General features: G+C 45.1%; 2 protein-coding genes across 2 annotated transcripts; both read right to left on the bottom strand.

The window, feature by feature from the left end:
• Nucleotides 1-26,071: 26,071 nt before the first annotated feature.
• AHCY (adenosylhomocysteinase) lies at nucleotides 26,072-56,316 on the bottom strand. The gene is made up of 10 exons (XM_068264159.1): nucleotides 56,210-56,316; nucleotides 50,161-50,351; nucleotides 39,118-39,193; nucleotides 36,795-36,947; nucleotides 36,209-36,321; nucleotides 34,868-35,075; nucleotides 32,968-33,055; nucleotides 29,388-29,505; nucleotides 27,934-28,128; nucleotides 26,072-26,557 (listed from the first exon to the last, which is right to left on the bottom strand). The coding sequence occupies exons 1-10, from the start codon at nucleotides 56,235-56,237 to the stop codon at nucleotides 26,426-26,428; spliced, it is 1,302 nt and encodes a 433-aa protein (XP_068120260.1). The 5' UTR covers nucleotides 56,238-56,316; the 3' UTR covers nucleotides 26,072-26,425.
• Nucleotides 40,074-44,173, bottom strand: LOC137542429 (uncharacterized). Its single transcript, XM_068264326.1, has 2 exons — nucleotides 42,654-44,173; nucleotides 40,074-42,299 (listed from the first exon to the last, which is right to left on the bottom strand). The coding sequence occupies exons 1-2, from the start codon at nucleotides 42,922-42,924 to the stop codon at nucleotides 40,852-40,854; spliced, it is 1,719 nt and encodes a 572-aa protein (XP_068120427.1). The 5' UTR covers nucleotides 42,925-44,173; the 3' UTR covers nucleotides 40,074-40,851.
• Nucleotides 56,317-60,948: the final 4,632 nt, after the last annotated feature.

Below are 60,948 nucleotides of genomic sequence, written 5' to 3' on the forward strand. Positions count from 1 at the left end.
AGCTGTCATCTTACCTGCGTCCATGCACGAGTACCAATGACCGGCTTCACTCTGCTTCCTGTGACGTCGCAGGAAGCTGGATGAAGACACAGTACTCGTGCATGGACGCAGGTAAGATGACAGCTCGCTCCGCTCGCTGCGCACTCTGCTAACGGGGGACACAGGGGGACAGATCTCAAGGGAAGGAGGGAGGGAGGTAGTAATGATATGGCCGCATCCCGCATACCACTTAGGTGCGGCTGGCGCCTTGATCATTTTTTTTTGTGCAGTGGCACCCATCCTCCACACCCACGGGCACCCTTACCCTCCTCCCCACCCACGGGCAGGGTGTATGAGAGTATATTTATTAAAACAAAATAAGGGCATAAATATTATTTTAAAAAAAATCTTCAAAAAACTATGGTAGGCGTGTGTAGGGGGTGTGGTAGGGGTGTGGTTAGGGGTGTGGTTAGGGGTGTGGCCAGTGTCCCGGTTTCTTAGTTTAAAATGTTGGGAGGTATGTACCTATAAAGAGGCATCTAATCCTGACTATCTATACAGAGGCATCTAATCCTGACTATCTATACTGAGGTACCTATTCCTGGCTATCTGTACAGAGGCATCTAATCCTGGCTATCTATACTGAGGTACCTATTCCTGACTATACAGAGGCATCTAAACCTGACTATCTATACTGAGGTACCTATTCCTGGCTATCTGTACAGAGGCATCTAATCCTGGCTATCTATACTGAGGTACCTATTCCTGACTATCTATACAGAGGCAGCTAATCCTGGCTATGTATACTGAGGTACCTATTCCTGACTATCTATACAGAGGCATCTAATCCAGACTATCTATACAGAGGCATCTAATCTTGACTATCTATACTGAGGCATCTAATCCTGGCTACCTATACTGAGGTACCTATTCCTGACTACCTATAAAGAGGCATCTAATCCTGACTATCTATACAGAGGCATCTAATCCTGACTATCTATACTGAGGTACCTATTCCTGGCTATCTGTACAGAGGCATCTAATCCTGGCTATCTGTACTGAGGTACCTATTCCTGACTATCTATACCAGGGTTCTCAAACTCGCGGCCCGCGGGCCATTTACGGCCCTCGATACAATATTTTGTGGCCCTCGCCTGCAAAAGCTTCCTTATAGTTCGCTTCAGTGCTCCCAAGTAATCCGCCGCATCCCCGCCGCTAAACGAGCCCATAAATCGCCCGGGGGGCAATCCGCCGGCATTTCCTGGAAGGGGCAGAGCTTTCAGCTTCAGCTCTGACCCTCCTGACGTCAATCGCCGCGCGGATCGCCGCCTCTCCTCGCCCCTCTCTGTGAAGGAAGAGTGAGAGGGGCGGGCAGAGGCGGCGATGCGCCGCAATTGACGTCAGGAGGGGCAGAGCTGAAGCTGAAAGCTCTGCCCCTTCCAGCTGCTGATTGTAAAACCCCTTATGCGGCCCAGCCTCATCCTGACTTTGCCTCCTGCGGCCCCCAGGTAAATTGAGTTTGAGACCCCTGATCTATACAGAGGCAGCTAATCCTGGCTATGTATACTGAGGTACCTATTCCTGACTATACAGAGGCATCTAATCCAGACTATCTATACAGAGGCATCTAATCTTGACTATCTATACAGAGGCATCTAATCCTGGCTACCTATACTGAGGTACCTATTCCTGACTACCTATAAAGAGGCATCTAATCCTGACTATCTATACAGAGGCATCTAATCCTGGCTATGTATACTGAGGTACCTATTCCTGTCTATCTATACAGAGGCATCTAATCCTGGCTATGTATACTGAGGTACCTATTCCTGACTATACAGAGGCATCTAATTCTGTCTATTTATACTGAGGCCGTCACATACACTAATGGACCGCCACTCATTTACTATAATATTCTTTATTGTATCAAAAGGTAAATAACAACAAAATCAACCCCTTTAAACCTCCCACCTATTAAAATCCCATCCCACGCTGGATTCAACAGGAGCGCTCCTGGTCACACCCTACACATGCAACCCGCATTCATCAACCATGAACTGAACCAATCCCTAATGGCTAATGGAATGGAGGCAACTTAATAACAACACTTCTGCCAAAGCAAGTCCACTTATCTATATTTACTCCGGAGTATACATGCTTGATAATTCCTCATGCAGTATTATGTCACAGTCCAGGTTCAAATCTTCAACAACTGCGACAGACCTCTGCAAATAACATATCTTTAAATGCTTCCTTATGGAGTTATTCAAAGTCCTTCCTTGGAACACCATACCACCATTATACCCACTGGCTCTCCACACAGCTGTATGGCTTCCAGGGTGTCTCCCTTCAGCATAAAGGCATTACCTTCTCGCTGCCACAACTGATGGTCGTCAGAGCTTCCTACTGCGGCGTCCCGCAGTATACAGGTACCTGTATGTGTGATAACCTGCCGGCTTGTAGCGTGTCATGCGTCGCCTTGTATGGACGCCGGAGCAGCTTCCCGCATCCAGCGTATTGGCCACGCCCACATACGCGTTACACCCACCAACGTGAGCTTCATCAGTGTGATGACGCTGTGGCTGGGTGATAGCGGGAACACCCTCTTCTATTTAAAACAGAACTGTCTTCCATCCACGCCTCTTTTTGGATCCACGCCTCTTTTTGGATCACTTCTGATTCTGCGCTCTGTACCTCTAATTAGACATCGTTCCACATGTTACTATCCTGGTATTTTAAAAAGAACACATAGTCCAGAAACATTGCTGCGTGTCATAGAACCATGGAATATCTCACTATATTGCTTCCTCAATTACACAAAGTTCGTGCTGTATGTAGCTTAGTTGTTTGGTGCCTCCTTTTATTATCTCCATAGTGGCTGCATGTATTTTAGTTGTTTAATGCTTCAATTTATTGCCTCCATACTGTTCTATTATTTAATATCTCATTTAAACACCTCATTCTAATGGCTGACCTATAGCGGGGGCAACTATACTGGCTCACCTATGCCTGGCTACCTATACTGGGGTACCTATTCTTGGCTACCTATACTGGGGGGACCTATACTAAGTGCAACTAGACCTGGCCAACCTATACTGCGGGCACCCATACCTTGCTCGGGGGGGGGGGGGGGGTTGCAATTTTTACACCTTTGCCCTGGGTGCATTTTAGCCTAGAAACTGCACTGCTCCTAATGTCATATTTTTTATTCCCTTTCGAATTTTCAAACTCATTTGTCTTATCCACTAACTTGCAATACCTGCAAGATCCACATGGGAACATCCCAGCTGGGATAGGGCCTAAAAACCCTCTCCCCCAATTTGGATCTATGTTTTTAGAGTGCACCTCAGCTTTTACCAAGGTGTCCTTGAGGTTTGGGACCCTTCGTGGGGTCATAAGCGGGTATGGACCCACAATTTTCAAAAGATCAGGGTCAAGACTCAGGACATGCCAGTGTTTTTCCAACACCCTCCTGAGTTGGGGCCAATGAGACCCATACGTAGTTATGAATCTCACCTTCCCCTGCCCATCATTTTTTATTTTCTTTTTCTTTCTCAGAGCACCGTCACGATCAATTGTACTGACCCGCTCTCTGGCATTGTCTAGTACCTGTTCAGGATACCCGCGTTTTTTGAAACGTTCACACATGTTGTTTACTTCAGCCCCAAAATCCTCCTCTTCCGAACAATTCCGACGTATTCTCACGAGCTGTCCGTAAGGAATACCCCATTTTTGACTCTTTGGGTGAAAGCTTGAGGCATGAAGATATGTGCTTCCTGCTGTCTCTTTCTTGAAAACAGTTGTCTCCAGTCTACCTCTTCTTTTCATTATCATCACGTCCAAAAAGGACAGCTTATCACTTTCTATACTATATGTTACCTTCAGATTTCTGGAGTTAAGGTTTAGGTCCTCCAGAAATGTCACTAAATTGTTTCGTGGTCCCCTCCAGACGAGGAAGACGTCGTCTATGTAACGAAGCCAGAGGGCAGCGTGTGCGCCAAACGGGGTGGGTGTACAGATCACCCCTCTCCCATGCTCCCAAATGCAGGCACGGATAGGCTGGCGCACACGCTTCCCCCATCGACGTCCCCCTCGTCTGTCGGTACATTGACCTATCTGCCATAAAACAATTATTCTGCAATACCAACTTCAGCAATTCAATCACTGTACAATTTCTGTTGGACATCCACCCTCTGTATTGTGCTAGGAAATACCTTGCAGCCTCAATGCCTACCTCATGGGGGACTGAAGTATATAGGGATTCTATGTCTACACTTACCAACAGGTCATCATCTTCAATCTGAAAGTCCCTAATTAGATTCAAAAGTTCAGTAGTATCTTTAATGAAGGATGGTAGTTCTTCTACTATAAAACCCTTTAAGTTCTCATCTATAAAAATTCCTACCTTTTCCAATGGTCCGTCTATTGCAGCTACTATGGGTCTTCCTGGGGGGTTATTCCTATCTTTATGAATTTTGGGTATTAAATATAGTACCAGGATTTTATAATGTTGTTGTGAGAAAACGCGGAAAAGCCGTCGCGTGTACTGACAGCAAGGCGGCTGGCTCCGCGTCCAGCGTGGCGGTTTGTACGCAGCAGCATGCGTCTGACACTATGAGAGATCGCGGAAAAGCCGCCGCATGTACTGGCAGCAAACATACATATATCCAGGCACATCGCCTCTAGTTAGGACATTAAATAAATTATTAGGGAAAGGGAGGTGCTGAAGGGGGTGTGGCTAGAAAACAGCAAAAATCTATTAACCCTTCGCACACTCACATGCAAATGTTCAAACAATTGCATTCACAGATTCACTCATCCAGGCACAACTGTTATCCCTACAGCTAAATTAAAAGCCAGGGTTTTAGTTCACAGAAGAATGCATTCTTATGCTTAATCACCTATACTGCGCAGAAGTACCCAGGTAAACATAGGTGTCCTAACTCTGGCCCTGTAACATGCATAGTGCAGACATGCAAACACAATCATTGCATCAAACCTATCAATGGATTAGGAGCACACATCCTAACTTCCTCTCCTGGGAAAGACAGTGCAGGACACCTATGTTTACCTGGGTACTTCTGCGCAGTATAGGTGATTAAGCATAAGAATGCATTCTTCTGTGAACTAAAACCCTGGCTTTTAATTTAGCTGTAGGGATAACAGTTGTGCCTGGATGAGTGAATCTGTGAATGCAATTGTTTGAACATTTGCATGTGAGTGTGCGAAGGGTTAATAGATTTTTGCTGTTTTCTAGCCCTACCCCCTTGAGCACCTCCCTTTCCCTAATAATTTATTTAATGTCCTAACTAGAGGCGATGTGCCTGGATATATGTATGTTTATTCTTATCATTGACCCCTGTGGCTAGGGTCCAATTCGGTGCACTCCCCCCTTCCCCTGTATGTTTGTCAGCATGCAGACAGCTTATGCTGGTGTATGCGCATGGTGCACATGGACACATAACATTAGCTCCCTTGTGCGATTGGTAAGATGCACTGTCTTTCCCAGGAGAGGAAGTTAGGATGTGTGCTCCTAATCCATTGATAGGTTTGATGCAATGAATGTGTTTGCATGTCTGCACTATGCATGTTACAGGGCCAGAGTTAGGACACCTATGTTTACCTGGGTACTTCTGCGCAGTATAGGTGATTAAGCATAAGAATGCATTCTTCTGTGAACTAAAACCCTGGCTTTTAATTTAGCTGTAGGGATAACAGTTGTGCCTGGATGAGTGAATCTGTGAATGCAATTGTTTGAACATTTGCATGTGAGTGTGCGAAGGGTTAATAGATTTGTACTGGCAGCAAGGCGGCTGTTTCCGCGTCGAACGCGGCGGTTTGCACGCAGCAGTCTGTGTCTGGTATGGCTGGCTCTGTTAGTGCACCTGGATGGAGAGCTACGCGCGCGCCCGCCAGAAGTCAGGACCTTTATGCCAGTTGGAGATGGATCAACTGATCAGGACGATCAGCTGATTCCTGCTGGACTCCTAATTGGCTGAGTGGCTCGGGCGGGGCAGCAGAGTCCTGCAACTATATGTACAGCTTGCTTGCCAGTTGCTGGTTGTCTGCCATTGCGAACACCTACGTGGAAGCATACAGACCTTAGTCAGATCCAACAGTGTGTTTGAACCAGGAGGACCTGGGAATTCACACTGAGCCAGATGACTTTTGTATATCATCTGTGTTATTCTGTAGCATAGTTCCAGGGTGTTGAGATCACGGCCCTCACGCCCCAGACTAGGAATACTGTATATCATCTGTGTTATTCTCTAGCATAGTTCCAGGGTGTTGAGATCACGGCCCTCACACCCCAGACTAGGGAACTGTATTATCATTTGTGTTATATTCCAGACTAGTTCCAGGGTGCTGAGAACACGAACCTCGCACCCAAGACTAGGGAACTGTATTATCATTTGTGTTATATTCCAGACTAGTTCCAGGGTGCTGAGAACACGGACCTCGCACCCAAGACTAGGGACTTGTATTATCATTTGTGTTATATTCCAGACTAGTTCCAGGGTGCTGAGAACACGGACCTCGCACCCAAGACTAGGGAACTGTGTTATCATTTGTGTTATACTCCAGACCTGCTTGTGACGCCCATCTTCCAGGGGTCACTAGCTACCGGGTCTTCTTGCTATCCAGCCTGGGACTCCGCCCCTTGGACGTCTCAGGCTGCCGCAAGATCTCTGCACTTCCTAAGGGAGGTATTTCTCATACTTCCAAGGACCACCTGCTCCTCGGGTGGTCCTCACTCAAAGTACTACTGTTACACCAAACACCCACATACCTATAGGTGTCCAGAGGTTAGCGGCATATCTGATTATCAGTGATTCTGCAGATCATCAATAATCGGGTATATATCTGCATTCTTGGTGATACTGCAGATCACCAATAATCAGATTCTCTCTGCGTGCTGACACCGATCGTTACAGTTGTAACTTCATGAAATTATACTCAGCTGCTGAGATGAAACCCTCAGTTAGGGCTCGTTCCAAAATTTCGTCTCTTTTCTTGATTATCCTTGGGAATGGATTGTCACGTAATTTCATATATGTGTCCTTACAATTTAGCTGTCTCTCCATTTCTTTGAAATATGCCTCTTTGCTCCACAAGACAATATTACCCCCCTTTTCACTCCCACGAATGACGATGTCATCTGCCTCCTTCAATTCAAGAACTGCCTGTCTCTCCAAGGGGGATAGGTTATCAAACCTAGGTCCCCAGTGTATGAACTCAAGGTCACGACTGACCAAATCAGAGAACACTTTAATGTTTTTATCCATGGAGAGTGGAGGCATGTATCTCGACCGTTTTTTAAGATCCGGGTAGACCACAGCATCATCCGTAGTTCCCTGTGAGGGAATGGGAAGGGGGCCTCCCTCATCCATCAATCCTTCTAGATCCCTCAAAAGTGACCTCTGCTCTAAGGATCTAATTGTTGATTCATGGTCTGGGGTTTCTTTAGGCAGAAAGGACAAATTTTCTTTTTTAGCGAACATCTTTTTAAACAAAACATTTCTCAGAAAAAACAGAAAATATTTATATGTATCAAAGGGGTCTCCTCCGCAGACATGAGAAAAAGATAATCCCTTGTTGAGCACAGATATATGTTGTTCCTTTAGCTCAAATTTAGGCAAATTCACTATGTTCTTTCGGTCCTGTCTGTCTTCTGATTCCCCATATTTTTCTATTCTCTGTGTGTTTTGCCTTTCCTGTATGGTTGTACCCTCTTCTTTAGAATGGGCTGTATTTCTTTGTCCCAATTCCTTCTCCCTCTGTGTCCTCAAAAATTGGGTTTAGAATAGGATAGATCAAATTCTAGAACTAGTCTGGATTGCAGGGATGCTGTGAAGTGTACAATATTTGTGTTGGTGGTGCCTGAATAAGAGAAATAGAGTTCATGGATTAGGTGCAGATATGTATCCCGATAATAGGCATGATGGGAAGATTATTATGAAATGTGCATATGAGAATGCATGAAACTATTTGCAGGAGTGTATGCGGAGTAATATCTAGTGCTTGCAAAGTAGGTTTCAGTGAGGACAAGGGATAGATATGAGTATATAAATGCACTGTATTTATGCTTCTGTGGGGATATTAGAATGAGGTGTTTAAATGAGATATTAAATAATAGAACAGTATGGAGGCAATAAATTGAAGCATTAAACAACTAAATTACATGCAGCCACTATGGAGATAATAAAAGGAGGCACCAAACAACTAAGCTACATACAGCACGAACTTTGTGTAATTGAGGAAGCAATATAGTGAGATATTCCATGGTTCTATGACACGCAGCAATGTTTTTGGACTATGTGTTCTTTTTAAAATACCAGGATAGTAACATGTGGAACGATGTCTAATTAGAGGTACAGAGCGCAGAATCAGAAGTGATCCAAGAAGAGGGGTGGATGGAAAAAGAGGCGTGGATGGAAGACAGTTCTGTTTTAAATAGAAGAGGGTGTTCCCGCTATCAACCAGCCACAGCGTCATCACACTGACGAAGCTCACGTTGGTGGGCGTAACGCGTATGTGGGCGTGGCCAATACGCTGGATGCGGGAAGCTGCTCCGGCGTCCATACAAGGCGACGCATGACACGCTACAAGCCGGCAGGTTATCACACATACAGGTACCTGTATACTGCGGGACGCCGCAGTAGGAAGCTCTGACGACCATCAGTTGTGGCAGCGAGAAGGTAATGCCTTTATGCTGAAGGGAGACACCCTGGAAGCCATACAGCTGTGTGGAGAGCCAGTGGGTATAATGGTGGTATGGTGTTCCAAGGAAGGACTTTGAATAACTCCATAAGGAAGCATTTAAAGATATGTTATTTGCAGAGGTCTGTCGCAGTTGTTGAAGATTTGAACCTGGACTGTGACATAATACTGCATGAGGAATTATCAAGCATGTATACTCCGGAGTAAATATAGATAAGTGGACTTGCTTTGGCAGAAGTGTTGTTATTAAGTTGCCTCCATTCCATTAGCCATTAGGGATTGGTTCAGTTCATGGTTGATGAATGCGGGTTGCATGTGTAGGGTGTGACCAGGAGCGCTCCTGTTGAATCCAGCGTGGGATGGGATTTTAATAGGTGGGGGGTTTAAAGGGGTTGATTTTGTTGTTATTTACCTTTTGATACAATAAAGAATATTATAGTAAGTGAGTGGCGGTCCATTAGTGTATGTGACGGTTGAATAGTTGTTGGCCCCGCCTTCCCTCACAACGGTGAGGTTTTACTAATTAAGTGAATGATCTGTGCACCAGATTGTTTATTGTGCATATTTATACTGAGGTACCTATCCCTGACTTTCTATACAAAGGCATCTATTCCTGACTGTCTATACGGAGGCATCTAATCCTGGCTAGTGGCTACCTATACAGAGGCATCTAATCCTGACTATACTAAGGTACCTATTCCTGACTATCTAGACAGAGGCATCTAATCCTGGATATCTATACTGAGATACCGATTTCCTGACTATACAGAGGCATCTAATCCTTGCTACCTATACTGAGGAACCTATTCCTGACTATCTATACAGAGGCATCTAATCCTGACTATACTGAGGCATCTAATCCTGATTGTCTATACGGAGGCATCTAATCCTGGCTACCTATAAAGAGGCATCTAATCCTGACTATACTGAGGTACCTATTCCTGACTATCTAGACAGGCATCTAATCCTGGATATCTATACTGAAGTACCGATTTCCTGACTATACAGAGGCATCTAATCCTGGCTACCTATACAGAGGCGTTTCCTGCCGGGTACGTTGCAACACCGTCCATGCCACCTGCATCAGCGTGCATCAGTGTGTAGCTGCATACGGAGGTCCGCCGTGTGTAATCCACCCAGCGCTCAGTGAAGCGCGGCTCTGAGCTGAAGCCCTGTTTTATGGACTTAGTAGCATCTTGAGACCAGATAGAAAGTGGTTGTCCAGCGCATGGGTGAGAGACTTCTGCTTTACAACGGTAGCTTCGTTTGTCTCTGAGCCGCAATGCCTTATGTTTTTACACATGCTGCATCGCTTGCTTTTGTACACGCTTCATGGTGGCATAATCCTGACTGAGGTACTATTCCTGGCTACCTATAAAGAGGCATCTAATCCTGACTATCTATACTGAGGTACCTATTCCTGGATATCTATACAGAGGTCTCTAATCCTGGCTATGTATACTGAGGTACCTATTCCTGGCTATCTATACAGAGGTATCTAATCCTGACTGAGGTACCTATTCCTGGCTACCTATAAAGAGGCATCTAATCCTGACTATCTATACTGAGGTACCTATTCCTGGATATCTATACAGAGGTATCCAATCCTGACTATCTATACTGGGGTACCTATTCCTGGCTATCTATACTGAGGTACCTATTCCTGACTATCTATACAGAGGCATCTAATCCTGGCTATGTATACTGAGGTACCTATTCCTGACTATACAGAGGCATCTAATCCTGACTATCTATACTGAGGCATCTAATCCTGGCTACCTATAAAGAGGCATCTAATCCTGACTATCTATACTGAGGTACCTATTCCTGGATATCTATACAGAGGTATCTAATCCTGACTATCTATACTGAGGTACCTATTCCTGGATATCTATACAGAGGTATCCAATCCTGACTATCTATACTGGGGTACCTATTCCTGGCTATCTATACTGAGGTACCTATTCCTGACTATCTATACAGAGGCATCTAATCCTGGCTATGTATACTGAGGTGCCTGTTCCTGACTATCTATACAGAGGCATCTAATCCTGGCTATGTATACTGAGGTACCCATTCCTGTCTATCTATACAGAGGCACCTATGGTACCTAAACTGAGGTACCTATTCCTGACTATACAGAGGCATCTAATCTTGGCTATGTATACTGAGGTACCTATTCCTGACTATCTAGACAGAGATAACAATGAAGCAACTACCTTATTATCTTCTTGTATGTAGGTAGGCATAGGTAGGAGTCCCAGTATAGGTAGGTAGGCATAGGTAGGTGTCCCTGTAGTTATCTAGGCATAGGTAGGAGTCCCAGTATAGGTAGGTAGGTGCCCCAGTAGTTAGCTAGGCATAGGTAGGAGTCCCAGTATAGGTAGGTAGGCATAGGTAGGTGCCCCAGTAGTTAGCTAGCCATAGGTAGGAGTCCCAGTATAGGTAGGTAGGCATAGGTAGGTGTCCCAGTATAGGTAGATAGGCATAGGTAGGTGCCTCAGTAGTTAGCTAGGCATAGGTAGGAGACCCAGTATAGGTAGGTAGGTGCCCACTCCCATGGACAAGAGTGCTTTGCTTTTGCACAGTTCACGGAGACTTGGTAGCAAGATCTCAAGAGGCGCACGGTGTGCCCGTGTATGCACAGAAAACCACGACTCAGCCGCAGGTCACGATCTTACGGAGGGTACAGCGGCAGCCTGGACTACAGCAGAGCTTCAGCATGGAACCTGATACACTACTATCGGCTGGAAGAAGCCCCAGGTGAGTAAACCTTTTCTTTCTTAGGTCGTCTCATGTATCCTTTAATCCAGTATAGTTCATCCATGCTGGGCATGCATGAGTATCGTCCACACATGCCCAATAGAACTAAGCTGCTCATGTACAGCATTTTCCTCTGTGCATGATCATCTTTGTTCTATTGGGCATACATCTAATCCGTACCTGCACATGCTATACATGCAGGGTGCGTGACCACAAATAAGAGGGTCCTGAGCAGGAGCAGTGGGCTTGAGAAGGATCTGGGAAGCTTCTGGACCATCCAGAGGCTTCTCACTACTTACATTGCTGCCCATAATTATTCATACTCCTGGCAAATTGTAATTTAAAGTTACTTTTACTGAACCAGCAAATAATTTTTTAACGGGAAATGACATAGGTGTCTCTCAAAAGATAATAAGACAATGTGCAAGAGGCATTAATATGTCTCTTGTGTATATTTTATTTACATTTGAGTAAAAAGTGGCCAGTCCAAAACTATTCATACCATCCTCAATAATCAATAGAAAACCCTTTATTAGCTATTACAGCAATCAACCGCTTCCTATAATTGCAGACCAGCTTTTTGCATGTCTCCACGGGTTTTTTGCCCATTTGTTTAGCAATGAGCTCCAAATCTTTCGGGTTGGAGGGTCTTCTTGCCATTACCCTGATCGTTAGCTTCCTTCACAGATTCTCAACTGGATTCAAGTCAGGGCTCTGGCTGGGCCACTCCAAAACGTTAATGTTGCTGTCTGCTAACCATTTCTTCACCACTTTTGCTGTGTTTTGGGTCACTGTCATGAAATATCCACTGGTGCCCAAGGCCAAGTTTCTCTGCAGACTACCTGATGTTGTCATTGAGAATCCTCATGTATTGCTCTTTTTTCATGGTGTTGTTTACTGTGATTAGGTTCCCTGGTCCATTGACTGAAAACACATCCAAAACAATAGGTTCCCACCACGTTTGTCAGTGGGGATGGTGTTCTTTGGGTTGAAGGCTTCTCCTTTTTTACTCCAAACGAAGGAAACATCATTGTGCCCAAACAATTCAAATTTTGTTTCATCTGACCATAATACAGAAAACCAGAAGTTTTCTTCTTTGTCCAGAAGAGCATTTGCAAAGGCCAAGTGAGCTTTTATGTGCCTTATCTGGAGAAATGGCGTCCTCCTTGGTCTGCATCCATGGAACCCAGCAGTGTGCAGTGTCTATTGGATTGTCTGTCTTGAGATACTGCTACCAGTAGACCCCAGATTTACCAGGATGGCCTTGGTGGTAACCCCTGGATTCTTTTTCACCTCTCTCACTATCCTTCTGGCCAGCACAGGTGTCACTCTTGGTTTCCTACCATGTCCTCTGAAATTTTCCAAAGTGCAGTGCACTGTAGCCACTGGAACTTGAAAACATTTAGAAATGGCCTTGTAGCCCTTTCCTGACTTTTAAGCAGCCACAATGCCCAGCCTCTGGTCCTCACTGAGCTCCTATGTCTTAGGCTAGGAACACACTTAGCAGAATCTCTTGCGTTTTTCCCATAGCATATAGTAAAATACACATGCCATTCTGCTGTGTTCCCAGCTTTAGGCCCAGTGCACACCAAAACCGCTAGCAGATCCTCAGAACGCTAGAGGTTTTTGGAGCAGATTTCAGAGTGATTCTAGGCATGTTTAGAGAGGTTATCTAAACATGCCTAGCGTTTTTTGGAGCGTTTTTGTGTAGCAGATTATAAATATTGTTACAGTAAAAGCTGTTACTGAACAGCTTCTGTAACAAAACCGCCGGAAAAACCGCTCTGAACTAGTGGTTTCCAGAGCGGTTTGAGCTTTTCCTATACTTTACATTGAGGCAGAAACGCTTCTGCAAACCGCAAACATGCAGCAGGAGGCACGTTTGCGGTTTGCTACAAACCTCTGTTGTGCACCATCCCATTGAAATAAATTACCCAAGCGTTTTCACAGGCGGATGCTGTTGGCATATCGCTGCTAAAACCGCTCGGTGTGCACTGGGCCTTAGTCGTGACTGTCCACAAACTAACTGCAAAGAGCTGCTGTTTTTCACCTGTTTTGATTAAAATTGCTGTTCCCAATTATTCAGGGTAATTACAACAACAACAACAACAAATAACATTTGTAAAGCGCTTTTCTCCCGTGGGACTCAAAGCGCATAAGCATGGCTCCGACCATCGTGGTACAGGGGAAGAATTTTATAAATCTGGAAATGCCAGGCTAAACAGGTGGCTTTTCAGTCTGGATTTGAATAGCTCCAGGGATGGTGCTGTCTTTACTGGGTGTGGTAGGGAGTTCCAAAGAGTAGGGGCAGCATGACAGAGGGCTCTGTCTCCAGATTTTTTGAGGTGCACTCTGGGAGTGACCAAGTTTATAGAACTTGCTGATCTGAGGTTGTGAGAGGTGTGGTGCAGCTTCAGCAAGTCCTTCATGTATCCAGGGCCCAGATTGTGCAGGGATTTGAATGTCAGCAGTCCAATCTTGAAGAGTATTCTCCATTGTACTGGTAGCCAGTGCAGTGAGCGAAGGATCGGTGTAATGTGACAGTGGCGAGGCTGGTTTGTTAGCAATCTGGCAGCAGCATTCTGCACTAATTGCAGGCGACGCAAGTCTTTTTTGGGGAGGCCAGCATAAAGGGCATTGCAGTAGTCCAGCCGTGATGTGATGAAGGCGTGGACTAGGGTTTGAAGATCCTCTGGGGGAATCAGATGTTTAATCTTTGCAATGTTCTTCAGATGAAAGAAGGAAGATTTAACTACAGATGAAATTTGGTTTCTGAAACTCAATTCCCCATCGATTAGTACGCCAAGGCTGCGCACAAGGTTGGAGCTGTTTATGTCTGAATTCCCAATCCTGATTGGTGTTGCTTTAGGATAGAGCTGTTTTGATGGCGAGCACTGGCTTTGGACAAACAGGACCTCAGTTTTGTCAGCATTCAGTTTCAACCAGTTATCATTCATCTATGCCTGAAGCTCAGCTAAGCAAGAGTTTATTTTTGGGGTAGGGTCTGTTCCACCAGGTTTGAAGGACAGGTATAGCTGTGTGTCATCGGCGTAGCAGTGGTACGTCAGGCCATGTCGTTGGATAAGTGTACCGAGTGGCAACATGTAGATTGCAAACAGCAGAGGGGATAGGATTGATCCTTGTGGCACTCCGAATTGTAGAGGTGCAGGTTTGGACATTATAGGTCCTAGGGATACTCTCTGTGTTCTGTCAGTCAGGAATGATCTGAACCACTGGAGGACTGATCCACTGATGCCACAGTACTCCTGCAGTCTGTTAAGCAGGATTTCATGGTCAACTGTATCAAAAGCAGCTGAGAGATCCAACAGGATTAGGATGGAGCATTCCCCTCTGTCCCTTGCCATGAGCAGATCGTTGCAGACTTGGATGAGGGCTGTTTCACAGCTGTGGTGTTTCTTAAAGCCAGATTGTAGAGGGTCCAGGATGTTGTTTACTGACAGCCTGGTTTCAAGTTGCAGATAGACAGCCTTTTCAATAACTTTACCTAAGAAGGGGAGGTTGGAGACAGGTCTGTAGCTGCTCATAGCATCTGGATCCATGGAAGGTTTTTTGAGAAGGGGCTTGATGATTCCTTCTTTTAGAGAGGTAGGAAACCTCCCTGCTTGCAGAGAGCAATTTACTATTTTGTGAAATGCTGGACCAAGCAGGTCAGGGCATTTCAGCATATGTTTAGTTGGTCCAGGGTCCAGGTCGCAGGTTGTCTGGTGGAGACGACAGAGGGTGTCTGAGATCTCTTCCTCACTAATACTTTTGAAATCAGTCCAGGGTGTTAGGTTGTTTTTGCAGCTATTTCCATTAGTTGCATGAGTCTTGGGTGCTGTGGACTGAATGAGAGACCGAATAGAAGATACTTTGTCAGCAAAGTAGCAGGCAAATTTCTCACATAGCTCCTTTGAGGGAGTTATAGTGGGTTTTAGACAGGATGGATTACATAGTCTATCAACTGTGCGGAATAGTTGGGCTGGTCTGTTGGCGGCCTTTGCGATCTCCTGTGATAGGTAGGAGGATTTTTTCTTGGTGATCGCATTTTGGTAGCTTTCCCGGTGAGAGACAAGGGTGTGTTTATCTTTTGAATTCTGAGATTTTCGCCACTTCCTTTCTAGTCTGCGCACTTCTTTCTTTAGGTCCTTTAGTGAGCTGTCAAACCACCGTGCATGGTGAAGTGGTGTAGATCGTTTGATGCGAACTGGAGCGAGGGCGTCATAGGCAGATGACACTGCATGGTTGTAAATCAGGACCATGGAGTCTGGGTCTGCGCAATGATTGGTTAATGTGTCGAAGTTGAGGATATTCTGAACGTGCTGGGGTGAGACATCTTTCAGTGAACGGTATTTTATGAGTTCTTTCCCTCTGTGTTTTATCGCTGGTGCTGTCAGAGAGAAGTGGATGGTGTGGTGGTCTGACCATACCACTGGGTTTATATCCATGTGTGATATTAAAAGTCCGGAATGAAATATAAGATCCAGGGTGTGCCCTTTCGTATGGGTGGGGAGGTTGATAGCCTGAGAGAAACCCAGTTCATTCATTATGAGAAGTAGTTCACTTCCTAGCTGGGAGTCGTGATCATCCACCCATGCATTGAAGTCTCCCAGGATGATCCATCTAGGGTGTTCCACTGTTACGCAGGATAAGAGTTCAGATATTTCCTTAAGAAAGGCTGGACCATTTTTTGGGGGGCGGTATATGAGCAATATGTTGATGTTTACTTCTGCTGACAGTTGAGCTGCAATACATTCAAAGGTTTCAGTGGGGCCTATGGGCAGGGGCCTTATGTTCAAGGAGGATCTGAAGCATATGGCAACCCCCCCACCCTTGCCGACTTGTCTCTCACAGTGCAAGATTGAATAATTGGCCGGCACGGTTGCTTCAAGAGTTGGGCCTGCATGCTTCCCAAGCCAGGTCTCTGTCAAAAAGGTCAAATCAGAGAGCTCTATTAGGTCATGTATAGTTGCAGTCTTATTATTTATCGATCTGGCATTGCAGAGTGTAGCTGTGATTAAGCTTTTCTGAGGGCAAATATGTTTTTTATACTTGGATCCACTACCTCTCCGCCCCCTTCTGCATTTCCTGAGTATCCCAAAGGATTTTAAGAGTAGAGCCAGAGAGGTGTTAATTTGTAATTGATTCTTGGGAGGGCATGCAGAGAAAAGGTCCTTTGATGAGTATTTGTATGTTGACATTAGAGACAATAGACTTGTTCAATAACTTGTACTTCTGGAGTCCTGCTGGGATCAAAGGGGGTCTATGCAAAATCCTTTCATTCCTACACAGAGTTGGATCATAGATTTATTTTAAGTAAAGTTCCTTGTTTTAGAAGATAAATGATAACATAAATGTGGAAAATAGTCACTTGGTGCATATGCCTTGGATAATGTATAAAGGATTACTCACAGGGTGGAGTGAGGGCAATCACAGGCAATCAAGTTTCCAGAGAAGTTGAAGGTCTTGTTTCAGGTCAGCTGTTAGAAGGCTTGGTGTGTTCAGCAGAGGTGAGCTTCATGGAGGATTTCAATCCAGTTTAAATCTCTGCCATCCAAAGTAATCCGATTGTTCTGGTTGGTTGTAGTTGTAGCCTTGGTCGTGGTGGGTGGAATTCCTCTGTATTTTGAGTCCAGTTTCAGCACAAATAGGTTTAAAGGTGTAGAAATCTGAGACAAGGTCTGGAGCAGCTTCAGAGAGCTGCAGCCCGGCTGCAGCTTGGACTATTTAGAATGGTATCAAACTGTGGATTTTTCCACAGACTGTGACAGTTTGTGAAGGGTATGAATAATTTTGGACTGGACACTTATCGCTCAAATGTAATAATAATAATTTTCCAAAATAATGCCTCTTGTAATTCATTGTATTATCTTTTGGGAGACACCTATGTCAAAAAATTACTTGCTGGTTGAATAAAAGTAACTAAGTCAAAATTTGCCAGGGGTATGAATGATTACAGGTAACACATTAGGTATCAAAATATAGGAAACGCATAGTGACGTAGGACGTAACTCTGGGTGTGCGGGAGGAGGAAGCGACCTGCCGGTTGGAGTATGCAGTTTGTCTGCCAATTGGGGTCAGTTCAGCTGCTTGCCACGGCTATCGTGCTGTGACATTACTCTGTTTTGGCATGCGCAATCCTCATCCTTCCACTAGGAGTTCAGTATATTACTTTGATGTTCACATTAAAATGTAATACGCTACATGGGCTTGTGGTTTCTTGTTTGCACTAATCCCTCACCTGATCATCCGCAGCCGTATGTATAGCGTATATATAGCACAAAGTGAGAGACTACTCTCTCTCTGTGTGGACATTGGGCCATTTTATTCATGTTGGAGAAGTGAATCTAAACCAGCCAAATATTACTGGATTGACTCTGTGGGCTATTATAAAAGCGCTGAGTTTTCTGTTTGTGGTGATCAAAATACCTGCTTACCAATTACTAAGCAGGTGGCACTACACATCACAAATGTAACTCATACAATATTTCTACAACCCCACATTTATAACATCTGTCTGGTTCATAGGGAGCTGGTCACATGGTGGCAGGAGACAAGCCTGAAGAAGCTCTCATCCTATTTCATCATCAATGAGCCATTCTAAATCACCCCCACTCCATGGCACAGCCCAGCACATGGCTGTTACACCAGACTTTTCTGGATTCCGGGGGAAATGTGTTTATATGGGTTATTATCTATTATATTAGTTTGCTTTTCTCAGTCATAGCAAGTCCATAAAAGGAGTTTTTGTTTTTTAGAATGATTAGATCTGCGTCAATAAAATTTTGCTGTTGGACAAACACAAATCTGTGCTGGTATTTTCCCTAGATGTGACAGTCATCGTCTTGCCTTCATACCATGTTTTTCATTGTTTGATATAATCTCACTGGACTTCCTGTTGATTGCTTAAAGAGTAACTGTCAGGCTGCAGAAGCTAATTTAAACCTCTATTCTCCTGTGTTAAACAGTTTAGACGGAAGCCAAAAAGGCAATAGTGAAGATAAAAATCTCTTTCATTTGATGTGTGCTTATCAGCAAAGCTGTTAGATCCAAGCTCTTAAGAGGACGCAAGCCGCAAACCATACTGCAAAGCATTCTGGGGCCCTCCCCTCAGCTGCTAATGAGAAGTTACAGGGTCAAGTAACAATAGCATGTAACTCAGTCCAGCGCACAGCACTGATAAATCTCCCGGCAGAGTACACTGCAGGAGTCCGCTATTGTTCCTAGCCACATGGCTCATTAATATTCACTGCAAACTAGTGTTATTCAGTACGAGCTTTTCTGTGATCAGGAAGCAGGGAGGACATGACGACACATTTGGCTTCATAGGAGACAGACAAACATGGAGCCGGCCATGAGCTGTCAGGAGCATCATTCTCTGCATATACTATATAAAAATTCTGTGAAATCCAAAGGTGGACAGTGAAATGCATATGTAATGTAAGTACAGCCTATATTTAGCTACTGATATATGTGTTTATTTTCTCTGAGACCCTATACCTAACAGCTCCTCTTTAACCACTTGAGGACCACAGTCTTTTCGCCCCTTAAGGACCAGAGCCTTTTTTTTCCCATTCAGACCACTGCAGATGTCACGGTTTATTGCTCGGTCATACAACCTACCACCTAAATGAATTTTACCTCCTTTTCCTGACACTAATACAGCTTTCTTTTGGTGCTATTTGATTGCTGCTGCGAGTTTTACTTTTTATTATATTCATCAAAAAAAAAGACATGAACTTTGTCAAAAAAATACTTTTTTTACTTTCTGTGCTGACATTTTTCAAATAAAGTAAAATTTCCTATACATTTGAGCACAAAAGTTATTCTGCTACATGTCTTTGATAAAAAAAAAAAACATTCAGTGTATATTTATTGGATTGGGTAAAAATTATAGCGTTTACAAACTATGGTGCCAAAAGTGAATTTTCCCATTTTGAAGCATCTCTGACTTTCTGACCACCTGTCATGTTTCATGAGGTGCTAAAATTCCAGGATAGTATAAATACCCCCCAAATGACCCCATTTTGGAAAGAAGACATCCCAAAGTATTCAGTGAGAGGCATGGTGAGTTCATAGAAGATTTTATTTTTTGTCACAAATTAGCAGAATATGACACTTTGTGACAAAAAAAAAAAAAGTTTTCATTTCTTCTAACTTGCGACAAAATTAAATCTGCCACGGACTCACTATGCTCCTCTCTGAATACCTTGAAGTGTCTACTTTCCAAAATGGGGTCATTTGTGGGGTGTGTTCACTGTCCTGGCACTTTGGGGCACTATTGTAAGCACCCCTGTAAAGCCTAAAGATGCTAATTAGACTTTGAGCCCCTTAGCGCATTTAGGCTGCAAAAACGTGCCAAACATGTGGTATTGCCGTACTCAGGAGAAGTAGTATAATGTGTTTTGGGGTGTATTTTTACACATACCCATGCTGGGTGGGAGAAATATCTCCGTAAATTTTTTTTTTTTTTACAGAGATATTTCTCCCACCCAGCATGGGTATGTGTAAAAATACACCCCAAAACACATTATACTACTTCTCCTGAGTACGGCAACACCACATGTGTGGCACTTTTTTGCACCCTAACTGCGCTAAGGGGCCCAAAGTCCAATGAGTACCTTTAGGATTTCACAGGTCATTTTGCGACATTTGGTTTCAAGACTACTCCTCACGGTTTAGGGCCCCTAAAATGCCAGGGCAGTATAGGAACCCCACAAATGACCCCATTTTAGAAAGAAGACACCCCAAGGTATTCTGTTAGGTGTATGACGAGTTCATAGAAGATTTAATTTTTTTGTCACAAGTTTGTGAAAAAACACAATTAAAATCAATTTCCGCTAACTTGTGACAAAAAAAAAAAAAAAATCTTCTATGAACTCACCATACTCCTAACGGAATACCTTGGGGTGTCTTCTTTCTAAAATGGGGTCATTTATGGGGTTCCTATACTGCCCTGGCATTTTAGGGGCCCTAAACCGTGAGTAGTAGTCTTGAAACCAAATGTCGCAAAATGACCTGTGAAATCCTAAAGGTACTCATTGGACTTTGGGCCCCTTAGCGCAGTTAGGGTGCAAAAAAGTGTCACACATGTGGTATCGCCGTACTCAGGAGAAGTAGTACAATGTGTTTTGTGGTGTATATTTACATATAACCATGCTGAGTGGGAGAAATATCTCTGTAAATGACACATTTTTGATTTTTTTTAAACACAATTGTCCATTTACAGAGAGATTTCTCCCACCCAGCATGAGTATGTGTAAAAATACACCACAAAACACATTATACTACTTCTGAATACGGCGATACCACGTGTGACACTTTTTTGCAGCCTAGGTGCGCTAAGGGGCCCAACGTCCTTTTCACAGGTCATTTTGAGGCATTTGTTTTCTAGACTACTCCTCACGGTTTAGGGCCCCTAAAATGCCAGGGCAGTATAGGAACCCCACAAGTGACCCCATTTTGGAAAGAAGACACCCCAAGGTATTCCGTTAGGAGTATGGTGAGTTCATAAAAGATTTTATTTTTTGTCACAAGTTAGTGAAAAATGACACTTAGCGGAAATTGATTTTTATTGTTTTTTTCACAAACTGTTGACAAAAAATAAAATCTTCTATGAACTCGTCATACACCTAACAGAATACCTTGGGGGTGTCTTTTTCTAAAATGGGGTCACTTGTGGGGTTCCTATACTGCCCTGGCATTTTACGGGCCCAAAACCGTGAGTAGTCGGGAAACCAAATTTCTCAAAATGACTGTTTAGGGGTATAAGCATCTGCAAATTTTGATGACAGGTGGTCTATGAGGGTGCAAATTTTGTGGAACTGGTCATAAGCAGGGTGGCCTCTTAGATGACAGGTTGTATTGGGCCTGATCTGATGGATAGGAGTGCTAGGGGGGGTGACAGGAGGTGATTGATGGGTGTCTCAGGGGGTGGTTAGAGGGGAAAATAGTTACAATCAATGCACTGGGGAGGTGATCGGAAGGGGGTCTGAGGGTTTGGCCGAGTGATCAAGAGCCCACACGGGGCAAATTAGGGCCTGATCTGATGGGTGGGTGTGCTAGGGGGTGACAGGAGGTGATTGATGGGTGTCTCAAGGTGTGATTAGAGGGGGGAAATAGATGCAAGCAATGCACTGGCGAGGTGATCAGGGCTGGGGTCTAAGGGCGTTCTGAGGGTGTGGGCGGGTGATTGGGTGCCCTAGGGGCAGATTAGGGTCTAATCTGATGGGTATCAGTGACAGGGGCTGATTGATGGGTGATCAGTGGGTGATTAGATGGCAGAACAGATGTAAACAATGCACTTTGGAGGTGATCTGAGGGTAGGTCTGGGGCAATCTGATGGTGTGGGTGATCAGATTGCCCGCAAGGGGCAGGTTAGGGGCTGATTGATGGGTGGCAGTGACAGGGGGTGATTGACAGGTGATCAGTGGGTTATTACAGGGAAGAACAGATGTAAATATTGCACTGGCGAATTGATAAGGGGGGGGGGGTCTGAGGGCAATCTGAGCATGTGTGGCGCGTGATTGGGTGCCCACAAGGGGCAGATTATGGTCTGATGGGTAACAGTGACAGGTGGTGATAGGGGGTGATTGATGGGTAATTAGTGGGTGTTTAGAGTAGAGAACAGATGTAAACACTGCACTTGGAAGGTGATCTGATGTCGGATCTGCGGGCGATCTATTGGTGTGGGTGGGTGATCAGATTGCCCGCAAGGGGCAGGTTAGGGGCTGATTGATGGGTGGCAGTGACAGGGGGTGATTGACAGGTGATCAGGGGGGATAAATGCATACAGTACACGGGGGGGGGGGGGGGGGGTCTGGGGAGAATCTGAGGGGTGGAGGGGTGATCAGGAGGGAGCAGGGGGCAGTTTAGGGTTAAAAAAAAAAATAGCGTTGACAGAAAGTGACAGGGAGTGATTGATGGGTGATTAGGGGGGTGATTGGGTGCAAACAGGGGTCTGGGAGGTGGGCAGGGGGGGTCTGAGGGGTGCTGTGGGCGATCAGAGGGAAGGGGGGGCAGGATCAGTGTGCTTGGTGCAGACTAGGGTGGCTGCAGCCTGCCCTGGTGGTCCCTCGGACACTGAGACCACCAGGGCAGGAGGCAGCCAGTATAATAGGCTTTGTATACATTACAAAGCCTATTATACTAAGTACATGCGGTGATCCGGGTGCTAGTAACCCGCCGGCGCTTCCGAACGGCCGGCGGGTTACAGCGCGAGGGGGGCGGAGCCAGTCACCAGCGGCTGATCGCATCACGAATGACGCGATCGCCGCATAACCACGCCCGCAGCCGCCCCCGCCGATGGGCGTATTGCGGTCGTTTAGGCCCGGACTTTGCCGCCGCCCATCGGCTGGGGGCAGTCCTTAAGTGGTTAAAGGGAACCTGAAGAGAAACGGATATGGAGCCTGCCATACTTCTTTTAAACAATACGCAGTTCCCATTCATTGATCCAAGTCCCTGTGTGAATGACCGCAGCCGTCAATGAGACAGCGCTACCATTCACAAAAAACGTTCACGCATCACTTCCTCTATGCATAGAAATACTACCCATAAGAAAGTAAGCGACGAGTATATCTTGTGAACCAAATTAAAAAAAAAAAAAATTACATCTACATTTTTCAGTAAAGGACTTATTTAGAATTTACATTTTAAATTAACCCTTGACCTCACACACTCCAATAGTTACCCCCCCCCCCCCCCCCCCCCCCCAAAAAAAAAAAATGTTAAAAAAAACAAAACACATGAATAGTTACCATAGGGACTGAACTTTTTTTTAATAGTTATGTCAATAGGGTATATTACTATTACTTTATAAAATTATGGGTTTTTAATTAGGGATGGCCGCAAAACTGAAAAAACGCATCTTTATTTCCAAATAAAATATTGGTGCCTTACATTGTGTTAGGGGGAAAAAAAAATTTAAACGTTGCAATAATTGGGACAAATGAAAGTCTAATTGGTGGTGAAAAACACAAGATTGTTTTGTTGTGATAAGTAGTAATAAAGTTATAGGCGAATGAATGGAAGGAGTGCTGACAGGTGAAAATTACTCTGGATTTTTAAGGGCAAAAGTGAAGGTGAAGTGGTTAAGTCAAAACATAATGACAGGAAACAACTCACTACAGAAATAGCAGCCCCATTTTACTCACTTTGAACACAAAAGCATTAAATAAGGCTAGTGCTGAGCATTGTCATATACCCACTATCCTCCACAGCATCTCCTATCGGTAGGATAGCAGGGTGAGACCTCCCTCTCCAAAGCACTGGCACAAGATTCTATTTTACAACCTACCAATAGACTAATCACTCCAGTCCCATTCTGAACTCTGCTCAACTCTCTCCTTGCTCAAAATGCTGCTTCTGTTCACTGGCTGCTAATTACCTACAGGATCCAATGCAAACCAACCACAAACCCCTCTTCACATATAACCTTCTGCTAGAATCTTACATTTACTGTACCCATACAGGACTTTTCATGAGCTTCTTTCCTTTTCAACAACATTCATCAGTCTGTGGCAGCCAGGACTGGAGATTGTCAGGGGCACAAAAATGTTTTTGCTTGCATGACGCTTAGAACTGGTCCAATGCCAAGCAGCATACAATATGTACAAAATTTAGAATACAGAACTAGAAATTTCAGCATCTCATTGGAGGACTCTAAACAGGACTGAACAGGTGCCATGCTCCTGACTGTGTGGGAGAAAGGCACTAGAGTGGCAAAGAGGAAGCCTCAACCACCAAAGCTACTGACTGGAGCAAAAGCCACAAACTAGTACTGAGGGAGACAGTTGTATCCTAAAGCATGGTATACCCCTTCATTTATGGATTGGCCAATTTCGCCATTTCCATGTACAGCAAAGTCCCCAGTAAACAGGACAAGCGGGGAATTGCCCAATACATGTGCTTGAGCAACCATCCGAAAAAGCACAAACCTTCCCCCAAAATACTCAAGTCTACAGTCTTCCTACAGTATAGAAAGCAGCAGGTTACCCAAGATGCATTGGGTCATGTGACATGCTTGCTTCCATGCACAGATGCCGAAAAACCGCTAGGAGCTGCAGGAAGGCTATACAAGACATCGCTGGAGGCTTGGTACTTTAAACCAAACCTCCTCCCTCCTCCCCCCCCCCCCCCCCCTCCCAAAAGAAGAAAGAAAAAAAAAAAATTCCCTCAGGCATGCTGGTTAATTCAGACTTCTGGTTAATGGGGAATATCTTGTAGTATGGGACCATTGCATTTTGAACACTATGTACATATTACATAAGTGGCTATTATACTAACCAGGTGGTAAAATTGGCCAATCAAAACTGGACAAGTATACCAGACTTGAGGCTTATGTAATGAATGTGCTGCATCAGAAAATCAGTTGCTGGCCAGTGGTGTCGCTGAAACAACTAAGGGCTCGTTCCCACTATCGCGAATCCGCATGCCTCCAATGCATGCGGATTCGCACATGTAATGTGAGTGGATGGGGCTGTTTCCACTCCTGCCGTGGCGTTGTGCGTTTTTTGTTGCGGAGAAAAAACGCACAAAAGAGGCAACGATTTCGCCTGCGTCGGGAATCCGTGCGAATCGCCACTAATGTATTTAATAGTAAAAACGCATGCGGTTTTTACATGCGTTTTTACCCGCGATTTCGCACCTTTTCCAATTTTATTTTGCCCTGGCAGTGTCATGGTTAATTTCGCATGGCACCCTGCCATGCGAAATCGCGGGTAAAAACGCATGTGGAAACGCATCCGCATGCGTTTTTACAAGCGTCGGAATGCGGCCGAAATCGCGTCGCAACAGTGGGAACGAGCCCTAAAACCTGAGTCAGAGGCATTGAGCTAGTAATCAGACCTGCACGAGTTCTATGCTCCGTTCTTTTCCTGAGTAAACAGGATATGCCAGCGAAATGCATTGCGCCTTCTGGCGTATGTAAATAAATGTGTGTGTTGAAATAACAGTACAGAGTGTGTGAGTGTGTGTGTGTAGCAGGGAAGTCCACCTTGGCCTCCTCTTATTAAGTGTTTTAGTCATCTCTGTTCACTTGTATAATATTTGATTCCACCCTTGGATGGAGGGAATTTGGCCCCTTTTTTCAATCTACAGAGAGCTACTAAACCTGAGTGGGGGCAGATCTAATCTCCCCACCTGCATTTACAGTTGTTGCCTGGATGGTAATTCTGGTTTGTATTAGCACATACTTGCTTTACCATTTCCACATTGGTAGTACATACTACACTATATTGGGCTCTCGGTATCTTTCCCCTTCAATTTTGGTTGGCCAATTTTACCACTTCCTTTAAGTATGAAGGGCAACAGATTTTGAACACTGAACAGATTGTTTAAGTAAGCTTGCATACTACATGGGGGTATTAAAACTGGTCAGTGATTAGCCAATCAAAAAAAAAAAAAAAAAAAAAAAAAAGTGTGTGTACCAGTCTTCAATGGCAACACATCCAATGCAGCACAATGCACTGCTGCATGCATTGTCACCTTGCAACCGATCAATTGCCATTACATTGAGAATGGCACAGGATCTGCACCAGATGGTCCAAAATCATTCTCCTCATCTACATGTGTTCTGAAGGCGATGCTAAGACAATAAACACACGCCACACTATGACAAACAGAGCATTTATACAACTCAAGTGCTTCAATGGAAAATCCACAAGGCTAAGACAGGAATCTGAAAAGTAAAATGAAATGTATCATAACAATGCAATAAAACAGACGAGGGATCACAGTACACATAACCGTATTTTTCCTCCCTTCAGACATCTGGGTACAAAATAGGCACAAAGGTACAGTCAGTCTTCATCCAAATAATGGTACATTTGTGATAAAGGGGGCTGCGGTGACCACTGGGGATGTTGCAGTGACCGGGAGGCCAATGGCTTGGGACAGATAGTAAGAGCATGAATTGTGGAGGGGCGATTTCTCTGCAGGGTCATCTTTGGCTTGTAGATGGTGCTCAGTATCTGTAGTGGTCCGGTTTGAATGGTCCCTCCTTCTCCAGGCCGAGGTACTTGGCTTGCTTGTCCGACAGCTTAGTCAGCTTCACCCCAAGCTTATCTAAGTGGGCGGCTGCCACGGCTTCATCAAGCTGCATGGAAAAGCAATAATTAAAGTAACCAGCAATACAACAGGTCTAATTAATACATTGTTGAACATTTTCTTTACTAAAAACACTGATCACAAGATTATCCTTGCAGGAGGCTGAAAGAGAAATTAAGCATACATGTCAGTAGCAAAGGGCATCTTGTCAGCAACTTCCTGTAAGCATAGTCATGTGACCCCCATCCATGGACAATGAAAGTAAAGGTGGCCACTAATGATCCAATCTTTTTCATCCAATTTTACCAAATCTATGTAGTAGAAGGGTAAATTGGGTGACTATATTGAATGGGTCATTTAGACAGTTCCCTTATTACATAGAAATGGTAAGATTGGATGAAAAAAAAGATTGGATGAAAAAAAGATTGGATGAAAAAAAAGATTGGATGAAAAAAAGATTGGGTTAAAAAAAGATTGGGTCATTAATGGCCACCATCAGGCTTCTCATCTCCAAAAACAAAATTGCTATGCAACAAGGAGAGGCTGCTGTTCATTTTAGATACACATCACAGTATGAATATTGTAAATAGTAAGATGCCAGACGGGTGCATCAGTCTCTGCAGATGAAACATGAAATAAGTTTGAGAACATTCTTGCAATGTATAGCTCTGAAGAACGGATTGGAATGATAACACACAAAACCTAGAATATCACTTTAACCACTTGAGGACCAGAGGGTTTATACCCCCCTAGTGACCAGGCCATTTTTTTTTACAATTCTGCACTTCACAACTAACAGTTTACTGCTCGGTCATACAACATAGCACACAAATGAGGACCACCACCCCCCTTGCTCCTCCCTTAAATTGGCCCTACATTACACACACACACACACACTACACATTATAGCAGGGACTAGATTGTGAGCCCGTCAGAGGGACAGTTAGTGACAAGCCTATCCTCTGTGCAGCGCTGCATTAGATGTCAACACTATACAAATACATTTTCTTAAATAACGATTGCAGCCTGCCAGCGCCGACTAGCCACTGGCAGGCTGCTCACTGTGCCCCGCAGTGTTTACCGACGGGAGCTCCCATCTAATCGCTACTCCCGAGATCACGCCATATGGAGCGACCGAGGAATGAGAGAGCCACTCTACGGCCTCCATCCTGCGTTAGGCGATTGCAAAGTCCTGTTCACAGTGCTCAGTTGCATTGCAGAATAATTCTGCATGTCAACTCACTGCCCATACAATCCTATCGGTCTGTTCACAGTAACGGGTCGTGTTATTCTAACTCAATACATGCAGGTTTTGCATTAAAGTTTAAGGCCAGTCTCCACTGCAGTGTACACACACACACACGGCAGAGGTTGGCATCATGTTATTTTATTTCCTTTATAATCTTTGGCTTCTCCAGGACTCACCTTCTTTGGCAGGAAGTACACTCCCATGGGATATTTGTCAGTGTTGGTCCACAGCTCAATCTGGGCCATCACCTGGTTGGTAAAGGAATTGCTCATGACGAAGCTAGGGTGCCCCATCGCACACCCCAAATTCACCAAGCGGCCCTCAGCGAGAAGTATAATGTGGCGGCCATTTTTCATAAGGTATCGATCCACCTGTACAAAAAGGCATAAGAGTTTAGCATCAATCCGTATTAGCAAAGCTATCCAACTGATTGTAGTATTACAGCATACATCAGCACCAGAGAACGACACCGCCACTAGTGGAAACGGGAATACAGATATCCTACATGCCTGTCAGTCACTGGAGCAACCACCACAATTCCCCCCCCCCCCCCCCAGGTCACAGTACATAGAGCCCTGCAGCATGTAGGAAAGAGGGAGGGGAGGTGGGTGTTAGGTGGCCCTCAGTGGCTGGGGATCAATGCAGCTGTCAGCCAGAAGCTTCCTGCTTTGTTTGCTTAGTAAACAGCCTTTTCGCCTGTTTTGAATAAGAATCACATTTTGTTTGGCCAAATAAAGTTTGCACTTACAGGAATCACTTAAAAAAAAAGACACAAACAATACGATACAATGACGGACAGCATAGAGATTATTCAGGGACTGTGTAGGAGTTAAAGTGGTAGCAAACAGAGTGAGAATCATTCACGTTAAGGCCCCATTCACACTTACAAAACGCTAGCTCTTTTGCTCTGGCTTTTTTTGGAGATGAATGCCACACTTGGGGCGATTAGCGCTTCTATAGCACTAAACACGATAGCCGAGAAATCGCCTGAACATGGTGCAGGATACAAATTTTTTTTTTTGAGCAATTTGCGTTAAAAAATCGCCGGGGATTAACGCAAATCGCCCAAGTGAGAAAAGGCCCATAGGTTATTATTGCACTGGCGCTTTAAAAAGAGCTAGCGCTTGAGCATTTTGCCGAAATCGCCGGCAAAATGCTCTAGTGTGAATGGGGCCCAAGTTCTGTAATGCTTTCGACCCTAGAAGTTTAGCGTGGCTCTGCATTAAGCATAGCTACCACCTAAGGGCTGGTTCACACTGCAAGCGCTTTTCTAAGCGCTAGCGATTTCAAAGACTCTTGCTAATGTAAAGCTATGGGTGTGGTCTCATTTGACTTTGTAAAAATCCACCGTACCATTGCATTAGCAAGAGCATTTCAAGTCGCAAGTGGAAGTGCAAACTTGGTTGTACGGATTTACCAAATCTATGCAGTATATATGGCCAAGAGCCTTTTGGCTTCAGTAGATTTGCACAGGGGTCTGAATATTTAAACTGCCATTCTGCTTTGAAAGGTCAGCAATGGCTGCCTCCATAACGCAACAATGGAAGAGAATAACTGGCAAGCATTGCTTGGTAAGGCATGAAGTACAGATGTAACATAAGCATGTGTTCTAGATTAGAGCATGGGTTACCTGTGGTTTGATGTTCACTTTCTTTACGGCGTTCTCATTCAACCATTTCACATCCAGTTCACAGTCAAAGTGGCCAATGTTGCAGACAATAGAATCGTCCTTCATGTGCTCAAAATGCCTGAAAGACACAGACAAAGTTTAACCACTTCGCCTTTTAGTTTTACCGCCTTTTAGTTTTACCAATTCCAGTATGGAAATAAAAAGTTACCGAGAGCGAGAGCGAGAGAGAGAGAGAGAGAGAGAGCACAAAAACCCACACACCCCACAAATTTTGTCTGGCCATTTCTTCTACCGTTTGTGACAGGAACATAATCTATGTTAGTTTTGTGATCATTTCTGGTGAGGATATTTGGATCTGAAATAAATTCTATGGTGTGTATTTTTCACTATGAACTGAGAAAATAAAAGTATTTTTAACAGTAAAAAATGCTTATTGGCTTAGGGAACACTTCTTCCCTTTTCACCAATTAGTGCTGCAGCAGACAGCGCTGGAGGTGTGCACAGGCACAAGCCCAATCGTGCACAGCACGGCTTCTGCTACAAGACATATCTAAGTCCTCATAGCCTAAATGAAGTCACAGAGGATATAGATATACTGTGGTGGTAGATACAGTGGTTAAAGAGGGAAAATATAATTTGAAAGAACTCCATATTTACATTTGTAAGTGTACTACACAAGCCATTTGAATTTACAGAATATAGATAATTTTCAAAAAGGGCTACTCACAAAGGTGGGTTGCAACAGGGGCAACCAACCACTCGAAGCAGGTGGAGATCTTGATCCCGACTCCACTCGGGGTGTTACAATGGGACTGAATACGGTCGCTCGACAAAAAGTACTGGTTCTCCCACCTGGTTTCACATGGTGGACACTATTGTGAGTCCCCTTCAACCTCTGTGGTATGGGAGTTTTATCACAACCTGTGTGCCGCTTTATCAAATATAACATTGTATTCTTTATATTTCATGAATTTGTTTTTTTGTTGTTGTTTTTTTTAGGTCAAAGTTATTGTTGAAATGGGTTTATAATCAGTTCTTGCATAATCAGTTTTAATAACTTGCCTACTGTGTAATGCGAAAATACTTTGAACTTTTCTCACACTGCAGAATATTTCAGCTAGACTTAAATCCTTCAAAGCAATTGAATTAGCTCATAACCTAACAAAAAGTGAAAAGCAGATTCCATTGCAGAAATGGATTTTCTGATGTAATTTGCAACACACCTATAGGTTAATCAGCAGGGTGGAGTTAGCTTTGTTTAACTCTCTAAAGGCAGAAGCTACAGGACAGACTGTTCTATGCGTTGCCTTTCTATGCTATACTGCTTCTAGGCCAGGGGTGTCAAATACAAAGTGGGCCGAAATTGTACACTGGGACCGATCTGACTGTATACTTGCCACCACCATCATAAAGTTCTCAGGTGTGTAAGGGCCACCCCTCCATCCCCTATACCAGTGATGGCTAACCTTTCAGAGGCAGAGTGCCCAAACTGCGACTTATTTATCACTGAGTGACAATGGGGGGGGGGGGGGGGGGGGGGGGGTTTGGGCCGAAAAATGGACGTGGTCATGACATTGTATGGGTAGATCTAATGTAATGATGCAACAGCGAGGCATAAGAAAGCAGTGTTTCCACCATGTTGTGGTGAAACGAGGATTCGCATCATGGGTGTGCAGAAACTGTGTGAGGCTATTTAGTAGTATACCATAACCTCAGAGCAGCAAATATAGCCAGCTATGACCATTAACCTCCCTGGCGGTTAATTTATTTTTTAAAATGGGCAAAAATCCTTTTTTTTTTTAATTTTTTTGTTTCATGTAAAGCTACCAGAGTGGTAGCTACATGAAACACCACTAGAGGGCGCATGTGGCCCTCTAGTGCGATCGTCGCCGGCATCAATAGCCAACAGGGGAGCGCGTGTATAACGCGTTCCCCTGTTTGGCTTCTCCTGTCGCCATGGCGACGATCGGCATGACGTCATGGACGTCAGCGGACGTCCTGCGCACTCGATCCAGCCCATAGCGCTGCCCGGAACTCATTGGTCCGGGCAGCGCAGGGCTCTGGCAGGGGGGGGGGGGGCCCTCTTCCGCCGCTGCGTGCGGGCGATCGAGCTGTGCGCGCGGCTAGCAAAGTGCTGGATGCGCGCACAGCACTTTGAATGGGGCGAATCGCCCCAACAAAGCCTGAGAAATACTCCTGCGCGGCATAGCCCGAGCTCATAATAAATGCAACAACAGTTACCCCAGACACCAGAAAATAAACGCAATGTGGGCAACATTTCAGCAGAAAATAAATGCAGTGGGCCACATTTCACCTGCAAAAAGGAGGAATATACTCACCTGACAGAAGTCTTCTCTCCCGGCCGGCCTCTGGCGCACAGCTCCTCCGAGATCTTCCTCCTGCAGTCTCCCGCGCTGACAGGCAGAGCTACGGGAAGATGGCGCCCGAAGCCCTGTACTGGAGACACAAATAGTCTCCAGTACAGGGCTTCAGACGCCATCTTCCCGTAGCCCTGCTCTGCCTCCCGGGAGACTGAGAGACAACACCTACCCTGCTCTCTGTTTCATTATTACCTGTTCAGATTGCTTCTCATCAGCCCTGATAAAATCCCCAACTGAGCATTCAGTCTGGCTTTGCTGAGGAATCTTTATAGCCGAGTCTGTCTTCTGTGCTGTCTTTTTAAGCCCAAGCCTAACCCCTTGCGGCTCTGCTCAGAAATCATTATAGCTGAGTCATTATAGCAAAGCCAGACTAAATGCTCAGTCAGGGATTTTATCTAGGCTGATAAGAAGCAATCAGAACAGTAAATAATGCAACAGAGCAGGGTAGGTGTTTTCTCTAATGTTCCCACTGATATATATGGTAAAATACATGAGGATGCTTTGTCTCTGGTTCACTTTAAAAGGGAACTCCAGGGACAATTGGTATTAGGTTTGCAAGATATATAGATGGAATTTAGCAAGTAACCAAATACAATGATATAAAAAAGGTTTGGTTTCTGCATTTAGCATTTATTACTTTGCATATCAGGAAGTGCAAGAATCTCATTAGGGCACACCTGCAGCGAGCGAGGGGGATATGGAGGCTGACATAAATTTCCCTTTAAACAATGCAAAATGCCTGGCTGTCCTGCTGATCCTCTGCCTCTCTAAGGTCATGTTCACAGTGGGGCAGTGGCGAGATGTAATGGCCGCATTGTAACACGGAAGGTCACACTGCAATGTAACAACTTTGCAACACACTCTGTGCAGCCGGCGTGATTTAACAGCATGCATCAACAGTGAAACACACTATTGACTGTATGCAATGCACAGATAATGTGCAGTGCCACTTTTCTATTCCATTCCTGCTTTTACAGGAAGCCCAACCCAATGCCAGCTCTGCACACTCCCACTGAAAAGAATGGTGCCAAAATAGCATAATTTTAATACAAGTCAAGGGACGCGTTGTTTTTTTTTACTGACATTGCCAGAAAAAAAAGCTCTCCAGTTTGACAGGGCCCCAAGTTAATTTCATAGTGGCATCCCCTTTCAAGTCAAGTCTTCATGAAGAAAGCCCTGCAGCCCCGATTGGCTCTTACCTGCCCTCTACAATATCTGTGCAGCCTGTTGTCGTCACAAATATGTTGCCTTCCTTACAAGCTTCATCCATCGTAGTGACTTCATAACCTGCCAACAAGAACACATTTGTAGTCTGACATTTAGTATTGAGGGGAGGTCAGCCACTGGCCGCACACATTGTACTACACTGCCAGTAGTAGCAGCAGAACTATCATAGGTATAGGTGTGCACTTTCCCTCCGAGTCAACCAAGAGACCGACACTGAGCACTGGCCAACACAATGGTGTAAATCTATTACAAGGACAATGGTTAATCATCACCCATTTAAAAAATTGCCTTAGGAACATGCAGATGCCATAATTAAATGAACCCGGTGTCCCTAGTCAGCTTAAAGGACATCCGAGGTGACATGATGAGATAGACATGTCTATGTATAGTGCCAAGCACACAACTATGCTTGGCTGTATGTATGTATGTATGTATGTATGTATGTATGTATGTATGTATGTATGTATGTATGTATGTATGTATGTATGTATGCATGCATGTATGTATGCATGCATGTATGCATGCATGCATGCATGCATGCATGCATGCATGCATCTTAAGAGCAGAAAAGAGATAAAAAGGCCAATAGTTTAGATTTTATTTTATTTTTTTTTAGCTCTGACATACTTCAATAATTGGGTCATTGAGAAGAGGCCATGAAACAAAACAAAACCTTTAAAATTAGATTTAAATAAAAATACAAACTGTGGGATAAGAAAACCTAAAACAAAAATTAAATACTTTAGGCTGGTTTCACAGTGGGACGTTACAGGCGCACGTTGGGAGCAGCCTGTAACACAGCCCACCGCACAGTACTGAAAAATCAATGGGGCTGTTCACAGTGCGGACGTTGCGTTACATTGTAACGCTGCGTCACAAGGCAACGTACTGCATGCAGTACTTTGGACGCGGCTGAGCCGCGTTAGACTGCTTGCACATGCTCAGTAATGTTGGGGAGGAGCGAAGAGCGGCCAGGCACATGGCTAATTAATATGCACTGCACGTTATGACGTGCAGTGTTTACTTCCTGGAGCAGCCGCTCTGTGCGGCGATTGGCCGGCGGGACCACGTGATGCCGCATGCGCACAAGAGTACGCATCACGGCATCACTGACGCCAGAGTGAGCTGCACAACGCGGCTCACTCTGACGTCCAGATCCAGCACCACCAGGCGTTGAGTTAGGGGGACGTTATGCAACCTTAACGCCCCCTCTAACGCAACGTCCTGGTGTGAAATTAGCCTTAAGGTAGCCATACAGCTATCAATTTTGGCAACTGAACGACCAATAGACAGATCTCTCTCCGGTCAAAAAGAAATCTTTCAGGAACTGGCATTGTGAGGCCGCCTCTGGTTGCGGTCTTCTCCCTAGTGCAATGATCTGCAGCTCTCCAGCTGTTAAGGAACTATAAGTCCCACGATGCATTGCAGGAGTCTGACAGCCACAATCATGATTTATAAAGGCAAATGCATTGTGGGACTTTTAGTTCCTTAACAGCTGGAGAGCCAAGTTTGCAGATCACTGCCCTAGTGTATAGGTAGGAGCTGCTCCTTGAACCATCTTTCACTGTGCCTAAAAACTATGTCATCACAATGGGGCTGGTGGGCTGGTTGCGGGCCATTCAGAAGTTGGCGACTCCGTACACACACACACACACACACACACACACACACACACACACACACACACACACACACACTTCCCTAACCACTGATCATCCAGAGTACTCAACCAATTGGTTGCTCAGGGAAACACACCAATGTTTGCACCTTTTCATAAACCAGCCCCCATGCATTCCCACCACAGTTTCGAGAGATGGGAGTTCCTGATAGCAGTGATACATGGGATCTCCAGGACGACTGCACTGTGCTCACCTTCCATAGCTGCTTGCAAAGCATTGATCGGATCTATTTCAGTGATGATTACACGAGCACCAAAGGCTCTGAGTGCCTGAGCACTGCCCTTTCCAACGTCTCCATAGCCGGCAACCACTGCCACCTTCCCTGCAATCATCACGTCTGTGGCTCGCTTAATGCCATCGATAAGAGATTCTCGGCAACCATAAAGGTTGTCAAACTTGCTCTGCAATACAAAACAAAAACAGCTCAGTCATGAAAAGCTAACAAACATTTGTTTTTAGGTCTCATGATGCACGAAAAACACAGATTTCATAAAACCGAAGTGAATAAAGAGATGGTCACTGGCAGATGCGCCCCTAACAAACCTGACTACATAAATAATTTTTATACAGCTGCAACTCCTTTAACATATTCTGCTTTTCCCACCTCTGTGAGACAATACATTGTTGCCCAGGTGGTTTGGCCCAGGTGTGTCCCTCTAGTGCAAGTAAAACTTGACAGGGTAGCTAGCATATGGAGCAGCTGTCCAATAAATCACATCAGAACTGCAGGTTGTTTCTTATCTACCTAAGGTCTCCACCTAAAGGTGGCCATACACTGGTCGATTTGCCATCAGATTCGACCAACAGATAGATCCCTCTCTGATCGAATCTGATCAGAGAGGGATCGTATGGCCACCTTACTGCAAACAGATTGTGAATCGATTTCAGCCTGAAACCGATCACAATCTGTGGAGCTACCCCCCCTACATACATTACCTGTTCCGGCTGGCGCGAGTCCCCTGGTCCCAGCTGTCTTCTCCGCTCCGGGCTCCAGAACGTTCCTGCAGCTACTGAACTTCCTTTCCAGTGGAACTTTAAACAGTAGAGGGCGCTCTACTGTTTAAACTTCCTGCCGGGACAGGAAGTTCTGTGTAGCTGCAGCTGGTCCGGAACCCAGCGCGGAAAGAAGACAGCGAGGACAAGGGGACTCGCGCCGGCCGGAACAGGTAATGTATACCAGCTGTATTGCATCGGTCATCGGGCATTCGAACGCCACTATCGACCCACTCCCCACCAGTCAGCGATCGAGAGAAATCTTCCGCACGGACGGATCGACGGGAACGATCGATTTCAGATGGAAATCGATCGTTCTGTCAGCGGTGTGCGCGGCGATTTCACAGCCGATTCGATCACTGTGATAGAGTCGGCCGTATATCGGCGGGAAAAATCGTTAGGTGTATGTGCCCCTTAAGACTTTACCCCGACTGAGGTTTTAGATTCAGAAGAAGGGAGTGACTGCACATTCTTCCTGTCACATTTCAAAATTAGCTAGTCTCTACCCATTGACCCCCCCCTAAAAAAAAAAAAAAGTTACCTTGGTTACAGAGTCGTTGACATTGATAGCCGGCACTTTTAAGGTCCCATCGGCCTTCATTTTGTACAAGTTGTGAACACCTGTAGTGGTTTCCTCAGAGATTCCCTTAATTCCTAAATGTAGAAAAGACAAATTTAGCCATCAAATATAGGTTAACAGTTCATGCATATCTCAGTAGCTGGAAGACTCAGGAAGGCCCAGAATCACTGTAGTGCTTGCTGTTCTAGTGCAGGGTCATTTTTAATTTTCTAGCTGCGCTCTTGGCTAGGGACGAGTGCAACAAGCATGCGCAAGAAAGCTGTGCATTCCCAAGCACGCAGAGTGACAGTACAGATGTAAACATGGCCCGGCTGTCATTTATGGGGGAATTGCAGAGCACAGGGGGAACTTAGGGGGGATTGAAATAGCAACAGAGGCTTGGCAGTATAGGCAGACCCAGCCTCTGTACGTGGATTGCATTGTCAGAACCCCACCTCAGGTTCTTTAACCCAACACTGAAGCAAATCATTTGGCCTGTGGAAAGCTGCCCCTTAGCGACAGTATTTCATACCGCATTTGAAAGATCTGATTAAGTCTTTTCACTCACCTTTCAGTAATTCTGGGTGTTTGGTGTGAACGAGATTGGTGAGGTCTCCGCCGTCATCCAGGATCATGTTGAGAGGTTTGCCATCGCGGAAGAACAAGGTCTGCTCGATGCACCAGATGTATTCTTCGTCTGTCTCCCCTTTCCAGGCATAAACTACAAGCAAACAGCTTCGTAAACTAAAAGAAACGCACTTCCTTTCCAAAGCGATACACTGTAAATGCAGCAATAGTTCTGACAGAAAGGGCTACAAAACATTAGCCAAGCACGAAATAGCCTTATAGAACAAGTACACTAAAAGGCAACCATACGCTGGTAGATGCCCGCCCAGCAGATAGATCCTGAAGCTTATCAGAGTGGGGTCTATTCCTGCCACACACTGTCCTTAGATAGTCAGTAGATTTCAGCAGGAAATTTATTGCGTATCTATCAAAACGCAACATTGCACTGATCAATGAAGTGCAATACTACGAACCCTTGATTGGATTTTACGGCCAAAATCATCATGATCAGGTGCTCCATTTCAACCCAATGGTTAGCTGTTGGGGGTCCCATGGGTACTGCAGCACCTGTACCCAGCAGTGGCGGATCCAAGCAGCACCAATGCAGGTGACAGACGAATAAGCAAACAAATGAATACAGTGGAAGGCTACTGAGAGTGGCAGCTCCACAGATTGTGATCGGTTTCAGGCTGAAATCGATTCACAATCTGTTTGCAGTAAAGGCAGCCATATGATCCCTCTCTGATCAGATCAGAGAGGGATCTATCTGTTGGTCGATGTGATGGCAAATCGACCAATGTATGGCCACCTTAACAGAAGAATCTTTTGTATGGTGTATTCCCAGCATTAGAGCCAGGACAAGCCATACTGCAGACTTTAGCATTTGAAATTCTTGGGGGTGCTAGGATCAACATATCAATCCCAAGGATTTCACCTAACTTTACATTAAAGGAAGATCAGGATCAATGTGGCAGAGGATTAAGACGCAAACTAAGTGAGAAGGATATGGAGGCTGCCATATTTAATTCCTTTTAAGCAATACCAGTGTCCTGGCTGTCCTGCTGATCCTCTGCCTCTTAAAAAAAAATGTGTTCACTTTAAGCATGGGGCATAGGGGTTTAGGTATTAGGGTACGTTTCCACTTGAGCGGCGCGATTTGCTCGCGGAAACCGCGTCAACGAATCCGGGTGCGGATTCATTGACGTTTCCATGTGGATTTTCACGCGGAATCGCCCGCGGTTTTAACGACGCGATTTTAACCATGTCAATGCCGGCAAGCATTGACATGGGTTTTTAACCGAAAAACGCACACGGAAACGCGCAAGACTCAAGTGCTTGCAGTTTTCCTATTTAGTTACATGACCGACAATTCGCGTGCGGGTGTGCGGCGTGCGAATTCTGACGGCTCTGCTGTGCAGATTTTTTCTGCAGAGCGAGCCGCACAGAATTCCTAACAAGTGGTAACGGTGCCATCCACTTGTATTGGTTGAGCGAATCTGCATGCAGGAAACGCATGCAGATTCGCTCTAGTGGAAACGAGCCCTTACATAAAGCTGAGGTAAAGTTAAAAGTTAGGCTAGATGGATAGATAAAAGACAAGAGAGTCTAGGGAGGGGAGGTTCCAGCGTTTGTCACAAAGAGGCTCATTTTCTTTAAAATTCAGCCAGGGCTCTGCATTTATACAGGGAAATCTGGTCAGGATACGCTCCTCTAAAGAAGCCAGTCAAAAAATAAATCTACTCTGCGATTCAGCAAGGTGAAAGTAGTAGAATCTGCCTGTCATTACAAGCTGCTAGCAGAGTAAAAGTGTACAGAACAGCATGATCTGTTCCAGGTGGGCTTGTGCTCTGCTAGAGAGGAATCACACTAAGGCCCAGTGCACACCAAAAACTTCTAGCAGATCTGCAAAATGCTAGAGGTTTTTGGAGCAGATTTCAGAGCGATTCTAGACATGTATAGAGGTTTTCTAAATATGCCTAGCGTTTTCTGGAGCGTTTTTGTGTAGCAGATTTCATATATTGTTACAGTAAAGCTGTTACTGAACAGCTAATGCAACAAAAACGCCTGGAAAACCGCTCTGATCTGGTGCTTTTCAGAGCGTTTTTTCTATACTTAACATTGAAGGCAGAAACACCTCAGGGGGAAGAAAAAAAAAAAAAAAAAAAAAAAAGCTGCAGCCCGGGAGTTTGCATTTGGGGAAAAAACAAGCCTCTCTGGTGTGCACCATCCCATATTCATTAGCCAAGCGTTTTTCCCCTTGCAAGAGTTTTAAAAACGCTGCAAAACCACTCTGGTGTGCACCAGCCCACACTCTTCTCCCTCACCTGGGACTCCAGTCTTGGCAATAGCAGCTGCTGCGTGATCCTGGGTGGAGAAGATATTACAGCTGGACCACTGCACCTGGAAGAAGCAAATACAATATATAGTGTGACCAACCATGTATATAACAATCACAGGAGCCAGTTATTCTCTGGACAAGTAAAGGCTCATACATACGTGCAACTTTTCCACCCAACTATCGTCCAAACTTGGTCTGTTGGATGATAGTTGGGCATGTGAAGGGATTCTGTTCATGTTAAAGTGAACTCGAGGTGAAAAAGATCTGTTGGTTGCCATATTTATTTCCTTTTAAGCAATACCAGTTGCCTGGCTATCCTGCTGATCCTCTGCCTCTAATACATTTAGCCGTAGTCCCTGAACAAGCATGCAGCAGATCAGGTGTTTGACATTGTCAGATACGCCAAGATTAGTTACATGCTTGTTTCTGGTGTGATTCAGACACTACTGATGCCAGAAAGATTAGCAGGGCTGCCAGGCAACTGGTATTGTTTAAGAGGAAACCAATATGGCAGCCACCATATTTTTATCACTTGCAGTTGTCATTTAAAGCATGACTCGATCTATTTAAGACGCCAGCCACGCCCTCCCATTCATTCTGCTTTGCCCCCCACTGTAATAGCCCCACCGGTCGGGTCCCGACCCCCCGTACAGGTCAGGTTATCATTCTTCCCTCAATATGGCCACCAAGGCAGAATGAAGGTAAGGGGAGGGGGGGCGTGGATGGCATCCTCCATAGATCAAAAATCTGAAAAGATCAACTTACCTTCGGTAACGTCTTTTCCGGAAGTCAAGAGGACAGCACCCCTGCTGAGACTTGTCTCCCTCCCTGACTGAGGACAGGAAGCTGAAAAACACTAAAAATTTGCATAGCAAATAGGCAGCAGTATAAGTAGGGAACAAGTACCTCCATCTTCAGTTATAAAAAAGACACGGACAACCATTGATGCTGAAAAAATGTAATTCTTTATTCCTCATAAACCCTCAAACATAGGGTGGGTTGCAGGGGTGCTGTCCTCTTGACTTCCGGAAAAGACGTTACCGAAGGTAAGTTGATCTTTCCCGGAGCGTCAATCGGACAGCACCCCTGCTGAGATGATAACCAAGATTATTCTCTTAGGGAGGGACTACAGCCTGTAATACTTTTCTCCCATAAGTTAAATCTGCGCTAGCTAAAATATTCAATCTATAATGCTTGACGAAGGTGTTGTGGTTGGACCAAGTCGCAGCTCTGCAGATCTGCTCAATAGTGGCCCCAGCCCTCTCTGCCCAAGATGCCGAGATTCCTCTAGTCGAGTGAGCTTTAATTGTGGAAGATAGCTGTTTATTTTGAGTCTTGTAAGCAGTAGCAATCGTCTGTTTTATCCATCTGGATAATGTTCCTCTGGAAGCTTTGTTCCCCTTGAATTTTCCCGAAAACAGAACGAATATTGCGTCGGACTTCCTCCACTGTTTTGTCATTTCCAAGTATTGAATGAGACACCTCTTTACATCCAAGCAGTGTAACCTCTTTTCTTTCTCATTAGCTGGGTCTTGACAGAATGAGGGTAAAAAGATATCTTGAGTTCTATGAAATTTGGATACTACCTTTGGTAAAAAGGTAATATCTGGACGTAACGTAACCCTATCATCCGATATTATGCAGTATGGTTCTCTTATTGATAATGCTTGAATTTCTCCTATTCTCCTAGCCGTAGTAATGGCAATAAGGAATGCTGTTTTCAAGATAAATATTTGTCTGATATATTTTCAATCGGCTCAAACGGAGCTTCACAAAGTCCTTGTAAAACTGTATTTAGGTCCCAAGATGGAATTCTAGGTCTCATCACCGGTCTCAATCTCTTTAGTGCCTGAAAGAATCGAATAACAAACTCTTCTTGAGCTAACTTTCTTTCTAGAAAAACACTTAATGCAGAAACTTGTACCTTAAGCGTACTTGCACTCAGACCTTTTTCGTAGCCACTTTGAAGAAATTCCAATACAGAAGATGATGAAGTTGCTTCCAATGATCTTTCTGCACACCATCTCTTAAACACTTTCCAGGCTTTGTTATAGATCTGCCGAGTGACTTTTTTCCTACTTTGAATTAAAGTTTCTGTGAGCCTATTGGAGAACCCTTTATCTTTCAAGATGCGCCATTCAGCCTCCATGCTGAGAGGTGAAGGAGTTTCAGATTCGGGTGAAAAATTTGCCCCTGGTTCAATAGATCTGTTTGAAGTGGGAGTATGATCGGTTTTGAGACTGCTATAGCTTGAAGTAATGTGAACCAAGGTCTCTTTAGCCATAGTGGAGCGATGAGAATTACTTTGGCTTGATCCTGAATGATCTTCTTCAGTACCTTTGGTAAAAGAGGTATGGGTGGAAAAGCGTACATCAGATGTGATCCCCAGTTTATTGAGAATGCATCCAGTTTCCAGGGATTGTCCTGCGGATATAGGGAACAAAACTTTAGACATTTCATATTCGTTCTCCTGGCAAATAGATCCACCTCCGGGAGTTCCCATTGATCCACTATCTGCTGATAAACCCGATGATTGAGGGACCATTCGTTCTGGTCTAACTTCGAACGGCTCAAGGAATCTGCCAGGGAATTTGATGTGCCTTTCAGGTGGACTGCCGTCAAGGATTTGACATTGTTTTCTGCCCAAGAAACGATCCGAAAAGTCTGGGTCCATAAGGTCATACTCCTTGTCCCCCCTTGTCTGTTCAGATATGCTACTACACAGCTGTTGTCTGTTCTGACTGTTACATGTGTATTCTTGAGAGGAGTACTGAAATGTTGTAAAGCCTGATAAACTGCTTCCAGCTCTCTGCTGTTTGATGACTTCAAAGACATTGTCCTGGACCATTGACCCTGGGCTGGCAAGGAATCTAAGTGGGCTCCCCATCCCCAGGAACTGGCATCCGTCGTCAGCACTTTCTGAACCGGATAATTCCACATACGACCTTCTGCGATGTGAGATTGATCCTGCCACCACATCAGGGAGACTTTCACATAGTGGGGTATCAATATCTTTTTGTCCAGCATTGACAACTTCTTGTTCCAAGCTTTTAGAATCCATATTTGCAGAATTCTCGTATGAAATTGGCTCCATTGTACTGCTGGAAAGCTGGCCGTTAAAAGTCCTAGTAGAGACATGGCCTTTCTTAGAGAAATTGTTCTTGCTTTCTGAAAAGAAAAAATATATTCTGTAATTACAGATATTTTTCTAACAGGCAAAAAAGTCCTTTCCTCCCTAGTGGAAATAGTGAACCCTAAAAATTCCATGGACTGACTCGGTGTTAAAGAAGACTTTTCCCAGTTAATCAGCCACCCCAAATTTTGGAGGAACTCAATGGCTATCTGACTTTGAGAAATTACAAATTCATGAGAAGGACCCCAAAACAAGAAATCGTCTAAATATCCAAGTACATTAATGGACCTCGATCTTAGGATGGCTAATACTTCAGCAATTACTTTAGTAAACAGCCATGGAGCTGAAGATATTCCGAAAGGTAAAACAGAAAACTGAAAATGTCTTACCTTCCCTCCGATTGGAACTGCGAATCTCAGATACTGTTGGGATGAGATATGCATTGGGATGTGCCAGTAAGCATCCTTGAGGTCTAAGGATGCCAGGAAACAGTCTTTCTGTAGGAGATGAATGACAGAGTGAATGTTGTCCATTCTGAACCTTCTGTACTTTATTTATGCACTTGTTTAAGACCTTGAGATTTAGAATGAAGCGGAAGCTTCCCTGTGGTTTTTTTTTACTAGGAATACTGGTGAGTAACATCCTAAACCCCTTTGACATAATGGCACTTCTCTTATAACTCTTTTTTGTAATAAGGACATTATCTCCTGTTGAAGAAATATCTCTCGTTCTGGATCTACTGGGAGGGGGGTAACCAGAAATTTTAGTGGTGGGGTTGATCGAATTCTATCCTGTATCCTTCTAGTATGATCTTTAGTAACCACTGATTTGTCATGTGAATCTGCCAAAACTCGAAAAAATGAGCCAGTCTCCCTCCTACCGGAATCCTGGCGTCATTGCTTGTCAGATCTACTAGGGGGAGCAAAGTTGGTCTTGGACTTCTGAGGTCTATAGGGAGCCCATCTCTTCCTGTTTTGGGTCTGCTTAACTCCTGGGTCAGACCTGACGGGTCCTCGAAAGGACCGTCTAGGTTGATAGGGTCTTTTCTTATTTGGAAAGTTCTTTTTATTATCAGCGGTTCTATCCAGAGTCTCCTCGAGTTTAGAACCAAATAACAAGGAACCTTCACATGGGATACCACACAGTCTAGACTTGGATGCATTATCACCGTTCCACGTTTTCACCCATACTCCCCTCCTTGCTGAATTTACCAAAGCAGTAGTTCTTGCTGTTAATTTTACTGTATCATCGGCTGCGTCTGTAAGATAATTAGTTGCATTAAATAATTTAGGAAAGTCGTTCAGGATCTCATTCCTAGGTACTCCCATTGCAATCTTAGTCTGTACTTCCAGTAACCAGGATTTAAGAGACCGAGTCACAGCTGTAGAAGCTACTGCAGGCTTGAAAGTAAGAGAGGATGATTCCCATGCTCTGCGTAAGATATTATCCAACTTTTTATCAATGGGATCTTTAAGATTACCAAAATCCTCGAATAATAGGTCAGTTTTCCTTGACACTCTAGACAGAGAAGGATCTAATTTGGGCGGAGGACCCCAAAAAGCCTGATCCTCAGGACTAAAGGGATATTTTTTTAGATAGAGACCTAGGCCAAAAAGCCCTCTTTTCAGGGTTACTCCATTCCTTCTTAATTAAATCCTTCAAGGAAGAATGAACCGGAATAACCTGAAATTGGGGATCCGCCAAACCAACATACATCTCATCTAACGGTGTCAAGGATTTTTGTTCATCTTTTATACCCATTGTTTCGTACATTTCTGATAAAAGACTTTTCATTAATTCTGGACAGAAGGCAAATCTTTGATGATTATCTGATTTAACAGCCTCCTCTTCTGCAGAAAGATCTTCTAACTCTGAAATTTCTCCTTCTGATAATTCAGAAGCTTCTGAATCCTCCCTATTTCTTTTACTTCTTTGAACCAAAGGGGGTATTAAGGATAACGGGGACCCAGGTGGATCCATGGTATTAACAGAGGCCGTATTATCTGTATTCTCAGGAATCCGTGGAATATCTGCTGAGGACACTGTTGGAATAGAAGCAGAAGTAGAGGCTATAGCTGAGTCCTTAATTTCTTTAATGGCTGATGCCATTTCAGCCCGCATCCAGCCCATAAATCCTTTCATTAACACAGGAGATTCATCCTTGACTACTTTCTCAGTACAGGCCTGACACAATTTTCTTGCTGAAGAGGTTACAAAACGAGTATTGCAGATAACACACTTTCTCTCATTCTTTGTATGTCTATCTTGACTGGTATGATGAACACTCTTATCAGTCTTGTCCTTTTTTGTCTATAATATAAACAAACATAAACCTTTTTTAGCCTATCTGTAACATAGCAAAAAATACATCATGCATTAATACAGACAATCACCCACTTGACTGGCCTGAGGATTGAGTTTATCCAATTTATCAGTTTTGTCAGTTCTTTTGGGCTAAAGAGGAAAAAATAAGAGACAAGACTGTAAGATACAATATTCCCTCTAACACAGATATATGCTGGCTAAGTAAATATTTTCAATACTACTTGCCAGAGAGGGATCTAGGCCTGGTTCTGCAGACTGCAGAGAGGAAGAACCTGCAGCGTCCTCCATCGTCAAACTCAAAGAGCAGAATGACGAATGGATACATTTGCCGCTTTAAATACTTATTTACCTGATTTACTTCAGGTGTATGATCTCCGCCGCCCCGGCCGCCTGATTGGCCTGTGCGCTGCACATTTCCGGGTGGCTACGTCATGCGGGACGCGTGCGCATGACGACTTCCGGTTCCGAAGACCGGAACTTCCTGTGTAGCGCGCCTGCGCCCATAAAGCCGCTGCCTCTTCAGGAGTAGCCTCCAACACGCTGCAGGACCCACTATCGTTCACTGAACGATCTTTCTCCAGGAGTCCTAACCCACGCCGCCCCAGCCGCATGACTGGATAGCACCCAGAGGAGACTCTCCCATGCATCCTGACCGGGGACAGGAAACTGAACTGAAGATGGAGGTACTTGTTCCCTACTTATACTGCTGCCTATTTGCTATGCAAATTTTTAGTGTTTTTCAGCTTCCTGTCCTCAGTCAGGGAGGGAGACAAGTCTCAGCAGGGGTGCTGTCCGATTGACGCTCCGGGAAAGGTATTTAACTTTTTCACATCGCAAGTCCTTTAAAGCTTATAAAATTTGCATACAAGCAAAAGAGGAGATCATTTCAACTCCTGTCTACTGAACTGGTGCATAATTACCAAATAGTTTCTCAAGGGATCAATTTTTAGCATGTGCAGTTTGACGGATCTTTCACACATGTTTTTCTGGCCATTTTATCATGTGAAGGTGGTGGGGGTGAAGCAGGTGTCAGGAAATGATACCGCAATAACAGGTGTGTGAAATTCAACCCCTTCCGAACATTCCCCAAACAGCTGCTGCTGTAGAAATGGTGAGAAGATCAGCAGGCTGAACAGGACAGGCCACCTGGGATAAAGACCTTCATGGTAAGAACAATGGGAGAACAGTCTGAAGCCTCTTCAGCAGGTTTGCTTTAAAGTGGTGCAAAACTCTTCATAGGCTGCCATTAACTGCTTATTATGGGGAAGTCCAAAATTGGGACTAGAACTCTAAATTATGGTGGAGTCCACAAGGACATGGGAAGCCTCTGGCCTACTAGAGGATTTCCTCTACCTAAGTATATGTTTTGGCCACCTCAGGTTCACTTGCATTGGAAATCCACACTGCCTTACCCTGTTTTACTGGAGGGTAACAATGGCAATGCAATGGGGCCTTGCACACCAAGGGAGTGCCAAGAGCATGTTACTGTCGGACTCAGCTAAAGTAAATGGGCAATGCATGAAAATATTTTGGCGGCGGTGCGCATGCACAGGATGGGAATAGGACAGGGAAATCCGGGAGTCCCAGTGACATACTTCCTGTCCAGCAGGGAGTACGTCACTGGGCGACGGGCAGTGCTACGCATACGACCCTGTAAGCGCACTCTGCCATATAACGGTTTAAGCCCGCAGGGTTTTTTCACTTTATGCAACAGAGCAATTTCCACCTCTCATTCATTCGCCAATAACTTTATCCAGTGGCGTAGCTACAAACCTCTGGGCCCCGATGCGGAATCTGGATGTGGGCCCCCCCCGGCAACAACAGCCCCCCCTCCCCCGACAACACCCGACGGATGCACACACATCAAAATCCCTATAGCCAGCTATAGGTACCCCCAGTATAGGTAGTCAGGCATAGGTAAGCCAGTATAGTTGCCCCCGGTATAGGTGAGATAGGCAGGCGCCGCCGGTATAAGTTAGATAGATAGGTGCCCCCAGTACAGGTTAGCTAGGTGGGTGCCTCTAATATAGGTAGCCAGAATAGTTGCCCCCAGCGTAGGTTAGATAGGTAGGTGCCCCCAGTATAGGTTAGTTAGGTAGGTGCCTCCAATATAGGTAGCCAGTTTAGTTGCCACCTGTATAGGCTAGCTAGGTGCCCCCAATACAGGTTAGATAAGTAAGTGCCCCCAGTATAGGTTAGATAGGTAGGTGCCCCCAGTATAAATTAGATTAGGTCGGTGCCCCCTAGTATAGGTTAGATTAGGTAGCTGCCCCCCAGTATAGGTTAGATTAGGTAGCTGCCCCCCAGTATAGGTTAGATTAGGTAGCTGCCCCCCAGGATAGATGAGGTAGCTGCCCCCCAGGATAGATTAGATGAGGTAGCTGCCCCCCAGGATAGGTTAGATGAGGTAGCTGCCCCCCAGGATAGGTTAGATGAGGTAGCTGCCCCCCAGGATAGGTTAGATGAGGTAGCTGCCCCCCAGGATAGATGAGGTAGCTGCCCCCAGGATAGATGAGGTAGCTGCCCCCCAGGATAGATTAGATGAGGTAGCTGCCCCCCAGGATAGGTTAGATGAGGTAGCTGCCCCCCAGGATAGGTTAGATGAGGTAGCTGCCCCCCAGGATAGGTTAGATGAGGTAGCTGCCCCCCAGGATAGGTTAGATGAGGTAGCTGCCCCCCAGGATAGGTTAGATGAGGTAGCTGCCCCCCAGGATAGGTTAGATGAGGTAGCTGCCCCCCAGGATAGATGAGGTAGCTGCCCCCCGGATAGATGAGGTAGCTGCCCCCCGGATAGATGAGGTAGCTGCCCCCAGGATAGATGAGGTAGCTGCCCCCCAGGATAGATTAGATGAGGTAGCTGCCCCCCAGGATAGGTTAGATGAGGTAGCTGCCCCCCAGGATAGGTTAGATGAGGTAGCTGCCCCCCAGGATAGATGAGGTAGCTGCCCCCCAGGATAGATGAGGTAGCTGCCCCCAGGATAGATGAGGTAGCTGCCCCCAGGATAGATTAGGTAGGTGCCCCCAGGATAGATTAGGTAGGTGCCCCCCAGTATAGGTTAGATTAGGTAGCTGCCCCCCAGGATTAGGTTAGATTAGGTAGCTGCCCCCCAGGATTAGGTTAGATTAGGTAGCTGCCCCCCAGGATAGATTAGGTAGGTGCCCCCCAGGATAGGTTAGATTAGGTAGGTGCCCCCCAGGATAGGTTAGATTAGGTAGGTGCCCCCCAGGATAGATTAGATTAGGTAGGTGCCCCCCAGGATAGATTAGGTAGCTGCCCCCCAGGATAGATTAGGTAGCTGCCCCCCAGGATAGATTAGGTAGCTGCCCCCCAGGATAGATTAGGTAGCTGCCCGTCCCCATAATGGAGGGGGGGCCGCAGCCGCGGGGAGGGCAGCCCGACCTCTCCCTCCCTTCCTCTCCCCGGGGCCCCCCCCCCCCCCTCAGATGCAGAGTAAGCGGCTAACGGAAGCGCTATAGGCAGAACTCACCTCCGTCCCTGGTTCCAATCGCCGCTGATCTCCTCTCTGGCTGGCTCTGCATAGATGCTTACACACGCAGCTTCCTGTTTAGCCGGAAGCTGCGTGTGTAACAACATCTATGCAGAGCCAGCCAGAGAGGAGATCAGCGGCGATTGGAACCAGGGACGGAGGTGAGTTCTGCCTATAGCGCTTCCGTTAGCCGCTTACTCTGCATCTGAGGGGGGGCCCCGGGGAGAGGAAGGGAGGAAGAGGTCGGGCTGCCCTCCCCGCGGCTGCGGCTCCCTCCTACCAGCGCGAACGGGCGCATGGCCCTCCAAACGGAGATGGGCCCCCCGGGCCCCTCCCCCGCCTCCTCAGGAGCCGGGCCCGGTCGCCGAGGCGACCGCTGCGACCACGGGCCCTACGCCCTTGACTTTATCACTATTAATCACAATGAATTGATCTATATCTTGTTTCCGCCACCAATAAGGCTTTCTTTGGGTGGTTCATTTTGCTAAGAATTATTTGTTTCTAAATGCACTTTCACAGGAAAAGTAAGAAATTATGGGAGAAAAAAAAAATGTTCTTTAAATATTTCTCAGTTTTCGGCCATTATAGCTTAAAAAAAAAAAAAACAAACAAACAAACAAACAAAACAATATTTTTATAATAATAAACATATGCTACCAGAATTAAAACCTATGTATTTTATGTGCTCATTTGTCTCGGTTATTACACCATTTAAATTTTGAGCCCATCACAGTGTATGGCGCCAATATTACATTTTATTTGATATTCTCTCTCTCTCGTTCCCATTCATTAATCTCTGGGCTACTGGGAGGCGGCGTGGGGCCAAAGCGTGCAGCACCCACATGGACATGAGGATCATGTCCAGGCAGCATAAATGGGTAATTGAAATTTTGTACGATGCCACGCAATGCGGCACTGCACCATTAACGCATCGGCCAGGTGTCAAAGTGAACAAAGCACCATTTTTAGAGCCTCACTCTTCTTCCCCCCCCCCCCCCCCCACAGTGCCGCAACTGCCCCGGGGGGGCGGGGAGGGGGGAGGGGGTGTCTGTGCTGCCCTTCATTTCTTGGAGGTACAAGGAGGCCTACACACAGCACCCCTGTTGAGATGCAAAGCATTTTGCGTGGGCCAACTCCTGCAGGAATAGCAGGGAGGTAGCTTCAGATCCTGCATCCTCTGGTAAGCGAATCAAACATGCAAACTCTGTGCCATATTAGTCAGTTGACTACTCCCACTGCCTTCCCCACCCCAGAAATTTCAGGCAGATAAGGACTGCTGTAATTACTTTATTGCACCCATTAGCAGAGAGCAGACAAAAAGCTTTTATCAACAGGGAGGATTGGTACATAGGACACTATGCTTCAAAGAGTTTAAAGAAGCCACAGATTCTGTCTTCACACCTTTCCTGTGGATAAAAGGGCGCGAGACATGGCAGCTCCTATAGCTATTAGAAACCAAGAAAAAAAAAAAAAGAAAAAAAAAAATGGTGCTTGGTTCCCATTAGAGAATCTGTACTCTAAAATTCTTAAAATAAAAAGCATACCATTCATTATGTTCTCCTGGGTCCCTCTGTGCCGATTCTGCCACTCCCTGCTGCAGTCCTGGCTTGTAATTGCCATTTTTATGCAGGGTTTACAAAACAAGAAAAGGAGTAGCTCAGTGTGTGAGTCATACAGAGTGTGCAGGGGGCATGGAGAGGGTGTGTATAGCTTCTATCCAATCACAAGCAGCACAGCACATTCCAGCCTGACTCCCTGAACCCGACAGAGGAGAGAAGATTAGATCATATAACAAAGATTTTACAGCCACTGTGCAACTAGGAAAGGCTGCAGTTAGAGCACATTAGAACAGGTATAGGAACTTATAGGATAGAAGAAATAAGGATGAACATTTTGTTACAGAGTCTTAGTATATCTCCATACTCTGCAAGGCTACAAAATCAATGGTCAGCTTATCGGCAGGTTATTCAGTAGCCATCAGGGTAGAAGTGGTGTGACGGCCACACCTGTAGGTTATGTCAGCTTAAATAATGAATTGAAAGCATTAGTGGGAAGATCCTTCCTGAAGAAGGGGTGGGATTACCTCAGCTCCCAGTGCTGTGAGAGTCTCGATAAGCACAGCTGTCTGCAGAGTCATGTGCAGACAACCAGCAATACGGGCTCCCTTCAGCGGCTTGCTCTCCGCGTACATCTCCCGCATCTTCATCAGCCCAGGCATTTCATTCTCTGCAATTTCAATGGCTTTTCTGCCCCACTCCGCCAGGGAGATGTCAGCTGCAAGGCAAAAACAGAGATTTAATGGAGGAGAACTGAGACGCTTCTCGCAGGCAGTACGGTATAGCTGCTGAGCTAACATAATGAATCATAATGCAATTCTGATATCCAAGCACTGATACTACCAGCGTATAGGAATAGGAGGCTGTTTGCCCTTGGCAACGTACCAATTCATGAGCACAGAATGGATACGCAGCTCTGTTCTAATTTTCCTTCAAATCCACCAGTGTGATCCCTCCATCAGTATCCAGTAGAGACCTACTGTGAACATAATGTATGCCAAAACAGTGCCAACTTACAAATTTCTACCTCACAAACTCCACTCACAAGGCTGCACACTAGAAGGTTAGCAACACAACTGCTGCTACGCAGGCCCATCAAGGTTGGCCCCCCACTTTGCATCATGTGTGGCTCACTCTAGACCACCATGGAAGCCATAGGGCAGAAAGCATTAAACACCAGGGAACTGTAGTCGGGGGATTTGGGGACTGTATAGAGAAGGGAGTAAGGCGGAAGGGACCACTAGACACCAAGAACTGTATAAGGGGGGGGGGGGGGGGGAGAAACTATACATTGAAGTGTGACACCCCTGCTACAAAGGGAGGAGTAGGGACGTTGGGGGGGGCAAGCAAACAGCCTTGTCGCTAAAGATTCTCTGAAATGCTGGAACTTTAGGTGTGAAATGTCACTTTTGCTTACTAGATCCGAACGACAAAATCTTTTGGAATATTGGTATGTGAACAATCGTTTAAACTATTTGCCTTTTTTTTGCTGGGTAGCGTTTAAGCGACATTGCTGGCTTGTGTGCACCAACTTTAATTTAGCATTTGTACAGACCTTTATTCTGGTACATAAAATTGATAATTGAATAAACTTTGTATAATAATTCTTACTCTAACTCTACTGAGGTAACATCGATCATTTCACATGGCTTCTAAGCTGTTCAGCTTTTTGGGGGTTCCTCCTCCTACTTATCTGAGTTTGTTACACATAGCTAGGGGCCTTCCCTGCTATATTAGATCTAGCGGGTTTTATTTTCCCCGGAGTGCCACCCACCATACTGCGAAGTGGATTCCTATATATTTATATAGCACCAACATTCTTCAGCAGTGCTGTACAGAGTATATTGTCTTGTCACTCAACTGTCCCTCAGAGGGGCTCACAAGCTAGTCCCTACCATAGTCATATGTCTATGTATTATGTAGTGCATGCATCATAGTCTAGGGCCAATTTGGGGAGAAGCCAATTAACTTATCTAGGTTTTTAGGATGTGGGAGGAAACCAGATTGCCTAAAAGGAAACAGACACATATACAAACTCTGTGCAGATAGTGCCCTGGCTGGGATTTGAACCGGGCATCCACAGTGCTAACGTGTGTGTGTGTGTGTGTGTGTGTGTGTGTGTGTGTGTGTGTGTGTGTGTGTGTGTGTGTGTGTGTGTGTGTGTGTGTGTGTGTGTGTGTGTGTGTGTGTGTGTGTGTGTGTGTGTGTGTGTGTGTGTGTGTGTGTGTGTGTGTGTGTGTGTGTGTGTGTGTGTGTGTGTGTGTGTGTGTGTGTGTGTGTGTAGCATTTCTTGTACCAGTTATCCCATTCTCTGGAATACTACACTATAATGGTGCTCCCGATTTCCTTTTTTGGGTTTCTAGAATTCAAACTTTGAATGCCAACCTCCAGATACATCTTTTGAATATATAAAAAAAAAAAGATGCAAACAAATTGAATAACGTGAGGCGTGTCAGCACAGGACAAAGCCTTATATAAGAAACAGAACACCGGAGCCTTATACAAGAACAGTACACTACAGTGGAGCTAATCTGTTTGTGTAACAAAGGTTACCAGGTACACTACTCAGATCGGTTTGTGCTCTAGGGCAGCTGACAACTCTACTTAGAGCATGTGGCAGCTCATGGAAAGAACCGGGTGGGCAGCATTCTGGGAATTGTAGTTTTGCACGTGAATGAGGTACAAACAGCTGGATGCCTAGGAAACTACAATTCCCAGACACCCCTAGAGTGCTGAGCTAGCAGCACCACGCTCTATAGAGCAGTGATTACATCAGGAGCAAGGAGCATGTGCAACTGCTTGCTACATTACTGCTTTGTCATCCTTCTCTGGCCATTCTTTGCATTACTACAAAACTGTATGCAGAGTAGGCTTTGACCTAGGTTTTTTTTTTGGGGGGGGGGGGAGGAGGGGGTGAGGTTAGAGTATCTAGTAAGGAGAAAAAAAGTGTATAACAAAACCAAAACAAAATACATTGTGAGGTCTTCAGAGAGACAGGTGAGGTGCATACACATATACACTGAGAGACTGATGCTGTTAAGGCGGACCAGAACTCAAAATTCCTCTCTACTCTAAAACATACACAGCAGCATAACCTTTAAAAATAAAATATTTCTTTGGTACAGCTGATACAAATACTGAAATAAGTCTGCAGTGTGTCTACTCCCTGCTTTCATGGAAGCAGACATTGTTAACATCCAGTGTTTACAAATTAGCTGCTCTGCCATGGCAGAAGAAATTCCTGAGCGGAAAGAGCTGAGGGATCAAATTACATTTAAGATTAGTCACAGATGAGGGGGACATAGACAGGCAAAACAGGTCACATCTATATAGACTCCATAGTGGGGCTGCCTTTTGAATATCCATACCCAGCCCTAGCAAGCGCCTGGTGCAGAGAAACAGCTGAGAGGTGGAGAATTCACAACCTTCAGCCTCCTGTGGAGAAGAGGCCTAAAAGCCAGCACACACGCTAGATATGTGTCGCCCCGCTGGGATTGGGACCTGATCCCACAGGTGACATGGCTGGTCTGAGCCTGTACAGATGCATCGGTAGCCTGCAGCCTAGCAACGTGTTCTGCTGCTATGCAAGGGGACGAAGGGCTAACGAAGCAGGTGTGACGGGAGAATAATGCTCTCGGCCATTGCTCAGCTCAAGCAATCTGCCAAAAAGCTCAGCACCATTTCAATGCATAATAAAAAAGAAAAATCCTCAGGTTAATTTTCTGGACCTTGAACAGCTCAAAAATTGAATAAATGAACTTCCCTGGGGCTTCCTCCAGCCGCCCAACACCTGTGAGGTCCCTCAGCATCTTCTGGGACCCTCCGTTCTCCCACTGGCGGCTCCACTAGCTGTGCGACCCAGCTGGGAGTTGTGCCATGGGCAGCCAATCCGCACACCCGTCCCAGAATGAACAGCGCATGCGCAGAACGTTCACTGCGTCAGTATGCCCATCACATGCAATATCAATGTACTGAGCATAGAAGAACATTTTATTCTGCAATTACCAGGCATGATTATAAAGCATTCATGTTTTTGTAAGCACTTTGCAAAGTACAATGAATAAAGTGAACCAGAGACATAGCACCCTCATGTATTTAACCATATATATCAGTGGGAACATTCGAGAAACCGCCTACCCTGCTCTGTTTCATTCTTCACTGCTCAGCCGGCCTGTTATCAGCCCGGATAAAATCCCCAACTGAGCATTCAGTCTGGATTTGCTGAGGAATCATTATAGCTGAGTCATTATAGCAGAGCCAGAAGGGGGCAGTCTTGGGCTTGAAAATGCACCAGAGAAGACAGACTCCGCTATATTGATTCCTGAGGAAAGCCAGACTCACTGCTCAGTCGGGGATTTTATCAGGGCTGATAAGCAGGCTGAGCAGTGAAGGATGAAACAGAGCAGGGTAGGCGTTTTCTCTAATGTTCCCACTGATATATATGGTAAAATACATGAGGGTGCTTCGTCTCTGGTTCACAAGTCAAGTTTGTCAATGAGATACAAATAATTTTAAATTAAACTGTATGCCGCTCGTTAACAGGCCAGTCCAAATCACTAGGAAGGGCATCTGACTGGCCCAATTCAAGCCACGAAATTTGCATAACAAACCAAAGCAAACCAGTTATCAGCATCTAGTGACCATCTCTAACAACCGAAAGGTGGCCATACACTTATAGATTTGCAGCAGATTCGACCATCAGATAGATTTTCTGCCAGATGCCTGTCAAGTCGAATCTGATGTGTGCCGCACACTAGGAACAATTTCAGAATTAAATCCATTGGACATCTAAATGCATTATTGGACCATTAGATCCAATGCAACTTTATGGGCCATCGATCTGAGAGCAGCAGATCGACCTAGATTTTCCATCCTGTCAGATCAAAATCGATCTATAGATTTGATAGAATCAATTTGAGCGGTCGATTCCATAGAATGTCCTGCAGCAGGCTAAAGGCAGTTTAATCCAACCAGTGTTTCGGGTGTTTTTTTTTGGGGGGGGGGGTAGACGGACTTGAGAGAGTAATATGAACACACAACACTTGAAACTACAGGAACTTAGGTACTTATCCGTTAGCCGGGCGCATCCACTAGGTGGCGACAAAACTCCACCAGAGTTACAGCTTTCCCTACTATCCATGTCGGCCTGGAGGGGGGGGAATAGTAATTAGCGCCACCTGCCGGATGCGCCCGGCTAACGGATAAGTACCGGAACTTATCCTTCTGTGTGAACAATTTCACGTTATTGATCAGATCTACATATAGCCAGCAAACAAAGCACACCTAATCTTTAAAGTGTAATTGCACAACACTAACCCATTTGCACAACTTTATGAAGCATTTGCCACAAAGGTCTCGTCACAGCCATATGGATGTTCAATAGGTACCAAAATCTTTATTTTTGTCCCCAGGTCTGCTAGACTTTCACCTGAGATGATCATCAACTATCAGGTCAAGACAAGAATAAAGTGTTTTCACTTTTGATTTAGGAAAAAAATAAAGTGATACATGACTCCAGTCAGCAGTGGTGCTTGTTTACACTAAGTGCACACAATGCATTTTCCTGTGCAATTGATGGGATCCCATGATTACATCTGACATGTCCTATCTGCTCCCAATCAATAACAGGATCAATTTTGCAAAGTGATCATGGAAGCGGGAAAAAAAAAACAATTCTCAATCAGGAGCAATGTGGATATGTACGCACACTATCTCCAGGCTCCAAGAGCGCTTTTAAAAACGCCATTGCTTTGAAAGGCGCTTGGCTAATGTATTTTAATGGAATGGATGACACCAAAGCGATGAGCTTTTTTTCCCCACACGCAAACAAAGAGTCCTGCAGCCTTTTTGTCAATTTCTGAGGAGATTCAGCCTCACTGTTAAGTATAGGAAAGTGGAAAATCGCTCTGAAAAGTGCTAGATCAGAGTGATTTTCCAAGCATACAGAAGCTGTTCAGTTACAGCTGTACTGTAACAAAAAAAAAAAAAAAAAAAAAAAAAAAATACTCCAAACAACTGTAGGCATGATTAGAAAAATCACTAGGCACATGCCTAGAATTACCTAGGAAAATCACTTCAAAAAGCTCTAAGCGTTTGCGATTACGCTCTCGCTTTTTGGTGTGCACTGGCCCTCACAGACTACCCATCGATCAGATGGGAAATTGAATTGTGTTTACCTAGCCTTGTACACAAGATTACATTTTCTGGCAGATTTCCTGCCAGATCAATTGTTTCCAACATGTCCCAATCAATTTTTCGTTCACTTCTATGGAAGTCAATCGACATGTTCAACTTCTATGGAAGTCAATCGATATGCCAGAAAATCTGATTGGGCACTCATCTCAGCAAAATCAACTGTGCAACATTTATCTCCTGGAGCCTCCCTGGAGCATGCTGGGAGTTGTAGTCCAGAGCAGCATTACAGCAGCTCCCACACCATGCTGCAGCCATACACTACAGCTCCATGTGATCTCAGATAAGCTTTATTAGCAAAGCAGCTGCAGCAAACTGACAGCCTGAAGGACCCCGCAGATCATGAGGCATCCAGTGGGCACTCCGAGGGGCCGCGAGCCTTACCAACTTTGTAGTTCAGCTTGTCAGACATGTTGCAGAGCCGGGAGATCACACAGCAAGCCGCTGAGCCAGCACACGAAAAGGAGGCGTGCTGCTACGGTTCCTTTAAGAATAACCCGCTCTAAGCCTTATAAGGAAGGAAAAAGGGCGGGGCTAGCGGCACCTGACAGGCATAGGGGTGAGCCGCTGGATTGAAGGACAGGCAGTCGAGCCAATCAGGGGAAAGAGTGCAAGACAAGCCTCCCTGTGGCGAGAGATTGCTATTGGTGGATCGCTGGACCTTGAGAGGGATTGACGTCACATATCAGTGGGCAAAGGTGGCAGAGAACAGATAGTGTACACTACTCATTGATTATCTGCTGCTGCTGCTACTGAGCCTCTTGTGTGCAGTGCTGAGCTGCAGGCATTGGGAGGCATGGGGGTGAGAGGTCACTGGGCTACCTGCACCATCTGCTGCTTACCCCAGGGGTCATTCTAGTTCACAAATAGTGGAGCTGTTCGGAATCAGTTTAAAGTGGACCTAAACTCAGAACTCCTCTCTGCTCTAAAAGATACACGACTGCATAATAACCTTTAAACAAAGAAAAATTCTTTGTTACAGCTGATACAAATCCTAAAATAAATCTGCACAGTTTCTACTTCCTGATTCATTTACAGCCTGTGCTTTCAAATGGGCTTATCTGCCATAGGCAGTCTTGTGACACGGGGAGGGATCAAATTACAACTAGCGATTAGACACAAATAAGTGGGAAATTATACACAGGCTAAACTCTTTAAATATATACAGGGTGCAATTCTGCTATGTTTTCCTTGTGTCCTGTGCAAGAGTTCAGGTCCTCTTTAAAAGGTGCACACTAATGATACAATTTTGTACAATCTTACCACTTCTATGTACTATGAGGAATTTCCTAAAGGATTATCTAAATAATATTCAGTGTATAGTCACTAAGGGCCCATTCTTTGCCGCGATTTCGGCAAAACGCTCAAACGCTAGCGCTTTTTAAAAGTGCTAGTGTAATGAAACCCTATGGGCCCGTTTTTACTTGGGCAATTTGCCGCCAATCGCCCAAAAGCGCAAACGTGTAGCCTGCACCATTTTCAGGCGATTTCCCGGCGATTGCATTTCAGTGCTAAAGAAGTGCGAAAAATCACCAAGTTTGAATGGCAATTTTTTCATTTTAATCGCGCAAAATCGCCATAGCAAAACGCCAGCAAAAACGCTAGCGTTTCGCGATCAGCAAGTGTGATTGGGCCCTAAGATTCCCTACTTCATAGATTTGATAAAATTGTACAATCAATATTGTATCATTAGATGGCACCTTTATTATCCAAGCACATCTGGGTCGTGCCCAGAATTGTTTTTGGCACATACAGAGAACATACAGGAATTGAAGTAGGAAGTGGGACAGTCTTCATTTAATATCAGAGTAGCGGTATAATGTTAGGTACACACCATGCAATTTCCCAGTAGATCATCAGCTCAAATCAATAATTTCTGACAGGTCCAATCGGGTTTCTGATTTTTTTTTTTATTGATTTTCTGATCACTTTTGTGCAAAGTTGATTGGAAAACTGATCGGATCTGCAAGTTGTGTACCAGGCATAATGCTAGTACCTAGTGCGTACCGCACAATGCAATTTCACGTCAGATCAATGGATCAGATTGATAATTTACAACATGTCCGACCTGCTCCCGATCAATGACGGGAATTACTTTCTGCAGTAGTGATTTGAAAATTGATTCTGTTATTGATCGGGAGAAGATCGGATATATCGAAAATGAGCAACTCAAACCTTCGATTTGATGGGAGATTGCATTTTGTGTACCTAGCATATGCGGTCCTACAAAACAGGAGAAACAGCATCAATAAACAGTTTATCCATCTCTGCATTCATCGCGTTACAGCTTTTGTAATCGCAACGTGCCCATACACCATGCCATATTCCTCTGCCGAGGATTGATGCCACACGATTGTAATTTTAACTGATTTCTGTGCGAACCAACATTAGGCATCAGGACGGTTTTTGTGGTGTCTATGCAGGCAGCCTAGCGCCCTTGGCGAGCCCCATAGTCCCCCCCCCCCCCCCCCGAACTATATGGTGGCAACATAACACTTTGAATGCAATGATAGTCATTAGCAGAAGCTGAAAGGACCCGGAAGTATGTAACTACCCACAAGCAAGGTTTACAAAGGGGACAATTGTTTACCATAGTCCGATATGAACGACTACCACAGATTATCGTCTGATTGGATTTGCTAGGATGGATTGGTTTACATAGACGATGATCATCTTTTCATGTTGTTGTACCTTTTTTTTCATCATTTGGGCAACGGCTGTCAATCGTATGTATGAGGAGTAACCATGGTGCCCCATCACTTTTTCAGTTGAACAAATGTCCAGAATTGACCAGAAGTGGATTAACCTCCCTAACAATATGATTACTTCCTGAAAGCAGGAAAAAAAATCTACCACTGCATAGATCTGCACCAGCCCAACACTTACCTCCCCTGGATCCAGCGCTGCAATTCTGGCGCTCTACCCCTATAGTGAGATTGCCGTCTGTCATCATGACGACAGGCAGCGATCTCACCAGAGGGATTGAAAGACTGGAAGAAGAATGGCTGCTAGCGTCTGGACCTTGATGGAGGTGAGTTGAAGCACCGCCACGCTGCACTGTCTCTCCATACTTCTCGGCGGCTTCCACGAGTCAAACTTGGGGTTACTGAGCTGCGGATTTCCAGCCCGAGCTTGACTCGGGGGTTACTGCTAAGGAGGTTAATCTGGCATGTTGTAGATTGTAGATTGCTGGCAGACTCGGATCAAAAAACAAAAATTCCTGGAACTCACAGGTATTGGTCGCTAGAAGCCGAAAGCCGGCGAAACTGTCGGGAACGGCATACGTCTCGCTGCATGGGACGCCACGCCATCCTGCAACACCTACGGATATCCTAGGCCTATACCACCGGGCTGCCTGCCCGCCCGCTGCGCATCGGGCTGTCAGGATCGATCCAAGGGATGCCACGCTGCCCGTGTACTACCACAGTTATACACCACTGGTCAGAGATGGGTCCTTGATGAACACTTACCGTCTTCATGAGGTTTGTTGATGCTGAGCATGACAATCAGGACCCCGCAGCGACGAACTGGTGAGATCTAGCCACTATACCTGTTGCTCTTCATGGACTTTGCTTGCTTGACTAACACTGTGATGCTGCTTCTGCTGTTCATACTGGTGTGAGTCCGTAAGGATTGGTGATTCTTCTATTCAATTTGGCAGTGCATCTGTTTGCCAGCTTTGCATCATTTATCAAGCTTTGCATGCAGCATATTAGAACTTTGATTCTCTGCCGGATTTCCTTGGCTCTACTCTAAAGGTGCGTACACACATGCGACTATAGTCGTTTGTAACGATCGTTCCCCGATCTTTACCAACGACGATCGTTACAAAAAACGAACCACCGACTATTAAGGCAAACGACGAACGAGCCAAATCGCTACAAAAGAAAGTTCTGTCTCGGCGGATTTTAACCAACGACGATCGTTTGCAAAAGTAGTACATCGTTGGAAACGATCGTTCGTACTAGGCTTGACATGCGCATTTCACTATTTCTCCCTGAAACTTCTCATTTTTATGCGCAGGCGCAATAGTTGCTTTCTGTGATGTAACGTTCGTTCTAACGATCAGATCGTTACACACGTTTTAAAACTACCTTTACTTAGGTCGTTCTTTCATCAATTAAAAGTTCGTTCGTCGTTCTTAACGAACGATCGTTGTCGCATGTGTGTACGTAGCATTAGACCCTTATCAGTGGCTAGTGTGAGTGGTGCACCTGGTGTGCGTGGATCTAGATGGTTGCATGGTGGGGTGGCCATCCCATGTGTTTTTAATTAATCTAGGTGTTATTTGTATTAATAAACTTTTTCTATTTTTGAAATTTACTGATGTTTATATGGTATTTATATCGCACTAGTCAATATCTTTATGCCACTTCTTACATTTCTTGGATATATTGGTCGCTAGGTGATCTCGGATCAACAAAAGATTCAGAGTCCTGTGTCATCTTGGCCGAGTACATTGTTGCTCTCTTTAGCCCACCCTCTGGATGCTATTGTGTCATGTGCCGCACTGTTGTCTCTGCTCCCCCTCCATAGCAACAGAATGCACTGTTGTGCCCATCTGTGTGTCACAAAGCCAGTGGCGTAACTAGAAATTATGGGGCCCCGTAGCAAAATTTTCGTGATGCCCTCAGAACTGGGCACTCTTGAGGAATGCCACCTGCTCACACCCCATGGATATTGGCCAATTTACATTCCCGTGCAATGTACACTGTGTATAGTCCTTGGGCTAAGAGACAAAGTCAGTGGGTGGAGAAACTAAGGAAAGTAAATAGTGAACACATCAAGTACAACCTGGGCCCCCTCATCTCCAGGGCCGGAGGGCCCCATAGCAGTTGCTATGGCTATTGCAACGCCCTTGCACACAGCCCCAAACTGTTGCCTGAGGTATGAAGTCCTGATCCCCTGCGTGTGACAGTCACTGAGCATGTGTGCCTTACCTCTGATCATCACTGCTCCTTCACATCAGGGATGGGCATCACCAGGTGTGTTTTGCATGTTTTGCATGTACTGTGCTGCATGAACATGTACAAAATAAAAAAAATCCCAGAAATGTACAGACAGGTTTCCAGATTTAGATTATTTGAGATTAAAAAAAACCTGAATTAATTCTACTTTGCTAA

Source organism: Hyperolius riggenbachi, chromosome 12, assembly GCF_040937935.1.
Source record: "Hyperolius riggenbachi isolate aHypRig1 chromosome 12, aHypRig1.pri, whole genome shotgun sequence".
Classification (NCBI taxonomy): Eukaryota; Metazoa; Chordata; class Amphibia; order Anura; family Hyperoliidae; genus Hyperolius; species Hyperolius riggenbachi.

What these genes read in the sequence shown, in the direction of transcription:
- LOC137542429 (XM_068264326.1), bottom strand. Translation starts at nt 42,924, where the DNA reads ATGTCAAAGGGGTTTAGGATGTTACTCACCAGTATTCCTAGTAAAAAA. An exon ending in CAGTTCCAATCGGAGGGAAG is followed by an intron (nt 42,300 to 42,653) that starts GTAAGACATTTT and finishes TTTTCTTTTCAG; the next exon opens with AAAGCAAGAACAATTTCTCT.
- AHCY (XM_068264159.1), bottom strand. Translation starts at nt 56,237, where the DNA reads ATGTCTGACAAGCTGAACTACAAAGTTG. An exon ending in TTTGCAAGCAGCTATGGAAG is followed by an intron (nt 33,056 to 34,867) that starts GTGAGCACAGTG and finishes TCTTGTTGGCAG; the next exon opens with GTTATGAAGTCACTACGATG. An exon ending in TGTACTTCCTGCCAAAGAAG is followed by an intron (nt 26,558 to 27,933) that starts GTGAGTCCTGGA and finishes TTTTCCATGCAG; the next exon opens with CTTGATGAAGCCGTGGCAGC.